Source organism: Phaseolus vulgaris, chromosome 2, assembly GCF_000499845.2.
Source record: "Phaseolus vulgaris cultivar G19833 chromosome 2, P. vulgaris v2.0, whole genome shotgun sequence".
Classification (NCBI taxonomy): domain Eukaryota; kingdom Viridiplantae; phylum Streptophyta; class Magnoliopsida; order Fabales; family Fabaceae; genus Phaseolus; species Phaseolus vulgaris.
In genome coordinates, this window is record NC_023758.2 from 14216763 (window position 1) to 14288851 (window position 72089).

At 32.7% G+C, this 72089-nt stretch overlaps 3 protein-coding genes across 3 annotated transcripts; 2 read left to right on the plus strand and 1 right to left on the minus strand.

Moving 5' to 3' along the window:
- Positions 1–14315: 14315 nt before the first annotated feature.
- Positions 14316–17034, plus strand: LOC137810769 (HVA22-like protein c). The gene is made up of 5 exons (XM_068612191.1): positions 14316–14515; positions 14641–14667; positions 14759–14881; positions 16369–16636; positions 16845–17034. Exons 1-5 carry the CDS (start codon positions 14454–14456, stop codon positions 16911–16913), a joined length of 549 nt encoding a protein of 182 aa, XP_068468292.1. The 5' UTR covers positions 14316–14453; the 3' UTR covers positions 16914–17034.
- Positions 17035–17942: 908 nt separating this feature from the next.
- On the minus strand, positions 17943–21073 carry LOC137810770 (protein GAMETE CELL DEFECTIVE 1, mitochondrial). The gene is made up of 3 exons (XM_068612192.1): positions 20407–21073; positions 18800–18986; positions 17943–18655 (listed from the first exon to the last, which is right to left on the minus strand). Exons 1-3 carry the CDS (start codon positions 20973–20975, stop codon positions 18449–18451), a joined length of 963 nt encoding a protein of 320 aa, XP_068468293.1. The 5' UTR covers positions 20976–21073; the 3' UTR covers positions 17943–18448.
- Positions 21074–22084: 1011 nt separating this feature from the next.
- Positions 22085–24817, plus strand: LOC137809067 (uncharacterized). Its single transcript, XM_068610209.1, has 6 exons — positions 22085–22219; positions 22306–22435; positions 22621–23485; positions 23556–24531; positions 24612–24687; positions 24804–24817. Exons 1-6 carry the CDS (start codon positions 22085–22087, stop codon positions 24815–24817), a joined length of 2196 nt encoding a protein of 731 aa, XP_068466310.1.
- Positions 24818–72089: the final 47272 nt, after the last annotated feature.

The following is a 72089-nucleotide window of genomic DNA, read 5'->3' on the forward strand; positions in this document are numbered from 1 at the left end:
AGGAAGTCAACTTCTTAGGGCATATAATATCAGCTCAGGGGATCTTAGTGGATCCAGCCAAGGTGGAGGCAGTGCTTCAGTGGGAACGCCCTAAGACAGTCACAGAGATAAGAAGTTTTGTGGGTCTAGCTGGCTACTATCGTAGGTTCATTGAAGATTTTTCCAGGATAGTAGTTCCTTTAACACAGTTAACTCGCAAAGATCAACTGCTTGCTTGGACTGACAGATGTGAACAGAGTTTCATAGAACTGAATAAAAGGTTAACTAGTGCTTCGGTGCTAGTGATTCCTAATACAAGAAAACCTTTTGAGGTTTATTCTGATGCTTCACATCAGGGATTGGGCAGTGTCTTGATGCAAGAAAAAAGAGTAGTTACATATGCTTCAAGGCAGCTCAAAGTTCATGAGAGAAACTATCCTACTCATGACTTAGAGTTAGCAGCTGTGGTGTTTGCTTTGAAGATTTGGAGGCTTAATTTGTATGGAGCTCAATTTCAGGTGTTCTGTGACCATAAAAGTCTAAAATATTTGTTTGACCAGAAAGAGTTGAATATGAGACAAAGAAGATGGATGGAGTTTCTGAAGGATTATGATTTCCAATTGATGTATCATTCAGCTAATGTAGTTGGAGATGCTTTGAGTAGAAAGTCAGTACATATGTTAGCCATGATGATTGAAGAGCAGAAGTTGATTAAGTAGTTCAGAGATCTAAATTTGGGAGTGAAATTGAATGTTAATAATATTAGTTGTAGTAAGTTAACTATAACTAATGATTTCATTGGAGTGATAAAGGAAAATCAGTTAGAAGAACCTAGTTTGAAGCGTACTGTGGAATTACTAGGTACAAATTAGGCTAAAGACTTTATGATGGGAGAAGATGAGATTTTTAGATTTAATGGAAAAATTTGCATACCTGCAAATGAAGAGCTGAAGAGAATGATCCTAGAAGAGGGTCATAAGAGTCATCTTAGTCTACATCCCGGTATGAATAAGATGTACTGAGATTTGAAGGAGTCCTTTTGGTGGTCAGGCATGAAGAAAGAAATAACTCAGTATGTTGTTGCATGCTTGACATGTCAGAAAGCAAAGGTAGAGCATCAAAGACCTGGTGGATTATTGTAGCAGTTGGATATTCCTGAGTGGAAATGGTATATCATTGTTATGGATTTTGTTACTCATTTACCTAGATCAGTAAGGGGTCATGATGTAGTTTGGGTAATAGTTTATTGACTGACAAAGAGTGTTCACTTTCTTCTAGTTAATTTGAGGATATCTATGGCCAAGTTGGCATATATGTACATAAGAGAAATTGTAAGATTGCATGGAGTTCCTTCCAGTATTGTTTCGGAGAGAGATCCCAGGTTTACTTCATGGTTTTGGCAGACTCTACAAGATTGTTTGGGAACTAGGTTGAGAATGAGCTCTGCATATCAACCTCAAATAGATAGGCAGTCTGAGAGAATGATCCAGTCCTTAGAAGATTTGTTGAGGACATGTATTTTGGATCATCTGGGAAGTTGGAATGAGATGTTGCCTCTAGTGGAGTTCACTTATAATAATAGTTATCATGCTAGTATTGGGATGGCACCATATGAAGCTCTTTATGGGAGGAAGTGCAGAACTTCTTTATGTTGGTATCAGGATGGTGAAACAGTTTTGGTTGGGCCAGAGTTAATTCAACAGAACACTGAGAAGGTGAAGTAGATACAAGACAGAATGAAAGCTTCTCAAAGTAGGAAGAAATCCTATGTAGGTAAGAGGAGAAAACCTTTGGAGTTTGCGTCTGGAGACCATGTGTTCATGAGAGTGACACCAACCAAGGGTGTAGGACGAGCTATCAGATCAAGGAAGTAATATCCTAAGTTTGTTGAACCATATCAGATCCTAAGGAAGATAGGTTCAGTGGCTTATGAGGGCTTATGAGACTGCTCTACCTCATCAGTTAGCAAATCTGCATAATATCTTTCATGTATCACAGCTAAGAAAGTATGTCCTAGACCCTAGTCACATGTTGGAGTGGATAATGTGCAAATCAAGGATAACTTGTCTTTTGAAGCAAAACCAATTAGGATTTAAGATCATTAGATTAAAAAGCTCAGAGGCAAGACCATCAATATGGTGAAGGTGGTGTGGGATGATAAATCTGGTGATTCAACTTGGGAATTAGAAGAAACCAATAGGGAAACCTATCCCTATCTCTTTTATGGTAAGTCAATTTTCGGGGATGAAAATTCTCTTGTTGGAGAGAATGTAAGGATCTAGAAAATTACCTTAGAGCATAAGTGATATATTTTAAATGACACCTGAATATTTTATTATTAAAATGAAAAGAACATATAAATAGAAAATTCAGTTATTCAGGTTTCATTTCAAAAGAACCACCATCTCTCTAGAAATTCCTTTTTTTCCTTTCCTCTCCCTTCTCTTTAAGATTATAACCTCCTCACTCATCAGTTTGACGATCAGAGTCAGCCATTAGACTCCTGGTAGCGAGATCTACAAGACTACCTTATCAGAATCTCTGATAGAGTAAGTTCAATTTGTACTCTTCTCTTTGAGTTAAATTTTGAACTTGTAGATCTATCTCGATCTAAGTTTACGCATGTGAACCTTTTTGCTTTAGGATTAGTCTTTGTTAGCTCAGAGACCTAGTGATATATTTAGATTTTTTATCTGGACTTTGTGGTACTGGTTAAGCTACTCTTAAAGCTTTTGGTAGGCTTGAGGCTCCTAGTGAGCATCTGCTCAAGTAAAGGTAAGGAAAGTAACACGACCCAAATCCGTAAGAAGATGACCATAGATGCCAACTTTGAAGGGTCATCTCAACAAGCCAAAGAAGATTCCATCAATAGGAAGAATAATCAAGGTGTTAGAATATATGGTCTTAAACGAGAGAGAGGGTGAATTGTTTAAGAGATGTTTTTGAAAACTTTTCAAATGTTTAACAAATTCTTTGTGTGAAACTAGAACATAAAATCAGGTTATCCAAGAATATAAGCACTAAATCAGCAAAGCAACAAAAAACAATCAGTTGTTTCTTTGAAACAATCGGTTGTTTATACCAGAAAAGCTTAAAACAAAATTTAAATGAGTTTAGGCTAAGAGAGAGATACACCAACAATTTATATTGGTTCACTCTTAAGCCAAGAGCTACATCCAGTCCCCAGAAAACTACTGCGTAATCCACTAAGTAATCAAACTAGATTACAAAACACAAACCACCAAAGTGACCTTGAACCCTTCAGGAAACACACTCCCTTTGGCAAAACACACACCAAGAGTATTGATCTTGACAACCTCAAGAGCACACAACACTCCTTGGCAATACAACACCAGAAATACAAAAGGTTGATAAGGGATTACACTTGTTTACAGAACAAACTGAAATCAATACAATTGCAATCCTATTCCACTCTCTTTGAAAACCCAAAGCTTGATGTGAATGTTCAAATCTTGAAATCAACTTTTTTACAACTGAAAAACTCAAATCTTTTTCTCTTGCATGTTTGAAAACATAAACAAACTATTAATATTTTCCAACTATTGGTCAAAGCAATTAATGAAGGAGCGTATTCAGTTGGAAATCATTTAAAGCACATTCAACAACCAAAATAGAATTTTGTTAGGATTTTCACAGAAACTATCGGTTGACACCACAAAACAACCGATTCTTTGGTTTGGCAGTTAAGTCAACCAAACTAAAACAGTTTTCAACCTTTTCAAAAAAACTCCTAAGAGTAAAATAACCGGTTGATTCGACAAAACAACAGGTTGTTTCTCACTTAGTTGGAAAAACACCTTATTTTCTAAAAGGTTTTAAATCACATCAGTTTTAGATTCAACAAATGAGTGGATCACATTCTATTCTACCCAGATCCCTCCCAAAACAAAGCAACAACACCAACCTTGCATCAAACACATTGGATTTGGATTCTTCAAAGCACTTGATCACTTTTGATCAACAATCTCCCCCTATTTGATGAAGACAAATCCCTGGTTGCTTGTGTTGATTTTGATTGAATCTGAAACTATACCTGCAAAACAAAAGTTATGCAATCCAGGGCATCTCTCATAGCAAGTTATGATCATACATCAACTAGTTTTCTGCATAAACACAAGAGCAAAAAAACCAACCAAAAAACAAAGCAAAAATAGCTTCATACAAACCAATAATGCAGCAAAAATTAAAAAACTGAATAAAAGCATAGTTATAGCAGTGTGTAAGACAACACAAACACTATATTCTCCCCCTATTTGTCTTTACAAAGAGATTAAACAGAATAGTTCAAAATAAAGCAATATAAAGATAGAAAGAACAACAAAGCCTTGATATCCAAGCTTAAAAATCGGTTGTTTCGAGAAATCAAACGGTTGTTTTTCTTCAGTCTTCCTTTCCATACTGCAGCTCGAAAATTTGATTCTGAACAACTTCAATTTGTTCATCAAGCGTTTGAAATCGTGTATCCATGCTTTGGAATCTATTATCAAAGTTTTGAAAGTTTGAAACACAAAGATCATGAAGATTCCTTTGATTTTCCGCAAAGTCATCTAGCCTAGTAGCTCTCAAAGGGAGACATTGAAGGAGTCTCATCTCCTTGATGTCCAACACTTGTCCCAGCACCAAAATCAGTAGCAGGTTGTTCTGTATCTGGAAAATCCATATCAGCACCTTCAGCATCTTCTTGATCTTCTTCACCATGTTCAGCATGAAGGCCACTTGAGGAACCACCTTGTCCACCATCCTTACTCACCCATTTTCCATTGATCTTGGTAAAACCCATCTTGCTTAGTGATCAATTGTTCACTTCAAATGTTGACTTCACCAACTCAAATGTTTCACCATCAAGATTCACTTCAAAATAATGTAAGAATTTATAAATCAAGATAGCATAATGGTAATGATAATCACTTAACCTCATAGACTTTTGCATATGCTCCTTGAGATATGTATCCAATTAATCTTAACTTTGTTCATTATGCAGTAGATGTAGACAAGATCTTCCTCAGTTAGTAGAGAATAGTTGGTTCTTGTTGGTGTTAGAATTCAAGTGACAAAGAGAGCCAACAACCTTTCATTTAATTTCAGCCCTCCAACCGAACAAGTTCTTACTTGAGCATGAGGTTCTTCAAACAACTTTTGTAATATTGAATCTTGTTGAAATTTTCCACCACATCAATGTTTCCTTTGTTGATTCTCAACCCAGCATACTTTAGACCAGCCACAGCAGCCCACACCTCATGAGTGATCTCCATATCCACACCCTTGACATGAGAAACAAGATTGTTACCTTCAAATTTCAAGTTGGTGTAGAAAACCCGAATGAGATCTGGATAGATGTTTCCTTTCATCTCCAAGAACCTTTTCAACAGTTGTTCTTTAAGAAGCCTCCTCACATCATCCAACTTTTGACTATTCAACCAGCCAAAAGAGACAACTTTTGGGTTGTTTATCACTTTTCTACTTGTTTCAAAGCGATATCTCTCAATCAATTCATTGTCTCCTGAAAACCAGCTCTCAAGACGTCCTCCTGATCTTACAACCCTGGTTTTAATCCTTTTTTATGTAGGAGGAGTGGCATCCATGAAAACAAAATGAGAAAAGGCACACACACAAAGGATAAAATGAGATGTAGCAAGAGATGGGCCAATGGGTTGTTTTTGTGAAGAAACAACTGCAAAGGGTTTTGTAGCAAAATAGAATCCCTCTTTGATCCTTTGGTTGAAGTGGGTTTCAGTCTTCAAGGAAGAAATCTGGTCCAACTTTTGCACAGAAAAACGTCAGCATAGAACAAAAAAACACATGGTCAGCACATGTGACTTTGACTAGACATAAAGGCACTTGAATTTCCAAGATATGGAATACATTCCTTTATGACAAGAAGTTACTTCCTTCAGAACCAAATCAGGCTTTCATGATTGCTTTATTGACTTGAAGACTCTTTAAGATTTAGATCTGCAAAAGATAGAATGCATAAAGAAATTAAATCCATTTATGCAGTGCTGTCAGAGAAGAAACAATCGTTTGTTTCGAAAAAAACAATCGGCTCTTTTTCTGCAGTAGCAACAGTGTTTGAATTTTAAGCAGAAACTGAGAAGAGTTTAAAACATATGCAATTTCTCTTATGTAGATGAGGAATTTAATATGAATTTATAATTGAAAAGCAGAGACAGGGAAGGTCTTATCCTTTGTTATGAGGTTCCTTCAATGAGTCATCATTTGTGATCAAGAATCCTTCTTTTGGCTTTCAAGACATCTTAGACTGATACATACCCTTAGTTCAGTTCCAGACACATTTATTTTCTTCCAAAGGCTTGATCAGATAACTCAAGACTTCGTGCTTCTCTTAGTATCCCTGCATCATAATGAATTCAAGCAACAAGATTTGGTCCCCTTACAAATGTGGGTCCTTTTAATTCATCTTTATCATTTGAAACCTTACAATCTTTGGGAATCCATTTCAAAATACCTTTAGGAACAGAATATTTCCTAATTTTACAGAATCTAACTGAGTGGCCTCTTTTCATGCAGTAAAAGCATGTAACAACCAGTTGTTTCGATCTTTCAATCGGTTGTGTTTCTGGCACTTTTGAAAAAGGCTTTGAAATCCCATTTTTCTTGTTTTGAGAATAAAACCCCAAAGCAGATTTTCCAAAAACACATTTTTGGGATGCCAAGACAGTTTCAAAATTGGATTTACCCTTTCAAAGTTTATCCACAGTTCTTACAAGATAGTGGATCTTACTCTCAAGAATTTTACAATTTTTACAAAACTTGGAGTCAGTCAAGTGATAAGAATTTTTGCAATGCATTTCAAGTTTTTCAAAATCAATTTTTGACTTTTTCAATTCTTCTTCAAGAGTTTTGACTCTGTTTTCAAGCCAGTTATTTAACCCTTTCAATCGGTTGTTTGAGAGAGTCAATCGGTTGTTTGAGAGAGTCAATCGGTTAGCTTCTTCATGTGTTTCTTTAAAAGCTTGAAGTAATTGGCTATAATTTTCAGCACTTAAGGAAGCACAAGAACTTACACTGCTTGAGCTGCTTGAATCATCATCTCCATCTGCCATTAAACATAGATTGGCTTTTTCATCTTCACTTAATGAGGAGCTTGATGAAGAGACTTCATTTTCATCCCAAGCAATATATGCTCTTTTTGATTTCCCTTTCTTTTCCTTATTGCTTGACTTCTTTTCCTTGCCTTCTTTATTTGGGAAATCAGCTTTTATATGCCCTTGTTCTCCACAACCAAAGCAAGTATAATTGTTAGAATTAAAATCACTAGTTTTCTTGTTTCCATACCTTTCTTTGTTGGATTCTTTATTGCGATTTCACTTCAAGAATTTGCTGAACTTTTTGGACAGCAAGCTAAGGTTTTCTTCCTCGCTTGAATCTTGCTTGTTCTTATGCTTGACAACTTTCAAGGCAATGTTCCTTACATGCTTGTCCTCACTTTCTTGAACATTGAGTCTATTCATCTCCAACTCATGTTCTCTAAGCTTTCCAAACAAGGAGGTTGTAGTCAAAGATGTCAAGTCCTTTGATTCAGAAATTGTCGTGACTTTAGGTTGCCAAGATCTATCAAGACACTTGAGAATCTTGATGTTTAGCTTCTCTTTGACAAAGTTTTTTCCAAGACTCATTAGAGGGTTGATGATGTGAGTGAATCTCTTTTGTACTTCAACAATTGATTCTCCCTTGAGCATTCTAAACATCTCATACTCTTGTATTAGAGTATGTTTCCTAGCTCTCTTCACATCATTTGTTCCTTCATGGGTGACTTCTAGAGTATCCCACATTTCCTTAGCAGATTCACATTGTGAGATCCTGAAAATTTCATCTGAATTCAAAGCAGATGTTATGATATTCTTGGCAATACAATCAAACTTGGCCTTTTTATTTTCAGCATCATTCCATTGGGACCAAGGTTTTTCAATAGAAGATCCATCCTTTTCAAATTTAAGAATAAAAGGGTCATTTTCAATTGCATCCCAAATTCCTTTATCAAAAGATTCAACAAAGATTTTCATTCTAACTTTCCAAAACTGATAATTCAAACCACAAAACAAAGGTGACCTGTTAATTGAGGCACCCTCCACAAAAGGTAGTTTTTCATCCATAGAAAAAAGATTTTATGATCAAACTTGAATATATTTCAAATATCAAGCTCTTGATGCCAATTGTTAGAATATATGGCCTTAAACGAGAAGGGGGGGGGGGGTGAATTGTTTAAGAGAGGTTTTTGAAAACTTTTTCAATGTTTAACAAATTCTTTGTGTGAATCCAGAACAAAAATCAGGTTATCCAAGAATATAAGCATTAAATCAACAAAGCAACAAAAAAACAATCGGTTGTTTCTTCGAAACAATCGGTTGTTTATACCAAAAAAGCTTAAATCAGAATTTAAATGGGTTTAGGGTAATAGAGAGATACACCAACAGTTTATACTAGTTCACTCTTAAGCCAAGAGCTACATCCAGTCCCCAGAAAACTACTGCGTAATCCACTAAGTAATCAAACCAGATTACAAAACACAAACCACCAAACCCTTCAAGAAACACACTCCCTTTGGCAAAACACACACCAAGAGTATTGATCTTGACCACCTCAAGAGCACACAACACTCCTTGACAACACAACACCAGAAATACAGAAGGTTGAGAAGGGATTACACTTGTTTACAGAACAAACTGAAATCAATACATTTGCAATCCTATTCCACTCTCTTTGAAAACCCAAAGCTTGATGTGAATGTTCAAATCTTGAAATCAACTTTTTCACAACTGAAAAACTCAAATCCGTTTCTCTTGCATGTTTGAAAACATAAACAAACTATTTATATTTTCCAAAGATTAGTCAAAGCAATTAATGAAGGAGCGTATTCAGTTGGAAATCATTTAAAGCACATTCAACAACCAAAACAGAATTCTGTTAGGATTTTCAAACAAATAATTTGTTGAAACCACGAAACAACCGATTGTTTGGTTTGACAGTTAATTCAACCAAACTAAAACAGTTTTCAACCTTTTCAAAAAAACTCCTAAGAGTAAAACAATCGGTTGATTCGACAAAACAACAAGTTGTTTTTCACTTAGTTGGAAAACCACTTTATTTTCTAAAAAGTTTTAAATAACATCAGTTTTAGATTCAACAAATGAGTGGATCACATTCTATTCTACCCAGATCCCTCTCAAAACACAGCTGCAACACCAGCCTTGCATCAAACACATTGGATTTGGATTCTTCAAAGCACTTGATCACTCTTGATCAACACAAGGACCAAAGCATTTGAAGTTCTTCCTATTAGTCTTCTTAAAATTGAGCCCCAAGCCAACCCATGATCTCATCATCCACCATGCTTCAGAGGATTACTAAGAGCAGGGCACAAGCATTAATAGATGAGCATCAATTGGTGTCTCTCTTTTGTAATTTCTTTAGAGTAGATTTAAATAGAACATAAAAGGGAGGTGTGGATAGGAGTTTAGGGCTTATGAGAAGAAGTAGCAAAGTCACACTTTCCATGTGAAGTCACACCTTCCATGTGACTTGTTTTTAGCGTCATTTTCAAATGGTTTGCATTATAAATTTTCCACCTTAAATCTGGCCTTCTAAAGCTATAAATAGAGGTGCTTGGCTCATGTAAAGATACATGGAAATTGAAGTAAAGTTACTATACTCAAATTGAGTGAGAATTAGTGAGACTTGTTTCTCCTAGCTTAGTCTTATCTTGTGAGTGTTTGGGAGCTCTCAAGTGGCGGCAACCTCACTTATCTTGGAGCCTATTCACCTTCCAAGTGGTGGCAACCTTACTTATCAAGCTCAAGTGGACATGGAGGCCAATCACCAAGATCAAGAAGAGGTAGAGGCTCAAATGGAGGACGCCCATGGAGGTCAAAGCCCTCCTCAAAGGCTTACAAGAAGCATGTTCAAAGCTTTAGGAGCTAGGGGACGTTTATTTACTCTTTTTGTAATTTCTTTGGTTGAAGGTGCTTAGAGGGAAACATTAGAAACCTCTATTGTTAAAGCATCTTTTAGTCTTTAGTTAGGAGTCTTAGGAGGGGGGGTGCGTTAGTAGATAGGTGTAGGAGTAAATAAGGAGGTGCCAAAGTGAGAGAAGAGGTCACACCTTCCTCATGCTTGGTTTAGGCGCCGGTTCTAGTAGCTTTTAGGAGGGAATTTTGAATTCTTTTAGTTTGATTTTCAGCACCTCTAGGCTATAAATATAGGTGCTTCCCTTGTACATTTCAGATTTGAATTTAGAGAAAAGAAACTATACTCAATTTTTGAGAGAGCATTGGAGAGCTTTGTGCCTTCTTCACTAGTCTTATCTTGATGGTTCCATGGTTACCTCAAGTGGCGGCTTGCACACTCATCTAGGAGTCTCCATCCTTCTAGTGGCGTGATCATCCAACCATACATCCATCTTCATGAGCTTTCTCCTCTCCTTCCTTCCTTCTCTTTCAATTGTTCATGTTTAGCTTGTTGTTCTTGAATTTCTGTTCGGCAGTTTTCAATTCTTAGTTGTTTTGGTTCGGTGCCTTTGTTTCCTTGCTATTCTTTGTTGTTCTTATTCATTTCCAGCCTTTATGTTCGGTTCATTTCAGTTTTTAGCTAATTCTATTCGGTGCATTTGCTTCTTCTTTCATTTTAATCGGTTCAATTTGACTATAATTGGAACTTCCATATGAGTTTGGATTTGGTGCTAGTTTTGGTGAGTTCTTGACTTAGAACATTGATCCAATTCTAAGAGAAAGTGCCTAACTATTGTCCAACTCAAGTTGATTCCTAAGAATGTCAAGAATCATTCTCTTCTTTGCTATTGGAATCACATCACTGTTCACCTTCCAAGTGGCGTGAACCTCTTCCCTAGCTTCAACCACATAAGTTTTCCTATCATTCATCTTCCAATTCCATTTCCATTCCATGTCAATTGAAAAATATGTCTTATGTTGTTGTTCTTGTTTTCTATTCGGTTCTTTCAATTTTAATCGGTGCAATGTGTTTGTTTCTTAATTTCTAATTGTCATTTATATTCACCTATACTTGTGTTTTTCCTTTGGTCTTTGGAAATGAACCTTCACATCTACTTAACACTCGTTAAGTTAATGTCCAGTGACGATTTTCCTTAGACTTCTCACCTTAATTGCTTAAGAATTACCGATCCTAATTCTAAAAAAGTGTTACCTAATGAATCAACCTAAAATCAACTCACATCAGGAAGCTAGTTTAAATTTTCAATAGAACCCTATGCTAAAAGATCTAAATATGGAGATGACATGGTCACCAGTTCAAAAAAATTGTTTGCGGGATTTTCTTGTTTTGAGTCGATTAGAAATTGATTTAAATTGAAATGGGTTTATAGAATTTCTTGTTTTAAGTTGATTAGAAATTGATTGAAATTGAAATGTGAAATGGTAGATATTGTACATGTTGAATGTAATTGAATGGTTTGTTGAATCAAGTTAAATGAAATGTTGGGTTAGAATGTGAACAGGTTTATGCAGAATTTTCTACATATCTCGTTCAGGCGTGATAATTCTCGCTCAAGCGAGAACAAAATGGAAAAAAATGGGGTGCTTCCAGCTTGATTCTTGCTCAAGCGAGAGAATTTTCACTTGAGCGAGAACCATTCTCGCTCAAGCTAGAATCTTTGTAAAAAAAAGTAAATTTTTTTTTAAAAAAAACTTAATTTTTTTTTATTTTTGCTTTTGAAAGCCTAATGTATTATTGTTTATTGTTTTTAAGTGAAAATTCTAAATCTTATTTAAAAATATAATTAAAGGAACTTAGTTCTGTATTTAAGTGAATTTTGATATATTTTTAGATTGTTTTGAAAAAGTCTAAAATATGATGTGATTGAATGGTACATGGATGTGTTACATGAGATATGGAATGGTGTGAAAGTGTGATCAAGACATAGTATTTTCAGGAAAGGAAATACCATATTGAGATTGTTATTAGGGTGTATTGGTATGTGAGTATCATGTGAATGAGACGATCATGACTCTACTGATATAATGGAATCACATAGATGAAGTTATTCAGTTGGTGAAAATCGAAGGAGGTCCATTTGGTTGAGTCTGATGTTTGAAAGAACTGATCAAAGCAGATAAAATGGATTTACCTTGTCATATGAGATTATGAGACATTGAGATGAGTATGCGCATGACTACGTGGATTTCACAACGAGTAGTATGACAGGTGCAGGTCTCTAGATGCTAATTTCAATACACGAGTCTTCCGAAAGTAGAGTCAAGTGTCTATGTGTTGTGAGTTAGTAGAAGTCTGATATGTGAAAGATGAATTATGAATTTTAATAGACACTTGATGATTTGAGAAATTGTATGAGACTTGAGGAAATATGTTCACTAAATTGAGATTGAAATTTTATAGAAATTTTTATATAACTAGCTTACCCTATTCTTTGTTTGTTTTTTGCTTTCTTTAATTTGTGATGATCGTGTAATTACACGGGAGCAGATGATGTTGTAGGTAATAAAGCTCATCAGTGAGCCATCGGAGGAGGAAATGCTTTTAATTTTGAGTGCTTTCTTTTGTTTTAAAGCTTTTGATGTATATATTAAAATCCCTATGAAAAAGGATATTTTTTTGAGATACAATTATGAGATTGTTGTATATATTCATATGTTAATGCTTGTTTCACTTTTATTTTATTATATATGGGTAAAAATTAGGAATGTTACATTTTGGTATCAGAGTAGTTCGAACCTTAGGAGACCTATGGGTTATGGGGTTGTTTGTGTGTGCTTTAATTGGTTTGTTAGTGAAACTACATAGTTTAAAATTCTAAAGATTTATCCTGCATTTTTCCTTTATATTTTATGGAATGACCCTTAGACCTCCTACCCCTCCTAATTCTTCTAAGATGAACCAGATTGCTAGGGCTATTGAGATGATGACAAATGCTATCCAACAACGGAATATGGCAATGACTCAGAATCACCAAACAACAATGCATCATTGAGAGAATGCTAGATCTGTTGCAGCAGCTTCCCATGTTAGTCGGTCACAGGAGCAGATGGAATTGACACAGTTCATGAGGCACAATCCACCCAAGTTCCAAATAATAGAGCTCAAGTGAACCATTAGAGGAGGAGATGCTTTTAATTTTGAGTGTTTTGTTTTGTTTTAAAGCTTTTGATGTATATATTAAAATCCCTATGAAAAGGGATATTTTTTTTAAAATATAATTATGAGATGATTGTATATATTCATAAGGAGATAGTGATTGTTTCACATTTATTTTATTATATATGAGAAAAAAATTAGGGATTTTACAAATTTTGTGTGGAAAATTGTTAAGATCATTTTCATATTAATTGAATTATATGTTTAACGGAATCGATTTCTTAAATATTAAATTATCATGTAAAATTAGTACTATTTCATAAAATTTATTTGTTTTAGAAGCATTATATTATCCAGATTACAAATCTCGTAATCCGATCTCTGTATTTGGGGCCGTAATTCGTAATTGGAGGGAATATTTTATTGAGAAGATAAAACAGAAAAAGGTGTATTATTTGAAATGCTACAAATATTTATTGAATTAATTAAATATAAAAGAGTGAGATCGATGGGTGACAGCTGGCAATGATAACCCTATCAGTATCACTGCGCAACAGTGTCCATGTAACGTACGGTCCACAAGAAATTGAAATAACACATTTAATATTTTCCCAAAATCTCTTTTTTGGACAAACTATATTTATATATTAATACAAAAAATGCAATAAAAAATGTAATGAAATAAAAACTTAACATATAAATATTCAAATTGGTCTCTCTGGCTAAATTTCACATGCAAATCAATTTTTTAGGATTCATAAATAAATTTTGTATCTGCATATTAAATATTAAATACTTAAAAAAAGGGGATAATTTTTTAAAATTATATAATATTTTTTAATCAACATATCAACCATATTCCTAACATTACATTGCTATGTGAGTAAAACAAAAACATTACATTGGTACAATAGATCTCCTCAATCTTTAAATAATCTTTTAGGTGTATTTTGTAGAAATGAAAAATCGGATGGGAGGGGAAGAGATTTTATTAAAAATCTAACGCTCTAGCAGAAATTAATCTTAAAACAATAAAAATAAATATATTGATGTATTTGTAATTTTTTTTGAGACTATGCCTATTTTTAAATTATTAAATAAGTTAATGTAATACATATTAAATGTCGATATAATATTTTCTAAACAGAAGTTACATGTTTTATCCATTCATAAAATATATGACAAAAAAATTATGAATAAAAAACAGAAACTTTTTGTCAAGGTTTTGTCAACAATACTTTCATTTTCTTTGTTACTTTCTAGTTTCCTGTGTCCCACTTTTGAAGCCTCTCTGTTTTCCCTTGTCTCTCTTTACTAACCCTCTTTCTGTGTTCCACTCCACACAAGGATCCATAACAACATTGCATCAAATGGGTACTTCTGGCGACAATTTTCTCCAAGTTCTCTTCAAGAACTTCGATGTTCTTGCTCTGTATGCTTCTTCTCTTAGCTTGAATGCCATTGTATGATGTAGATTCACATAAAAGTTTTAAACTTTTTGTGTATCTTACGTTGAATCATTTTGATCTGAGAGTTGTGTTTTTGCTTTTTGTTCAGGCCCTTGGTCACCCTGGTTTACCCTTTGTAAGTATGGCTTTTGTTTTTTGAATGTGACTTTTGGAAGAAAGTGTGTGAGGTTTTGGTTTGTGAGTGTATCTTTTGGTGTTTGTGGCAGATATGCTTCGATAAAGGCCATAGAGAGTAGGTCTAGTATTGATGATCAGCAATGGCTCACTTATTGGGTTCTCTATTCTTTGATCACTCTGTTTGAGCTCACATTTGCCAAAGTTCTTGAAGTGTAAGTTAATTACTGAATCTCAACACTTTTTGGATGCTATATGGTGGTGGTATCATATGGATATTGAAGTATGCAATTTGTTTGTGGTGCATTGTTTGAACCTTAATAAGGCTATGAAAGGGTAGGGTAAATTTAAGGGTGTGTTTGATTTTCTATCTTCTGTTTATAGTTTTCAAAATACAACTAAACATGATGTTCAAATAACTGGTGGAAGGTAAAAGAGTGGTGTTAAGCACAGAATAGAGTGTGAACTTGAAGGAGAGGTCTAACAATATGGAAAAATGTCTCTCATCAGTTCTTTCTTTCTCTTTTTTAACATGCTTGTTTAGGAAACAATTTTGGTATCTTCATAGAATTTAATGAAAAATATCATTGCTGAATAGTACAAAATTATTTTAAAACGAAATAATGAAAACAAATCGTGCACTTCAATTTTTATTTTGGATTCTGAAAATATAATGATTTTATTTATTTAAAGTTCAAATTTTAAGTAATAAATCATGAGTTGTGTGTTTCACAGGTCTTTTCAGATAGCTAACATATCTTATTTATAAGTAGTATGTTTTGTGAACATGTTCAGCTGACTAATTTATAATATTTTTTCAAATGATAACTAATATCAGAGTTTAGAACTTATTATAATTTTTATTTTTATTTTATCTTCAATATTTGATTGAAATTCATCACTATCTATCTGTTTTCAAATTAGATTATTTATTTTAGTTTTAATATTTATTTTCATACTCTTTTTTAATGAAATATTCTATCCTTGAAAAAGTAAAAAATAAAAATAAACTTATAAACTTAAAACTATAATAATCTAAATATATAATATAAAAATATGTACACATCTCCTTTTTATGTTATTTATATATATCTAACAATTTAACTTATTTTTCACTAACATCAATTAGTTAGTTTAACAAAAATTATCGATAATTATCTAACTTACAAACTATTTTTATCAAATTGGTCTACAAAAAATATAAACTTTATTTTGACTAATTTATGTCATTTATAATTTTCTTTCTCTTCAAATAATTTGTTGAATTTATTTTCAAGTTATTAAGGAAGGTAGAAAGTCTTTTAGTTAAAATATAACTCTCAAACATTAGAGTAAACTAAATTTTTGATGCAAGATTGCAAATAAAATTACAAGTGTGTAAACAAAATTACAAATGTTTTAGTAGTGCACACATGCATAAATTATTAATAACAACTCTATAATGTTTAGTTTGCCTCATTTAAATAATCAAACATAATCTTAAGTTTGAGTTTATTCATTAAGTACATGACCATGATTTAGTATTTACTTATTCAAGTTCAAGTAATTTAGCAATACCATTTAGACGTTTAGTTATCACTTTGGGGGAATTTTCATTTTCTAAAGGTTCTCATACAAGTTCTTTGCTTGGCAAGAAAAGTTTTAAGAAACTAAACTTCAGTACCAGTGTAACTTTCCAATGTAACTGTGTTCCTAATTTCAGGCTTGCCATTTGGCCTTATGCCAAGTTGATACTTAGTTGCTGGCTGGTTCTTCCACAGTTCAATGGGGCAGCACATGTTTATAGGCACTATGTTAGACCATTCTATATGAATCCACAAATGCCACAAATGCCAAAAATCCCAGGAGCTTCTCAAATGTGGTATGTTCCTCGAAAGAACATATTTAGTAAGCAGGATGATGTCCTTTCTGCTGCTGAGAGATACATGGAAGAGCATGGAACAGAAGCATTTGAAAGACTCATAACCAAGGTACACATTTTTCAAATTTTGTGGTGACCATTAGTTATGGAAAACAAGAATCTTATGGAAGATTTTAGATGTAAATTATAGTTACTTTTGTCAATTTCATTGAGCACCGAATTCATAGGAACTATCCCTATTTTAGTGCAATTTAAACATGGAAAGATAAGCAACTTTTTAATCATAAAAAACACTTATGGATTGTTGATATATGCAGGCTGACAGAGAAGGTAGAGCACGGAGGAATGGAAGTTATATGATCTTTGAGGATGATTATATATATTAATTAACTGTGTTAACCCTTAAACTCATCTGTAATATCACCATGGCAATACTTTAATAGTGATTTAAGTGTATGACTTATGAACTTAGTTAATTTAGATATATGACTAGTTAAGGTTGAGATATTTCGTCTAGTTAATTCAACTATAAAGACAAAAGGAGGAAAGATAAAAAAAATGGAGAATGAGATAAATAATTGTCGTGACCAAAGTCAGTTGTAATCACCAACTTCTAGCCAACGAAATTTGCAAAGTTTATTCCCACTTCAAGTATGTAGATATGAACACACTGACTTTGCTTTTCGCTGAGCTAAATTTGACAAGAAAAATGGCATATATTCAGAACTTATTCGTTGAAGACTAATAGAAATGCAGGACAACAGTTGTGCAATTCTCCCGTGCGTGAATACAAGGTTCTGATTTTCTTTCACACTAAATTAAAATAGAAAAGAACAATAAGTTACTAGGTGCTTCTAAATGTAAAATAGTATTAGAATTGTATCTCGATAGGTTGCATAGAATGTCACATTAAAGGTAAGTATAGTATGGATGTCCATGGTAAAAATCAACTTTTAATGAATAACTCAATATTTAAGGAAGTGCATTTGGAAAGAAAATGCATTATATGAAGTGTGGCGATATTGGAAGGTTGTACTTTCTCCATTTCTAATTATAAGATTTTGATGAGTCCCTTTTTATAAAATCATTTTATAGTTAAAGGATGCATAAAGTTTCTTTCCTTTAAACATCCTTATGCAATAAAGTAACTTGAAAGAGCTCATGATTTATCTTGCAACCTAAGTATACCGTGGGCATTTCTTTTGAGATTTGTCTGAATTTGAACAACTGAGTCAGATATATTACCACGATATTATCAGTTGAAATCAAACGGTCATTATGCTTAAAAATAGTCAAACGTCGTTCTCCATTAAATTATTATCTCAGTAAAATTTTAATTGAAATGTTATATGGCCTGCAATATTCTATACCTAAAAATTAAGTTTAGGTAACAGATATTGAAAAAACGTGACAAATAGCAGGCTAAATCTGTTTATTTTCATAAACATACAAGTAGAAGTAGGACGCCCACGTTAAGATATAAAACCAATAAAGCTGGTACTTTTACAAACCAACAACAGAGTGAGACAACTTATGCAAAACCGCAATAGGTTTGTTCTGAACCTCAACCAATCGAACAGGATTAATTGTTTATAATGCTTTGATAGAGGCACAGGGGGCATTAATTATTTACTAATTCTGCATTATCAATGAATATAATATAGACCATGTTTCTATTTTGATGCATCAACAATCCTGGATGCAACCTCTAGTGCTTTCTTCATGAGATTAGAGTAACATTTAACATGGCAAGAGAGAACACTCCTTTTGCTTTTAGGTCACATTCATCCTGGGTCATATCGTCACTTGCTTTTGCAATTCACCCAGGGTTTTGAACCTTAACCGAGATTGCATGCGAGCATCTTGTTGTCAATAAAGGCTAAGTAGCAGTAACTGTCCTTTATTCACCAACATGACCAAGCTACCTTCTCTGAAGGGGAAGATAAGTCTTGCCAACCGAATTTCTCTCCTCCTTGAAAGGTTGTGTAGAGGGATCAGATAGAGTTGGTACTCTCGAAACACTACCCTTTCCTCTCTTAGCATTTGGTCCCACCACCTCTATCATATATTTCCACCCATCAATTGGCCTCCTCCGGCTAAATATGTGAGTCTTGATAAAACTAGCAATCTGCATCCAAGTTTTATCAAGTTGTGAATGATAAAGAGCAAAACTAGGTATCTAACATTATACTCCAAGATTCCTAAAAACAATACCAATGCTTTGTATTAGGATTAGAAAATCAACATGGTAATCTATTGTTTTTATACACACCTGAAATTTACTATAGGCAATACGTCGTTCAAATTCCTGTAGAAGTATATCTTCTTCTCTCTGGGACATCTCCCATACATTTCCTTCTTGATTTTTTGATATCGTTTCCCATCCATCAGGCATATTTTTGAACTCAGCAGTTTGCACTTGTGCATTGTTGAGATCATTATTGCCAGGGTCAAAAATGCTGCAGTTGTTCGGGCATTTAAGTTCAAATGACACAAGTACATAAAACTAAAGATGAAAAAGCTATAACTTCGATGCTATGAGAACTCAATGTGCACAGAAACAAGAGACCAGAAAATGTATAGTGTACAAAAAACAGAATGGCCATACATCTACATTAATGAGCAAAACAAAGGAGTTAATAGATAGTCACCAGTTAATACCAAGTCATAGCCCTATCTGGGATCTACAAAGGAGAATTCTGAAGTGAAGAAAAAAATATTTGTATTCCCTTCCCCACAAATAAAACACAAGTACTTCTTCATAGAATGTCATTTGCTACTATTACTCAACGTCTCTTGAAAGCAATGCAATATTAATGGCATTTAAAAGAAACGGTACATATTATAGATGCAAAACCATTCCAGAATTTCCATCATAAAGCTTATGCTAAAAAGGGAGTATTAGGTACTTGAGTCATTGACATGGCATTTTAGATATTTCTATAACCAACTGGTCAAAAGTTCAATCCCCCTACCCCATTTCTTATAGATCGAGTTACAATAAAAGGAAAACTGACGGCGTCCATGCAATCACAATTCAAACACGACGAGCTCATTGAGCGTGCACACAGTATGAATATTCCTATTCCAACACGGTTTAAGCCATATTTAAAGGGACATTACTAGGATTCGAACACCCAGGACCACATAATTAAGAAACACAAACCACTACCACTTGAATATACATGCACACACTTCAGTGATTTTCAACAAATTTCAACCAACAATATAAATGTATTATTAGCAGTTCTTTAGACGTATAAAACTAAGAAAACTGTTAACAATACATCTTCCAACACACTACTATTAACCGAAGTTTTCTGCAATGCAAATCATGAAAATAATTAGGTTTCACTCTTTATTTAATGAGTTCCACACTAATGAATTTGAAGTTTTTAAAAAAGCCCAACAAGAGAGAATATGTCAGAGAATAGTATGTAGCTAGCACTCCTCATTAAACTAAATCTTGTATTCCCAAGCCTTAACCTTTAGCTCAAAATATTGGGAGAGATGGTGATTGGTCAATTATAACACAGTACACAATAATATAAACAAACAATACACATGAGTAATCCGGTTCTTAACACACCACACAACATGCTTCATTAGAAATTCCCAAGGTCAATAACTAGTTTACATAGAACACTCTACTCGGGAAAATCTGGTTTTAAATTATAAAAACAAAAGAGGTTTAGGGGTTTAGAAGTTAGTTTTAGGGTTTTAGATTATAAAAGATGGACTATAACCACAATGCTTAATGAGATTTCAGTATCAGGAACTTAAATCAACAACAAAACCACAAACTCAAATACCAATATAAAGCAGCATCTCAAGAATCATAATCCAATTTAAAAGTGAGTGAGAGAGAGAGAGGTATACTCGGAGCAACTATCAATCAATCTCTGGATGTCATCGCCAGCAGCAACGTCAGAATCCGCCAATTTTGCCTCCTCGAGCTTCTCAATCTCCTTCATCCACAATCCAGCGTGCATCCTCTGCTTCTTCAGTCGGTAATCCTTCTTCATATTCTCCACGCTGTAAAGCGCGCCGTTTTCTTCCCTCTTCTCCTTCTCCTTCTCCTTCGATCCTCTTCGCCGCTCGTTCCAATTCTCGTTCATCTCCGCCACGAATGCCTTCGTCTCCTCGTCGGCCTCGGCCACGGCGTCAGCCGCAGCAACGGGGGAGGAGGAGGAGGAGGGGAAGTTGACGTCGCTCTCCCACGGAGCTCGCGTCTTCGGCCTTAAGTCCTCCGGCAGCCACGCCGTTTCCCAAGCCTCGTTCCACTCGTCCTCGCCGCTCCGGGACTTGCGGCTCGACAACCAACGTCTCGTGACCAGAACCTCGCCGGAAGGATAGAATAGCGCATCGGCGGAAATAATGGATGGTAGAGCGTTGAATTGCTTTGCCGTTGAGATGGTCGTTGTTGTTATTCGTCGAAACGCTTGCATTATCGATTAACTGCTCAAGCACAAACAAACACTATGCTTACATCTCACATCTCAGTTTTCGCTCTGAGGAAAAAGAGAGGGTAGATTTTGGGCCATGGGCCTTGTTTTTAATTTCAACAAGGGCCATTAAATGGACCTGCAGCAGAACCCGGACAACCAGATTTTGATCTTTGCTACTCCCATTCCTATTTGGCAATTACTTCCTGCATCCGATCAATTGCTTCCTGCACCCAACAAAGTTTTTAAAATCCAACTATGTCCTTGTCTCTGGAAGCTATAAACGGGCCTACGGATGACAATATCTAGAACACATTGTTGTGGAGTGCTTCTTCCTGCACCTCCATCCCTTCTTCAGCCACCCCATATACTTTTAAAATTCCAAATTTGTCCTTCAGTAAAAAAAGATAAAAATAGAAAAATTGTTTTACTTTCTACTCATAGTGAAAACGAAGAACGAAGGTGTTTGGTCTTGGTGTTTAGTGCTTGGTGCTTGCCGGTGGTGATAGTGGTGCTTGTGGTGGTGCTTGTGGTGGTAACCGTGGAGGTGGTGCTGTTGCTATGGTGGGTGGTCTTCACTGCGCTCGTCCGTTCGTAGGTAAGTCTTCGTGCTTTAAACACATTTCTCCGGATTGGGTTAATCTGCTAGATCACCGGATTGTATAATCCGTGCAATGAATCCACCCCTATAATCCGGAATGTTTTTACAATCTGTAAGACAACATTAAATTGTTCCGGATTAGTTAAAGCTGGGGTAAACCGGATCCGGAACAAAGATATTCACTTTTTCGGATTGTGTAATCCGGTACATTAAAATGAACTATGGATTACGTAATCCGGAAGTCATTTTAGAACTTTAAATATGACTTACGGATTATGTAATCCAGAATGCAATTTGCTGTTTTAATTTGACTTATGGATTAAACAATCTGGAAGTCACTTTGAAGTTGTGAAATGCATTACGGATTATCTAATATGGAAGGTACTATTTTACTTATGGATTACACTATCCGGAAGGGTAATTGAATGTTGTTTTTATTTTGCATACTTGTTTGAATTTATGAAAATTAGAATAAAATAGAAATTTATGTTTTATGAATGAAGGTGTAAGTATGGACATGGAGGTTGGATTGATTACAAAAAGATCGGATGAAGTAGAAATGATATATATGGAAGAATTAATGAATTTTGTGCATCAACATGAATTAGTTGAAGAGGATTATGATGCTCATTTTACAACAGATGAGGTGAATACAATTTCATTCTATTTATGTTTATTGCTTTATAATTTGAAGAAGTGTTTTTGTAATATTGTTGGAATAACTTTGTGTAGGTTTTTCCTTCGCGAGAAGACTTACTTGAATGGGTCCGTAGGGTTGCTTATAGACTTGGTTTTGTTATTGTCATTATTAGGTCTGACATAGCAAATGGGAAGCAAGGGAGAAAAACATATGTCTTGTTAGGTTGTGAAAGGGGGGGGGGGGGGGTAGTTACAGAAAGTATAAGGATGGTTTGGAGGTTACTGTAACTGGTACTCGAAAATGTCAATGTCCCTTTAAATTGCGAGGTAAACCTATTGGAAAGGGTCAAGGTTGGGTACTTAAGGTAATATGTGGTACTCATAATCATGATTTGTATGATACATTAGTTGGTCATCCATATGCGGGCAAATTAAAAGCGAATATGCTTGTTGATATGACTAAAAGCATGGTTAAACCGAGTAGCATACTACGTACTTTGAAGGAGAATAATGAGGATAATATGACAACAATAAAGCAAGTATACAATGCAAGATACTCATACAAGAGATCAGTTAGAGGACCACAAACTGAATTACAACAATTAATGATGTTGTTAGACCGTGACAACTATCTTCACTGGAGTACGTGTCATGAGTCTTCCAATATTGTTAGTGATATTTTTTGGACTCGTCCTGATGCTGTGAAACTTTTGAATGCATTTAACATTGTATTCTTGATGGATACGACTTACAAAACAAACAAGTATCGATTGCCTTTGTTTGAGATTGTTGGTGTGACTTGTACAGGTTTGTCCATTTCTGCTGGTTTTGCATTCTTATCTAGCGAGAAGGAAAAGAACTTCATATGGGCACTACAAAAATTTAGAGGGTCACTTTTGACATCGCATGTGGGGCCTGAAGTCATTGTTTGTGATAGAGATCTTGCTTTGATGAATGCCATCAATATTGTGTTTCCTAAAGCAAGAAACCTTCTTTGTCGGTTTCATATCAATAAAAATGTTAAAGCAAAGTGTAAAATGTTGGTTGATTCTGTCGAGGCTTGGGAAGTTGTGATGGATTCATGGAGGACTATCATTGATTGTACAGATATTGCTCAATTTGATGAGTTTGATAAAAGTTTTGAAACTATTTGTTCACCGTGGCCATTACTTGTTGAATATGTGAAGAACACATGGATTATTCTGCACAAAGAAAAATTTGTAAAGTGTTGGACAGATTCATTAATGCATTTGGGAAATACAACATCAAACAGGTATATCAATGCCTTTACTTTGTTTAATTCATTATAACGTCTAATTGTTTTATGTTTTATACTTATACAGGGTTGAATCAGCTCATTGGTCTTTGAAACGAATATTACAAAATAGCATGGGAGACTTGTGCTCATGTTGGGATGCTATCAAGCATGTTATTATACTTCAACATAATGAAATCAAGGCATCCTTTGAAATGAGTCTACATGTGATAGGACACACATTCAATGTGCAGTTGTACAAGATATTGGTTGGCTTTGTATCTAAACATGCTTTGATTCTCATTGCTGAAGAGTTTGATCGGGTCAATGATGTGGGGTTTGATAGTGAATGTTGTGGATGTGTACTTAGACGGACTCACGGATTACCATGTGCTTGTCAATTAGCCAGATATGCTATGGGTGTCATTCCTCTTAGTGAAGTTCATGTTATGTGGACGAGACTAAGCTTTTCAGATTTATCTGAATGTGATTCATCATCTGAGTTGTCAATTCAACAAAAATGGGATGTCATTCTATCCCGGTTCAAACAGGTTGACATGTGTGGCAAAGTGACAATTAAAAACAAGTTGCGTGAAATTGCCTACCCAGACATGACAACATTATGTGCACCACTTAATGTAGTCAAGACAAAAGGATCCCAAAAGAGTCAAACAAACAAATTTCAGAGGTCTACAAAACGCATCCCTTCATATTTTGAGCATGTAGATCGCATCCATATTGTAAATGATAGCTCATCATCTTTGAAGACTCCTAAGGGAAAGGTTAAGGTGACAGCCAACACCAATGCAATTCCCATGCTTAATCAATTTCATCCAAAATGTCACCCTTATATTTTGGATGTAATAGATGTTAAAGCATATGGACATTGTGGGTTTCGTGCTATTGCCTCCTTGTTGGGGATGGGTGAAGAGTCATGGCCACTTATCAGAATGGATTTATTCAAAGAAATATCTCAGTGGCGTGAAGAATATGCAACATTATTAGGTGGTCATCAACGGGTAGAACATATCAAGAGATCCCTACTAGTGGATGAGTTGTCAGTGGTAAGTGTATATTCATAAGAGTCATGTGCATTAATTAATTGAACTTGTATGCTATCTAATTTCATTATTGTATTTTGCAGGCTAGTGTTGACAAATGGATGACAATACCGGATATGGGATACTTAATAGCAAGCAGATACAATATTATCTTAGTTTGTTTGTCTTTGAAACAAAATATTACTATTTTCCCATTACGTACTGCACCCCCTACCGATGTTGGTCTACACCGATTACTATGTATTGGTCATGTATATGATTCACACTTTGTGCAGGTAAAAATGGTTGATGATTGTCCCATACCTACCGCTGACATTTTATGGTGTACACATTGTTACCCAGAGGCAAGGTTATGGTTATCATATTATGTTGGTAGGATGCAATCTTTTACCCAATTAATTAGTATTAGTCCGACATATGTGAACCTTGGAGACGATTGATGTAGACATAATTTATAATGTGAGGTTCTTATTCATAATTTATTACTTAACTTTTGATTCATAATTTATTACTTCATTTCCGATTCATAATGAATTCGTGTTTATGTCAGATAAAAATAAAATAGCAAACACTACAACATAAATTAATTAAACCATATTGTACACATACAAAGTTATTATTATTACAATCATGTAATAAAACAAAATATCAACGACGTCCACGAACATTACGTGATCGTCTAGTGTACACCGCCCCGTCATCTGTCACGCTTCGGGCTAAATGCAGTGTTGCCCCTGTACTCTCATATGCGTCAGTGCCTTCAGTAACCTGACGACAATCTATCATGCGTTGGAGAATACTAACAATGCGCCTAAATATACCCTGCACCAACTTCAAAATAAATTAAACTTCTCAAATATATTGTTTAATCACATAACAATAAAAAAAAAACTTACCGAATGTGCACGCTCATCTTGAGACGAGAGACCTGCCTGCTCAGCATTTGGACTACGAAGGCGACGACGTGGTACAACACTGGGTATAAGAACTTCACCTATGGGAAGGTGGAAGGAGTTTGTCTCAGCATGCCACCTTTCAACAAAGGCTGAAATCAACCCCCTGTCCCCCACCTCATAGCTTATATTGCACAGACTAAATAATCCAGAATTTTGTATAAGAACTTCAATCTCAGCATGAGGCATCCCAAATTTACGTAATTTCCTACCGTGGGATACCAATTTAAGTTCTCCCCGATCCTAATACAAAATTTGTATATATTTAATATAATTAAATCAATTAAAACAATAATTAACAAAAACAATTTAATTGAAGGTTTTTTTGTTCTTACCTCACCATCCCAAAGCTTAACAGCAACATGGTCAGCAAAATTTACCAGCAAAGACATATCAGAAGGTCCTCCAGGAAACCCTTCTCCCTGGTCCATTTGCCTATCATCATGTAATTCTTGTTGATTGTCATTATCAATATTAACATCACCAATTCTTTCCTCCACAACACCTCGATTTCTTCTACGGACGGATGCCGTTGGTCTTGTTCGATCATGACCTTGAGATCCACCACCTCTTGTTTTAGCCATATCCGTCATAGGTGAACCATGACACATAATCTAAAAAAAAGTTTTTCAACTGGAAACAAAATAAACTAAACAAGATTGCATAAGTGAAACTCCAAAAAAAGTCATTACCGGATTAGCCTAAAATTAATACTACCGGATTATCTAATCCGAAACCAACAATTAAAAAACACATACCGGATTATCTAATCCGGAATCAACAATTAAAAAACACATACCGGATTATCTAATCCGGAACCAACAATTAAAAAATACATATCGGATTATATAACTAATTAATCACTATCGGATTATTTAATCCGAAAACCTATGTAATCCGGAACTATTCAAAAAGACTATCGGATTATTTAATCCGAAACCTATGTAATCCGGAACTATTCAAAAAAGACTACCGGATTTGGAACTATTGAAAAACACTACCGGATTATTGAATACGGAACCTAACTACACACTACCGAATTTTAGAGATCTCTGTGATGCAGAACAAAACAGTGCATGCTTTAAAACAATTCCTTTAAAAAAAATCCGGAACTAACCTTGGATGAAGAGGCTCAATGCTTGGAGTTACAATGAAAGTGAATGGTGACGAGGATGGAGCTGCTGGGCGAGAATGGAGGCTGCTGGGCGTTTGAAGAAAAAGAACGTGAATGGGAGGGGTGGGTGCCGCCGCACCCTTCTGCTGCTGCTGTGAAAGGAAGCAAAGAGATAGTAAAGTGGGTGGGTAAAATTAGGTTTAGTTTTACATTTTTAATATTATTTTACTGAGGGGCATAATAGTAAAATCACGTTTACTATGAGGGTGGCTGAAGAAGGGATGGAGGTGCAGGAAGAAGCACTCATTGTTGTGTTTATGGATGGAATTATCCAGAACCCATATTGGTGCTATGGATGGATTTATCCAGAACCCAATATTGGTGCCTATGGATAAAAAAATCCAGAATTCATAAAGTTACTTATGGATGAAAAAATCTAGAAGTCATTCACGTGTCTATGGATGGAAAAATCCGGAAGTCAAGTAGGTGCCTATGGATGACAATATCCAGAAGATATAAGTGTTTTTCGAAAGCCAATTATTATAGGACCACCCCGTCTTCTTCTCACCAATGCAGTTGGTCACACACAGTCCATATTAGAACTTCCTCCACCTCTAGCTCTCACCATCTTACTTTTCATAAAAATAACATTCAATCCAAAATTACAATGGAACATAGATAGTATAAAAGAACAAACCAAAAATAACATATTGCGAACTGCCCTAACTACTTAACACAAATACGAATATTAATATATGAATTAATTCACAAAACTTCCAGACGAAACCATCCGCAGAACAATAACAAATATCGGATAAAAATATCCGCTAGTCAAATATGACTTCCGAACAAAAATATCTAGAAGCCACAAACTATAATTCCACATAAATTTATCCAAAAGACACAAACTACAATTTCGAATAAAATTATCTGGAAGCCACTTTCCTTGTCTTCTCCGACGATGGTTCCTTCTTTGACGTTCGCTCTTGGGTTCCTCTCTGTTCAAGGGCTCCTTCAGAGGAAAAGTGTGAAGTCCTTGGGCGTAGCGGCTGCTGCTCTGTCTGCGAAATCGAACGGGATGAAGGTGGTTGATGATTGCGGGTTCACTACGAAAACGAAGAGGAAGACTTGGGTGCAGATCTCTCACTTCGGCTGCGGGTTGGGTGCATTGCATTGGATGCACATCTCTCACTTAACCTAATGTCAAATTCATTAAGGACAGTTTAGTCTTTTCCTATCTACAATCGGGTGCCAATTTGAAATGATCGGGTGCAAGAAGAATCAACCTTCCTATTTCTATTAAGCTCACCACAGCCTTTTCAAAAGAAAATGACAAAATTACTATTGATAGGAATCTGTTTTCATCGTGTTTCTGTAAACACTTATTTAAATTAGCACATACATCAAACACTGAGGCATCTAAATTGAAAACTACAGACAAAAAACATAATATAAATTTCAATGCAATTTTATAATACATATTATTAGTCATTCTTTTTACACAATATAATTTCCTCAAGTATCAAACACGATTCCTCTCTCCTGCAGAAATTACCTTTAGAAATCGAGATTGGATCAAGTTAGTTTAGTTATATTAATTATCATTTCTGTTAAAAACTATGCTTACATATTCATAATGTCAAAATTTAGTATCCATTTCAGCATTTCTTATGATAAAATTTCTACAGTCATTGTCGGATTAATTATTTGAATTTGTGTTTATGATGTAAATTGAAAACTTGTTCCTCCATACACAAGAAGTTCTTTATTTTTGTGCAACCTTATAAACATGAGTGACTAAAGATTCCTTATCATTTACAAATTCATGTTCATTTCAAAAGTGGATAAAAGTTTCTACAAAAATTGTAAATCATGTATAGTTTTTAAAAGGATAAAACATGATGTGGAAAATTCATACTAGTATTTATGAGCGTGGCAAAAAACACCAAACATCATTAATAGTTATTCCCATTTACTTAGTATATAAAATGTAAATTTGGTATTTTAATCACATACCATCATTATATTCCATGTTAAAATACACTTTTCTTACAATGATTCTTACCTATTTACTACAGTTAACCATGCAGGAAACAAGTTTAACATCAATGTCTTTTATGTCATTTAAGAAAATCATTATACTTGATCAAATTTAATTTAGTGTTTTAAGTAGATCAAATCTCGAACCACAACTAACATGAGATCATAAACTCGCATGTCCTTTCACCTCTTTTCTCACTTGTAGAGCTCAGTCATCCTTAACTTTAAACAACTTGAAATATGTGTCCTCAAATACATATACACTTATTTATATGTTATGTTCAATTTATCATCTCATTCCAAATTAATTCCACATTATAGTATAACAAATCAACAAAAGTGAACAAAATAAACTATATTCTTTTGAATAAAAAAGATGAGAGAAAACATCATTTTTTAACTTCTAGAAGAATGGTCACATTATTTTCTGTAATGTATAAAAGGATTAATTAACCTACAAGGAAGAGTAATATTATATATATATATATATATATATATATATATATATTTAATAAAAAACACTTAAAAAATAACAACTATTAAAACCATGATAGGAGAAGACGTAAATTTCTTTAAAATGTAAATTGTAACATCATAGTTTTCTTTAAGTATCTCTCTTTGTTTCTCACTTTCTCCCTTTTTTTAAAGATTTTGTCTTCATACTTTATCTACGTCAAAATCTGACTACATGCCACAGTAATTGAGAAATTATGGATCATTTTTATTCTATTAGAATTTTAAATCGAATAAGTTCATATTTAATCTAAAGATCCTTTATTCTTTGTCAATTGAGAAAAGTGATCATCTGTCAGTTGAGAAAAGTGATTTTCTCAACTTATTTTATTATATACTTAAATTTGTGATGTTTGCATAATTTACTTTAGGTCTCTATATTTTGGAGTGGTTCCCTTACTTGAGCTTGAACTTCCAATGGAATGAGAAATTTAAGGTAAGGGAAACTAACTTTAACTTTCAATAGTACCCCAAGCTAGAAAATCTGGATGTGGAGGGGGACGTGTCCCAAGTTTCAATTTTTCTTGCACAGGGATGTTATTTGATAAAATTATTTGATTACATGTTGTGTAAACATGTAGAAATATTATATTGTGATAGTTTGGTAATTAAGTGTTTTTTATGTTGTAGTAGATCAAGTAATGAGGAATGCATATTTTTTTTTTCCATAAAAGATGGATGAAGTTTTGAAAGATTATGATTATTTTAGCGGAGGTACTATCCTGGGAAAGGAAATGTTGTTGTAGATGCTTAAAATCACAAGGAGATATAGGTATCAACACTTAAGGCTAGATAAGTTTCAATAGTTTGAATTTGGAAGGTGTTGTACCTTCCTGTCACATTAGTTGTAATAAACTTGTTATGATTGATGAATTTCAAGAAAAATTAGTAAAGTAATTTGTGGACTTGAATTTGAAGAATATTCCAAATTTATTAAATAATGATAAAACTAAAGAGTTCTTTGTAGGAAGTGAATGAAATCCTAAGATTTATAAACAAAATATGTGCGTCAAAGAATGATAAACTGAAGCAGATGGGTTATCTAAGAGAGCCTAGTTTACATCTAAGTATGACCCATGGTGATGGATATCCAATAGGAGAGGATTTTATTAATGAAGGAAGAGGATTTTCACCTACACATTTGAAGTTCTTCCTTCTAGTCTTCTCACAAATTAAAAGAAGTCAAAGAGAAGATCAAGCCTAAAGATAAAGAAGTCTACAAACTCTCAAATAATAGGCTTCATTTTGAATATCTCTCTTTAAGTAGAAAATATATAGAATAGTCTTTAGGAAGGTGCTTAGAGGGAAACATAAGAAACCTCTTTTGTAAAAACATCCTTAGTTGTAGTTTAGAAATAGTAGAAGCTTAGGGGGGTGTGAACTTAGTAAGGGATGCTAGGGGGAGTGTAGATATGAGCTAGGAGGTGCCAAACTAGGAAGGAAAGTCACACTTCCTTCATGCACTAGTTGGCGCCGAAATTACATGTCATTTAGGGGGCACATTTGCATTTGATTAGCTTTGCATTTCAGCACCTTATAGGCTATAAATAAAGGTGCTTAGCTTGTACAAATGAGATTTGGAAATTGTAGTAAGAAAACTCTACTCAATTTGAGAGAGAAATTGGAAGAGCTTTGGTGCCTTCATCAAGTCTTATCTTGGGTGTCTATGGTGAACCTCAAGTGGCGGCAGCTCACTAATCTTGGAGTATCCACACTCTAAGTGGCGTGATCACTCACCTCTCCTTCCATCTCCATAAGTTTTCTATTCTCAAGCTTTGTTTCCTTTTCTTGTTCTTCATTTCAGCTTACTTGTTCTTCAAATTCTGTTAGGTCCTTTGGCTGCAGTTTAATTTCTGTTCGGTAGTTTCTGTTTTTGGCTGAATCCAATTGTTAAATTCTTCAATTCTTGTTGTTTGATTCTATTTGACAATACATGGACTTCCATGTGAGCTTTGGTTCGGTGCAAAGTTTCGGTGAGTTCTTGAATTAGAACATTGATCCAATTCTAATTAAAGTGCCAATTCATGACCAACTCAAGTTGTTCCTAAGAATGTCAAAGAATCATGTATTCTTGCTATTGCATTCACATCATGTGGTATCTAGAGTTTAGGTTTTGTGTTGCTTAATTTTTGAGTTGTGTTGCACTTTATTTTCAAGAGCTTTTTAATTCAAGTTGTTTACCATTCTATTTTAGGCTTTATTTTGAGTTTCCTTGCTGTTTTTTCTTTTGTTACACCAAGTGTTTGTGAAAAGGTTTATGACACTCATTATTCATATGAGTTTGGCTGCTTTTTGGAACGACATTCACCTTCCTTAAGCTGACCTTAAGCTTCCTTTTACTTGTTGTTATATCTTGTGATATGTCTTCTAATTTTGTAATCATGTCAAGTTTTGTCTTAGTCATGTTATTCCATAATTGTCATTACTTCTTGTAGTACTTTTATTGCTTTGATTGTTTCTTGCTTTGGTTTACTCTCTGTTTTTGAGTTTATTGCTTGATCCTTTGTGCATTTGCATTTTTAGATTTGAGTTCATGCTTGTATTTTCATTCTATACAAGTTCCTTTACACAATTTCCATTATGTCTTTGCTAGTTCATCATATTGTTTTTCATTCCTAAATAGGATACTCTGTTTTCTTACAAACGTGCTACTGTTTTCAATTTACTGCAATTAATTGGCTCACTGGAAATTTGTGAAAATTTGGATTTACGTTCTTCAAAGTGTTACAAAACCATAGCAAAAAGAATTACTCAAAAATTCCAAGTACACAAAAAATGATAAGTAAAATACGGAAAGTGTACAATTCTGCCGAAAAAAATACGGTAATCTGGCAGCGATTTTGAAAAATTTATTTCTCTCAATTGGCTTACCGTTTTTACCTCATTCCAGTGCCATTATTGAGTTGAGACATTGAAGTTTCTGTGGTTAATTTTTCACATTCCAGTTCGCTTTCAATCAGTACATTTAAATCTGTAAACATAGCACAGTTTGCATAAAAAAAAAAATATTTTCCAGTAGCTTGTTTTTTGTTTCTTAAATCTACTCTAGTACTTTTCTCTAGGACTCTTTTGGTGTGCCTTCTTTCTTCATTGAGTTCTTTATTTTCTTGCTTGTCTTTCATTCATTAATCTTTGATTGCAATTACCTTTCCTTGCTTATACCTTTGCTTGTTTGTCATTCTTTCTTCTTTGGTTTTGTGGTGAAGTACTTTCAAGATTTTGTGCTCTTGCTTTGGCATTTTTCACTTGAGGTTACTAAGGCCTTGAGATAAGCTTGATGCAGAGAGCATTCTTTCTTTGAGAGTGAATTTCAGTGACCACTTCACTGCGGTTTTGGTTCCAATTTCTTTTAGCTGACTGTGTTTCCTAACATTTGTTTGCTGTTTTGTGTTTGCTGTTTTCTTTGATAAAATGGCTCCATATTCTAGTGAGGAATCTTGCAAGCAGAATTCATCTTCTAAAGCTTCTCTTCGTGGTGAATTGCTGGAAGCTCAACACCATATTAGAAGATTGGAGGAAAGGTTGCAAAAACTGGACATGCAACAAGCTGGACCGTCTAATGCTCACAATGCAGTACACCGTTCACATAGACATTCATCTAGGGGTTCTTCCAATGCTTATGGCCGTGAAGATGGGCGAAGAAGAAGGGAGCCAACACACTCCTTTCATGGCTATGATCCTAGAGGAAGAGACCACCGTGACAATGGCTATTACCGAGAGGCTAAAGCTAGACTTCCTTTGGTCAAGCTTCCAAGCTTCAATGGAGATAGTGATCCTAACATCTATCTAGATTGGGAGGCCAAGTGTGAGCAGATTTTTGATCTACATGGGGTCCAAGATGAGCATAAGTATAAGTTAGCTACTTTAGAATTTTGTGATTATGCCATGCAATGGTGGCATGGACTTGTAAAGGACATTATGTTTCACAAGGGTCCTCCCGTGGACTCTTGGAACTCTCTTAAGTTTCAAATGCGCGCTAGATTTGTACCGCCCCACTTTAGGAAAGATCTCATGTTGAAACTCCAACGGTTTCAACAAGGCACGCTAAGTGTGGACGCTTATTATAAAGAATTAGAAACGCTTTTATGTTAGTTAGAAATACGTGAGGACGACGAAGCTTTGATTGCTAGGTTTGTTAGTGGGCTAAGAAAGGAAATCCAAGATATTGTGGAATTACAAGAGTATTCATCATTTGGGTCTTTAATTCATCTAGCAATGAAGGTGGAAGCCCAACTTGCTAAGAAAAACTCTTTTAAAAACTCTCCAAATGATGGTTACTACTCCAAATCTTGGACAAACAAAAAGTCTTTTTCAAAATTTCCTTCCCAAGATTCTTCTTTCCAACCCAAGGAATCTAAGCCATCTACTTTTAGGCCTAAATCCCCAACAAAAACGTCTAATAAAAAATGCTTTAAATGTTTAGGATATGATCACATAGCTGCAAATTGCCCTTCTAAACGAAATATGTATATGCATGATGACATTGTAGTTAGTGAGCATGATTCCGACTCACCTAGGCATTCTTCACCTTCTAAACCATTTAGTGAAAATGAGAGTGTAAGTCCTTGTGAAGGTGACTTGTTGATGATAAGGCGTATGTTGGGAACAATTCCAAAATCTTTGGACGATACTCAAAGAGAAAACATTTTTCATACTCGATGTCTTATCAACAACAAGTTATGTTCCTTGATTATTGATGGAGGAAGTTGCACTAACGTGGCTAGTACAAGAGTAGTGGAGAAGTTAGCCTTACCCACTATCTCTCATACCAAGCCTTATAAATTACAATGGTTAAGTACCGAAGGTGAAATAATGGTTAACAAACAAGTCCTCATTAACTTTACAATAGGAAAGTATAAGGATGAGGTTTTATGTGATGTTGTGCCCATGGAAGCAACTCATCTTCTTTTAGGAAGGCCTTGGCAATATGATAAACATGTTTTACATGATGGCCTATCCAATACTATGTCTTTTTCCTTCCAAGGGCGCAAGGTTGTCTTAAAACCTCTCTCTCCCAAAGAAGTTCATGAGGACCACATCAAAATGAAAACTAAAAGAGAAAATGAGAAAGAAAAAGAAGTAAGTACTTTACCGAGTCAAACCATTTTCTCCACTAAATCCATCATGTTGACTCGTGCTATGCCTCAAATGGATCCTCCAAGGTCTTATTCTTCTTTATCTTTTTCATTACCTAAGGTTCCTATTGCAACACCAAATTGGTTAAAACGTGTTAGGGATGATTTTTTACCTCCTAATGGGTTTCACCATTTAAGAGGTCTTTTTCCAACAGATATCATCATTCCCAAACACATTTTTCCAACTTGGTCAGTTTTTCAAACCTCCTTTTCTGCTATCCCACCATTTGCTAAAGCTAAGTCATGTTTATCTTTGTCTTCAACTTTTACTTGTACACATAAACTGACTTTGTTACGTGCAGGGTTTCAGAATTCGAGGTCGAATTCTCTCCAACTCGGGGAGTATGATGGATATCCAATAGGAGAGGATTTTATTAATGAAGGAAGAGGATTTTCACCTACACATTTGAAGTTCTTCCTTCTAGTCTTCTCACAAATTAAAAGAAGTCAAAGAGAAGATCAAGCCTAAAGATAAAGAAGTCTACAAACTCTCAAATAATAGGCTTCATTTTGAATATCTCTCTTTAAGTAGAAAATATATAGAATAGTCTTTAGGAAGGTGCTTAGAGGGAAACATAAGAAACCTCTTTTGTAAAAACATCCTTAGTTGTAGTTTAGAAATAGTAGAAGCTTAGGGGGGTGTGAACTTAGTAAGGGATGCTAGGGGGAGTGTAGATATGAGCTAGGAGGTGCCAAACTAGGAAGGAAAGTCACACTTCCTTCATGCACTAGTTGGCGCCGAAATTACATGTCATTTAGGGGGCACATTTGCATTTGATTAGCTTTGCATTTCAGCACCTTATAGGCTATAAATAAAGGTGCTTAGCTTGTACAAATGAGATTTGGAAATTGTAGTAAGAAAACTCTACTCAATTTGAGAGAGAAATTGGAAGAGCTTTGGTGCCTTCATCAAGTCTTATCTTGGGTGTCTATGGTGAACCTCAAGTGGCGGCAGCTCACTAATCTTGGAGTATCCACACTCTAAGTGGCGTGATCACTCACCTCTCCTTCCATCTCCATAAGTTTTCTATTCTCAAGCTTTGTTCCCTTTTCTTGTTCTTCATTTCAGCTTACTTGTTCTTCAAATTCTGTTAGGTCCTTTGGCTGCAGTTTAATTTCTGTTCGGTAGTTTCTGTTTTTGGCTGAATCCAATTGTTAAATTCTTCAATTCTTGTTGTTTGATTCTATTTGACAATACATGGACTTCCATGTGAGCTTTGGTTCGGTGCAAAGTTTCGGTGAGTTCTTGAATTAGAACATTGATCCAATTCTAATTAAAGTGCCAATTCATGACCAACTCAAGTTGTTCCTAAGAATGTCAAAGAATCATGTATTCTTGCTATTGCATTCACATCACATGGCTAGTAAGATTTCGAAAGGTTTTATTGGTGACATGGTATGAAGAAAGATATATTCAAGTTTGTAGTTGCTCGTTTATCTTATAAAAAATTAAAGGTTAATCAATCAATGACTTAGAGGTATGTTGACATAATAAGACATCCCTAGCACTACAAAAAAATCTATAATTACATACCAATTATTACATACGGATACATTACACACGGATATTTACATACGGATTCTAATCCGTATGTAAGATATTTAAAATTTAATTCAAAAACAAAAATTATTACATACGGATATAATCTATATGTAAAGTATTTAAAAATTTAATTAAAAAAAACTATTACATATGGATATAATCTGTATGTAATTTATTTCAAATTTAATTAAAAAATAATAAAAAGTGTTACACACGGATTATATCCGTATGTAATAATTTAATTAAAAAAATTGTTACATATGGATAAAATTCGTATGTAACTTATTTCAAAAATTTAATTAAAAAATAATTGAAAATATTAAATACAGATTATATCCATGTGTAATTTATTAAAAATTTAATTAAAAAAACTTAATCTAATATGTATATGTAACTTATTTAAAATTTAATTAAAAATATAACAAATAATAATATTAATAATATTAATAATAATAATAATAAGTATAATAAAAATCATAATATGACAAAAGAACTTGTCTGGTGTAGTGGTTAAAGCTTCTTTGGTCACCCCCCGTCTTACCTGCCATTAGGTAATCATTTACTCACGGGGCGTCCATACTCGAGTGGTCGTACTGACACCGAGTTAGGTCGACTTATTGAGTTTTAATTCAAGTAGATCAACAAAACTTTACCATCACATTGTTAAAAAAGAAAGCATTAAGCAAGAATATCTTAACTGAAATGAAACTTGAGGTTTGCTGCATTCCACGCTCGAGGAATGGCCTAAACTGGTCAGCCTTGGCTTCTTCGTTTTCTGATTGGAGGGCTCTCATGGTCTCCATGATTTGCTGCAAAGTGGGGTCCTCGCTCCCTTCAGATCCTAGTGGACCTTGCCCCGTGTTCCTCAATACGTCAGAAAACTCAAACACAATTGTGGATGGGATCAGGTTTTATCGAGCACCAGGTGGGCGCAAAATGTTCTTACCAGTTGACTTGCTCACCTGTTCACTCTCGTGACAATCTCTAGCTCCGTCTGTCTCTTCAGGAATCTGTTCTATCTCTTGTTGCTCTGGAACCTCGCTCCTTTGAAAAAGATGGGGCCCTACCTATTGATTGCACTCCGACGATCAAGTCAGTAAAGGGTTTGCTAAAAATCAAGAAGTGTTCATTTTCAGTGTCAGAAACAAAGTACCTTTACTTGGGGTCTCAAGCCCTTTTTATAACTATTCGTGTAACAACTTTCGTTCACGAGAATATAATCTCAACTGAAAGAAAACTGAAAATATTTAATCTTTTATCTCTAAGGAGAGCATAAAATAATAACAAAACAACCACCTGCCAGCAGGGCACCAACTTATGTGCCAACATCAAGGGAATATTTTGCCTACGTGGGCACCCTACTCATGGTGAAACGTTATCCTTTGTCATGCTTGCAACTTAACCACTTTGTGCCATAATGCACACGTACTTAAGTTAAAAGAAACATTTACTTGACCTAGGCACCAAATGTACAATAGTACCCCTAGGTTCAAAAATACCCTTAGGTTAAAAACACATTTTACTAATAACCTTATATTAGCATATGACAAAAATATTACTTTAATTATTCTTTAACAGGCTTACTAATATGACTGGGCCAAACTCACGACCCCCTTTATGGGCCCAAGAGCCGAGCTGACCACACCCGTGCAGCGAGCCCCAAGCACTGGACACTTTGTCCAGTACAGTGACCAAGTCACCTTCACATCCAGATCTTCTAGCTTATGGTACTATTGAAAAATAAAACTAGTTTTCCTTACCAAATTGGATGACTGAGTACTTACAAAAAGCTCAAACTCCTAAAAAACGTAAGGATAACCTAACATGTACCACAAAGTTCTTATCAATGATATGAACACATCACTATGATCCTAAACTAATAGAGACTAATCCTAGAACCACAAACACTACATGCAAAGCACATTTTCTTAATTAAATAGGGAAACTCAAAATTGTCTCAAAGAAAAAATGAGCATAATTGAACTTACTCATATAAAAAATTTGATCGTCTCTAATTGAGCATAATCGAGCAGTTTTACTTTAGTTAGTGCCAGAAGTTCAAAGATGGTCTCTTTGATGGTCAATCTAATAAAGAGTAGAAAAGAATATCTTAAAAGAAAGAAGAAGAGAAAATAAAAAGTCTTTTTAGAGAGATAATGCACTACAAGAAAAAGAGTTTTAATGGATGTTATTTAGTGGGGGTTAATATAACGTCAACAATGAATTTAATTAACAGAGGTTTTTTTAACTTTCGTTAAGTTCCAAAGGTTTATTCTAAAATCTCAGCAAAATAATGGACGTTTTTTTTTGCTTTTGTTAAGTTTCAAAAGTTTATTTTAATACCTCAGCAAAATAATAGAAGTTTTTTTTAACCTTGGCTAAGTTTCAAGTGTTTATTCTAAAATCTCAGCAAAATAACAAGATTCTTTTAACCTTCGTTAAGTTCCAAAAGTTTATTATAAAATATTAGCAAAAAACGGAGGTTTTTTAACCTTCGTTAAGTTCCAAAGATTTATTCTAAAACCTCAGCAAAATAATAAAGTTTTTTTTTTAACATTCGATAAGTTCCAAAGGTTTATTATAAAACTTTTGCAAAATAATGAAGTTTTTTTTTAACCTTCGTTAAGTTCCAAAGATTTATTCTAAAACCTTAAAAAATGATAGAATTTTTTTTAACCTTATTAAGTGTTCCAAAGGTTTATTATAAAACTTCAATAACATATTTTAATTTTTTTTTCAAATCTCAATAAATAAATTAAATTAAATTTGTTCATAAATAAATAATTATAAATATTATTTTAATATATTTGATAACTAAAGTTTTAAAAAAAATTAAAAGTATAAGTTTAGATATGTAAAACTTTTTTAAAATCACTAAAAGAAAATTTAATCTTTCAAAAAACTTCAACAATATACTCTAAATTTTTTATAAACCTTAATAAAAAAATAATTTTAATACTTTTTTATTATTTTTTCTCTCATATTTTGCTAATTTTTTTCTCTTTGTATTGATGTAAACTCATATCTCCTTTCCGTCTATCTCTTCCTCCAAACCGATGTTCTTGTGCCTCACCACCATATCATGGTATCATTTAAATAAATTATTGTTATCTTTCTGTTGTTAAGAAAGTAATGCATCCTCATCAATACTTCCTTATTAAATCATCCCCTTTAATTTTAAAATATAATTTATTAGAGAATTATATTTTAACATTCACCCAAAGAGAAATTACAACAATTAAAAAACTATTTCAATAATATAATAAAAAATACCACTATTTTAATAACATAATAATATATATTAATATTTGAAGTTAAAAAGTTAAAGAAATTTATTTAAAATATTAATATTTTAGTTTAATTTTTTTAATTTCCTGTAGTTTGTAGTTTGAATTTGAGTTATTAGTACTGTGATTCTGGTTCCTAGGATTGAAAGCATTCACTTAGATAAGAATAAGAATTAATTGATTTCACTGGAACTTCTATCATATATAAAATTTTGTCTATAATTATTATTGATTAGTCATATATTTTGTAGCAGTATCTTAAATGCATGTGTTCGGAAATGTTGGTATGCAATTTATTCTTATATCTCACTTTGAATTGGGAAATTGAAATTGACTGCTGAAATGGCTGTTTTCTAGTTGCTCTTTTGAGAATTGTTCTTGCTTGTGTTGAGAATTGACTGCTGAAATGGCTTGTGTTGATGCCACTGTTCTTTGATCGGATACGTTATATTGCTCAAGTAGGTTGTAATATGAAAAAAAGTAGTTTGAATTATTAAAACCTAAACATCATGAAGTTAGCTGATATAAGATTTAGGTTGGAAAAGAGGGCAAGAGGGGATGAAGAACAAAAGAGAGAGAGAGGATAGAGAGGCACGACACAAACCGAGAGATCAAAAATACTTTTATTATTATATCATTCCATTGGTTAAAATATACAACAATCATCTTCAAGAGGCATTTCACAAAGATATATTAATTTAAGATTCATTAGTTATATATGTATCATTTTTGTGTAGATTAGTATTGTATCTATCTATTTATTTTATTTATTAAAAATAATTACTTTATCATATATATGATATTTTTTTAAGATTTTCAAACCAATGATATTTTAGAAATTTTAAAATTCATTTAGGAAGGTTGTTAAACTTATAATATTTTATAGAGATTTTTAAAATCATAATATTTTACACAAACTCTAAAACATATCGTATTTTATTTAAATTTTGAAACTCATAACATTTTATATAAATTTTTGAAGGATTTTAAAACTCTCGTTAAATATTGAGTCTGAAAAAAATCCCAAAGAATTAATCGAAATTCACTCTGCAAATATTTTGATAGACGAGTTAATCGAAATTTTAACCTTTAATAATATAAAAATAAATTTTGATTATTTTTTTTTATTTTAAAATAAAATCCGAATAATATTTTCATTTATATAAAATTTTCACTTTAATTATTAAATATTTAAGTATTATTTTAATTATAATATTTTTTACTCTAAAAGTATTGTTTAGTCCTTATAGTAATTTTATAAATTTAAAATATATTTGTAAGTTAAAAACTTACAGGTAATATATTCTTATATTTAGAAATTTAAAAAAAAAGTAAAATTGTACAGAGAAGGAATCACGTTTTTATAAGTAATTTTCTACCGTTACTCTAAAATTAACTTTTGCACACGTTAATGCAACAACTTTACATCAAATAAAAGAAATGTTAATATAAGTTTTTTTAGGCTGTTAATATAAGTTAATATCTAAATAAATGATAGAGTAACTTTAACATATTGTATGGCAATTAATTATCTAATTTGATCAATCAATTAAATCGATTGATTTTATGAAACAAAATTGGTTATGTTAAAACAATAAGTAATTATATTTTATCCTGTAAGTTTATTTTTCATTATCAACATGACCCATATACATAGTAAAATTGTATATATTTTTGAAAATAGAATTAATCTTGAGAAAATATATTTGGAAAATGAAAAGTTTTAGGTGATTCATAATGTTGGTTATGTAAGTCATAGATAGAGAAAGGTAGATAAGTAGTTTAAGAGTTAGAATTAGATTATGAAGTGTATTATTCAAACAAAACCTTTGAAAGTTTGAATGAGGACGTGAAAGAGATGAAGAAGAAAAAGTAAAGAAAGAGGCATGCTTTGAAGTTGATGGAAGTTGCAATTCAAAGAAGAATGGGTGAGAAGGATTAATGAACAGAAGAAGTACATGACGGACACGACACGGGGCCTATTTTTGTCAAAGGTCGTGCTCACCATGTTTCTTCCATTTCATTTGTGTTTGTCCTCCATTTATGGAATTGCATTCAATTCAACATCTTTTTTAAATTATACATTTTTTTATTATTATAAGGTTTTTTCTTTTTATAAAATTCAGGAAATATAAGTGTTTTTTTTTTCATCAACAACAAAAACAATATATTAAATAAATAAAGCATTCCTAGATTCCCTAGAACCAAAAACTGAAGGAAGAAAACTATTGTATTTGAAGACTCAACGACACATACATCACCATGTAAACAAATGAGGCATGCAAAAGACAAAACTATAAGGTGTGGTGCGACCAGCAGCCCCTCCTTCAAAGAATCTAGCTTCTTTTCCAACATCCTTCCACGGCATGCCACTCAAAAGAGGCTTTCAACTAACTTCCACAGCATGCCAAATGTCTTATGTCTGCATATAATATTTATTTTGATATAGTTAGACTAAACTTGTAAATTTGAATAACTTATATATATATTTAAAAAATAACATATGTTGTAATAGATTAATTAGTTCAATTTTGGTAACTACCTTAATATTTCTCTAGACCCAAAAATTTATAAGTATAGTATTATTATTTAAAGAAAGTACTTATTCCATCTTATTTAATTACTTAAATAATTTTATGTTTTCACTAACTTGAATGGCGGATAATTTTTTGCAAGTGGATCACCCTTCGATCTTTATCAAACAAAGTTCAGTAACCCATCAACAAAGAAGCTAACTTGTCCAATAGCTCAGTCATCCACCTCGAATGATTCCAACTCATCTCCGATAAGAATATTTGGCATTCGTCATGGGACTCAAGGAAAACTATTCTCGTATCACAATGCTTATGATACTCACCGGAAGTCAAATTGTCAACATCGTCATATCGCAAGATGGATCCATCTTCTCTTGAAGCTTTAAAAGTCCATATTGATGTGAATGCAATAACAAGAATACATGATTCTTTGACATTCTTAGGAGCAACTTGAGTTGGTCATGAAATGGCACTTTACTTAGAATTGGATCAATGTTCTAATTCAAGAACTCACCAAGACTTTGCACCAAACCAAAGCTCATATGGAAGTCCATATATTGTCAAATGGAATCAAACAACAAGGAATGAAGAACAAGAATTGAAAGCTGAACAGAATTGAAATATTAAGCTACTGTACCAAACAAAAACTGAAAACAAAGCTGGAAAACACAAATTTAAACGGTGGAAATGAAAGGAAACACTAAGCAATAAGAAACTACCGAATGGAATTGAAAGGAATGGAAGAAAGAACACTTATGGAATGAAGCTTGCTGGATTTGAGACTTTGGAAATTCAGTCACGCCACTTGGAGCCTTGTTCCAAGATAAGTGCAAGGTTGTCGCCACTTGAAGCTCACCATTGGCACACAAGATAAGGCAAAGGAAAAAGAAGACAACAAGACTCACAATTTATCTCTAAATTTGAGTATAGTCTCTCTACTTCTAAATTCCAAATCTGATTTGTACAAGGGCAACACCTTTATTTATAGCCTATAAGGTGCTGAAATGCAAAGCCAAATGTGCCCCAAATGACACCCAAAGGCGCCAACTAGTGCATGAAGGAAGTGTGACTTTCCTTCCTAGTTTGGCACCTCCTAACTCCTATCTACACTCCCCCTAGCATCCCTTACTACTTACACATCTATTTATTACATCCGCACTCCTACTCTATAAAAGAAATAAGAAGAGCCATCTTTTGATACTCTTGTCCCAAAGCTCTTGCCATGCTCCTAGTGATTCGTTGGGCTGGGCCCCTTGTTGGGCTTGGGTCCCTTGTTGGGCTTGGGCTTCATGGGCTTGAGCATCCTCTACTTGGTTTCCATCACACATGGAGACTATCCTCTAGAGGCATGAAACTAGCTTCTAACATGTCATCGCTGGCATATAACATAAGTTTGACAAGGATATGGAACTTTTGAAAAATCACCGAGACGAGATGCAGGCCCAATAAGATTAAATGCTTGCACAAACACCAACCAGAACAAGCAAATTCGTGTGGAACGAGAAGTGTGAGAAGATGTTCCTTAATATCAAAATGAATATTTCCTCTTTACCTATTTTGGTAAGTCCACCACCACACTCTACACTCATACTATATTTAGCAGTGTCCCACTTGGCGCTGAAGTTGGTCTTAGTGTATAAAGATGGAAAAAAACATGATATTGTATATTTCACCATCTGTACTTATAATCGGCTGAAGAAAGATGCCAAGTACTTCAGAAACCAGAGCTTGCTAGTAGAATGACTGCATGTTCTGTAGAACTGTCCGAGTTTGGATTCAATTACGAAGGCAAAGGACTGATGAAAGGCTAATTCTTAGCTAACTTCCTTGTCAAGTTTTCACAGTTGGGAGAAAGGAATGAAAGGTGGACTATCACTGTTGATGGATCTTTCAACAAAAAAGGAAATGGAGTTGGTGTAATCCTTGAGGGTCTTGATGACATTACTCTCGAACAAGTAGTTTAGTTCAACTTCAAAAACATCCAACAATCAGGCCAAGTACGAAGCCTTAATTGTCGGACTACGACTTACAAGAGAATTAGGAGTGAAGCATCTCAAAGGTCAAAGTGATTCTCAGCTTGTAACAACGACAATGTACTATTTTCCTTAGCTCATATTTTATTCCTAAGGAGTTTTTTTCAGACAAGATTTTAGCGAGACACATTCTAGAATAAATTTTAAAAATCCAGTTTATAAGCTTGTATGAAAAAAGTTGATAATCAAATCAAACCAGTTCAATTAAGTTAAAAATGAACACAATTTGATGTTCGAATAAAAATAATTTGATAATCAGATCAAAGTAATTCAATTAAGTTAAGTTTGTAAATGAACACATTTTGTATGATCAGATCAAAGTAATCCGATAATTGAATCAAAGTAATTTGATTAAGTTAAGTTAAAAATGAACGCAATGGATCAAAGTAATTTGATAAGTTAAGTTTGAAAATTAACACAATTTGATGCTCGGATCAAAGTAATCTGATAATCGGATCAAAGTAATATGATTAAGTTAAGTTAAAAATAAACGCAATTTGTTGCTCATATCAAAGTAATTCGATTAAGTTATGTTCAAAAATGAATGTAATAGGATACTGATAAGTGTCAAATTTCAGTAATATTTCATAATAAAATATAGGGACTTATGAATATTAATTGATAAAATAAGTATAAAATAACCCCTAACTTATGAAATTATACATTTTTACATATTTTGTGATTTTAATTTAAATAAGAACAATTTATTCTCAAATTTTTGATAATTTCAGGATTCTAGGGAAGAATATAGATAAATGGGAAAAAAGAGAATATACAAAGATGCCCCAAACTCCCAAAAAGCCAAGACGCCACTAGTGGATCTCGCTCAAGCGAGCTCATTCTTGCTTGAGCGAGATTGCTCCAATAACATTGGGCCTTTTTATGTGAAACTCGCTCAAGCGAGCCCATTAGCAAATTAGGTTAAATAGGGGCCTTGAGGCACAACCCTAAACATCGGTGAATTAGTGATTGAGAGAAAAACACCATTGAGTGAATTGTAATCCAATTGGAAGAATAAAAGGTGTTAGAAAAGCCTAGAGCAGGTAGTCGTCAAGGAGAAACATTCTGAATCTTCTTTTCTTGCTCTCTCTACCTGTAACAATCATCATGCGTGGCTAATTCTACCCTTTGGGATTGAGAGTAATATGTTCAAAATCTTATGTATTGAGGTGATATCTAAACATAATATTTTGTTCTTGATTGATGTTTGGTATTATTATTTTGTTTGTAATGCTTTGTTTTCCATGATCTCGGAACTTAGATTTGACTAGAAAGTACTTCTAAGGTTCTAACCCAAACGATAATGCTTAACATATTTGAATGTTAGGAATAGATTTTAAATTTTAATTGCTATCAACGTCTAATCTTAATGATAAGTTGTTTTTATAAATATGCGAGGAATCGATATTTAGGAAGCATGTTAATAATTTTATATGCGAGGAATCGATATAAATGATTTTTATACGGACATCAATATCAATCAAAGGACACAATATTGTTGTGTTAATCAAAATACAAAAGAGTGAGAAATATGAACCCTAATCCCTAATTTTCCAATTGAAGCAACAAACTCTTTGACTTGTTTTCTTATTAATCATTGTCATCATAACAACTCTCAACAAACTTTTATTATTCTGTTTTATATTTAGTGAATCTTTTACGTGATTATTTAATTGTTCCTTGTGGATTTGATATCCGTCCTTATGGACAAATTATTACTTCTGATAAAGCGGTGTACTTGCCGTAAAAAATCATCAGATACTTGGATCAAAGTAATTCAATGAAGTTTAAAATGAACAAATCACATGCATTTGACAAAAATGGGGGTAGTTTAGGTGAAACATCAGCCGCCTAAATGATGTAATTATCATAAACTCATCATTAGATATAAATATCCCTCATTAATGGTTATAGGGATTCCAATCATTTCAAATAAGTTATAATTACTCTTTCATAATTACATTAAGCTTAGCTTCAAACTAAATGAAGGATCGTGAAGTCGTGAAAATATGACATTTTTTTAAGCTTGACCAAAATTATGACCAGAGCTAGTTCAAAATAAATTCATATCATCCCGTAAATTGGGCTTTTGAGTTTAAGGGTCTTGTGTACTACCTAGTACCGAAAAATATTGAGAATGTAATACCGACTTGAGACAGTTGCTCCAAACCACCTACAAATTTGAATAATTTGGCTTAAAAGTTGTTTTCTATTACAACAAACTAATTAACTCAATCTTTGGTAACTACCTTATTGGATATTTCTCTAAGCTCAAAAGACTATAATTCTCCAACACTCAATCTCATATAATTACTTAAATACTTCCATATCCCTAAGCTTTTACTAACTTGAACATCAGAGAATCTTCTATAGGTAGATCACCCCTTGATTTTCATCAAACAAAGTTCGACAACCCATCAATAGAGAAGCCAACTCGTTCAATAGCTCGGTCATCCACCTTGTAAGGTTCCAACTCATCTCTGATAAGAGCACATACAATTTCTGCCTTTCTATATATCAACATTTTTCCTTAGTGCCCTTACCCTATTATACTCTCTTATCTCCTTATTGTAGTCTGAACTTGATCCAGTTTCTTCTATCTCCTATGTATGTCATTATGCGAACTTGACTTAGGTTGTCCTTATTGTTGACCACCTACATAACCTGTTCTTGATATGGTAGTAGTGTAATTAGCTCCTCCATTCTAAGCACCTGCAATATTAAAATATGGCATACCGTCGTGCAACATTTTGTCAATGTGTTTCATCATATAAAAGAACAACTGCTAAGAGATCATACTCCTGTCAAGATAGGACCAACTTTACAACTATTCAATTCAATTTACCTCGTAGGGTCTTATTGTGTTTTTGCCATGAGTCTCCCTCTCTTAGTTTTCCAAGCATTACTTAGTAATATATTATAATAGGGATATTTGACAGTTTTCTCCATCCTTGCCATATAGATGCCATGTACTCATACTTCTTTATGTTTCTTTTCTACAAACCCCTTCACATTCCTCTCACTGTTTGAGAACCTAGAAATTCACGTTTTTATTTGAACTAAGACGAACACTTCATTTGCATCGGTTTCAAATTCCTAAAAAATATATTGTTTCTATGAGTCCATATATTCCGGTCACCCACACCATTCTTCATACATGATTTCTTATTCTACTTAGACCCATCAATTCAAAACCTAGAAAATGATAATTGACTATTTTGTGATGTACTGATAACACTCTTATCCACATATCACTCATTTTCCAGATTTTGTTTGCTATCTTACACATAAAAAATAAGTGGCTTATGGACTCTTCACATGTCTCACATAATACACACCTTCTACTTGTCATAAAATTCCTTTACTTGTTTTGTAGTACTCTCCATGCATAGAACATAGTTATTCAATTTGTTTTTCCAGAATTTCTCATACAAGACCTCATCCTCCCCTCTAAATTCAGAAATAATTTTATTATATGCGAACCTCTTCATGCACTCTAGTTTTTCCTCTCCTTTCCAAACCCATTCATCCTCCTTATCCCTTTGCATTCAACGCCCCTGAAGTTGTTGTTGAAAGTCTTCTAACATTGATTTCTTCCATTCAAACCAATTTCTTTTCCAAGTTATATTCCACTCCCACTTATTTTCATCTCATTCTCCAACCTCCTCTACTTTAACATCCTTTTTATTTGATTTAGAGTGTACTTACCAATTTCTTTTCCAAGTTATATTCCACTCCCACTTATTTTTCACGTCACTCTCCAGCCTCCTCTACTTTAACATCCTTTTGATTTGAATTAGAGTATACTTTAGGATATTTGTCCCTTAACAAAGCCTCCCCTGCTTTCCAAAACAAAATTCTGGTTCATCTTCCACTTTTTCATATGATGTTACCATCAAAGTGTAATTTACTTTAAAAACTATTATATAGAGTTTATTTGTAAATTTTACTTGAATTTTATTAAATAAAAGTTATAAAAGTTTGAACAAGATTTGATAAATTTTCAAAGGTTGAATCTTCTTGGAGACTCTCTCGGTCTCCTTTATCTTTCTATGCTTTAGTCTTATATAAGAAAAATGGTTTATTCTTGTAATCATAATGACTTGTGTACACATAATTGTGAGAAATGACATGGAGTGTTGTTTAAGGTGATTGGGAAATTCCGTGAACTTATAAATTAGATTGTGATAGGATGGGCAAGGATTCAACTTTATCTAATAACAATAGGAATATATTCAAATCGAAAACTTTTTTTTATTGAAATTATTGGTTTCGATTAGAGTAAAAATTATAAATCTTATTTATTTGGTTTGGATCTTAAATTTTGATCAAACCAATTAAAATTATAATTCACCAGTTTAAAAAAAACAAATTTCAAAAACTCAATCGACACCAAATTATTATTATTATTAACCAAATTTATGATATTTAAATAATGAAAAAAAAAATAGATAACCAAATTATTATTATTATTATTAAAAGCAATATATAGATGATATTAAAATTTAACTTAAATATACTTGGATGACATTATCATTGTTATTTTTTTATTGGATACTATAATCACAATCGCTATTATCATAACTATAATATATAATTTTTTTATATAAAACTTTCATCTTAGACATCACTATATAACTTGACATCTCAGGTAGGTTGACACATCAAGTAACAATAGTCGTCTACCATCACATGAAAAAAAGAAAGAAAATACAAAAAAATATAGGGGGACTAAACCAAAACTCATATGTTAACAAGAACGATACATAGGTAGAATATACCTATTCATAAAGAATTCTAAGAACATACTAGATGAAAGCTTATTATATCAATGAAATGATTCTTTATGAATAAATCCTAAATTAGCTAACATATCATCACACGCATTCTCTTCACGAAAAATATGAGTAACCCTAAACTTGATTTTCCCACGATAATTAAGATAAGTATTCCATTGATTACGAAGCAACCACGAAACATTAGTCTTAGCAGTAAACGCAGCACAAACCAAGGCAAAATCACATTAAAGCCATACATTAGTAAGCCCCATCTTTTGAGCTTCCTCCATAGCATGTATAACTCCATAAAACTCAGCTACCATAGCAGTCTGAACTTCAAGAAATGCAGAGAAAACACCAATAAACTCCCTCATACTCCCATGGAAAATACATCCACAAGTAGCAAGATCATGATATCCCCTAACAGCCCCATCAATGTTAATTTTAACCCAACATGTTGAAGGAAACTCCCATCTAATAGGAAGAGGACGAAGAACTTTACCAGTACAAGTATTAATACCAAAAAACTTAATCACATTGAAATTCAACATATCATTCTTCATTGAAGCTTTAGACGAATTTCCTCTAGACAAGTTAAATCTTTAATTACCAAAATAGCCCTAGAAACATCAATCTTAATCTGAAATCTAGTATAACTCCTCATACGCCATATCATCCAAATAGAAAAAGTTATTACATCAAGCTTAATCAATTTAACCAAAGGACTACCATCACTCTTAATAAAAGAAAGAAGATCATCCTTATTAGAGAAATGAGAAGTAAGAAAAATCTTTCGAACCCAACTCCAAATATGCAAAGCATTAGAACATTAAAAAAAAATGATGAATAGATACCTCGTACTTTTCACAAAGCGCACACATAGAACATATATGCAAACCTTTATTCTGAATATGATGATCTGTAGGGAGCCTCTCACGAAAAACTTTCCAGAGTACTAGAGTTTTGGAAGGCGGAATATATAAAGACAAAATGAATTTACCCCAACCATAGGGAACTCCTGGTTCCAAGAAAAAAAAATCCTATCCGATTTAAAAGTGAAACAACCAGACTCATCTAGAATCCACTTAGGAATATCTTGTTCCTCCCTAACCATGATATGATTAAAAAAAATGAGGCATCTGTTGTAAAGACAAGGGAATATTCCAATCACAACCAGTCCAAAACTGAGAGACTTTATCCAGAATGCTAGCACCATCAGATAACCCTACAATATTTGCTAAAGAAGTAGTAAAACATCATTTATCATTCCAGAAAATTAATAAAAGTACTTGTACCAACAATTCAAAAAGTATAATAGAATAAAACTGTTTAATTCCAGGCTAAAGAGATGAGGATCTATAAACCATTCTAAACTCATATTTTGATTTAAGAACCCTGACTTTCAGGAGAAAAGACCAAGGTTTGTTGCTATAAGCAAAGTTCCAAGCAAGCTTAGGAAGATACACATTATTTTCATGATGAAGGTTAATAATCTTCAAACCTCCATTCTCAAGAGGAAAAACAAATCGTAGCCCAATTAACGGTAGCTATGCCTTTTTCCAAAATATCATTAGTCTAAATAAAATTTTGACACTACTGCTTAACTTGCTTAAGAAGTGAAACATGCCATTTATACATATTAAAACTATAAATTAAAAATCCAGTAATCACCGTATTGACCAACTGAATCCGACCCATCATGCTAATAGATTTACCTTTCCAAGATGCTAGCTTCAATTTGACTTTATAAGCCAAAGGTTGAAGAAATCGACACTTTGGAGCACCAACAAAGATAGGCACTCCTAAATAACTTAAAGGCAAACAACCATGGCTACAAGAAAGAATACATTGAATTTTTGTGCCTCAAGCCCCCTATTTAACCTAATTTTATTGGACTTAAGTGGATTCTCACTCAAGAGAGAATGGGCTCGCTTGAGCGAGCAAAACATCGTCCAGCCCAACTTCATCGATGCTATCTCGCTCAAGTGAGACATAGCTTGCTTGAGCGAGCTTCTATGGTGGTGAGATGGCTCTTTTGCACATTTAGGCAACTTTGGTGAGTGTTGGTGTACTCCAACCTTCCCCTTTTAGCTTTGTATATTCTTCTTTTGCCCAGTTATCTCCATTCTTCCCTAGAATTATGAAATTAACACAAATTTGGGAATAAATCATTCTTATTTAAAAAAATATGTAAAAAGGTATAAATTCATAAATTATGGGCCATTTTATACTTATTTTAGCAATTAATACGCATAATTGCCTATATTTTAATATGAAATATTACTGAAATTTGGCAAAGGGTAGAATTAGACACACATGATGACTATTGCATACAGGGAGAGCATGAAAAGAAGATCCATGATGTTTCTCCTTGATGACTGCCCCCTCTAATGTTTCTCACACCTCTTATTCTTTGAATTGGGTTACAAGCCACTCAATGTTGTTTTCCTCTCAATCTTGCACACTGGGTTGTGCCTCAAGCCCCCTATTTAACCTAATTTGATTGGACTTAAGTGGATTCTCACTCAAGTGAGAATGGGCTCGCTTGAGCGAGCAAAATGTCGTCCAGCCCAACTTCACCAATGCTATCTCGCTCAAGTGAGACATAGCTCGCTTGAGCGAGCTTCTATGGTGGTGAGATGGCTCTTTTGAACATTTAGGCAACTTTGGTGAGTGTTTGTGTATTCCAACCTTCCCTTTTTAGCTTTGTATATTCTCCTTGTGCCCAGTTATCTTCATTCTTCCCTAGAATCCTGAAATTAACACAAATTTGGGAATAAATCGTTCTTATTTAAATTAAAATCACAAAATATGTAAAAAGGTATAAATTCATAAATTATGGGCTATTTTATACTTATTTTAGCAATTAATACGCACAATTGCCTATATTTTAATATGAAATATTACTAAAATGAACAACAGAATTTTAGTAAATGAATATATTTGAATTTAAATATCAAAACAGCTTAATTCACTAAACAACAGATCAAATTAGAAACTTATGATGCTTCCAAATTCAAATATAGAAAAATATATAAACTATCAACTTCGAGAACCAAATCAAAACAAATCAATGACAATTCATCAAGAAATTTCTTCTCATATGCTCACAGGTAAGTGTTTCTCTTTATTTTCATTGAATCATAACAAATCACAATTGCTTTTCATTTCATCTTCATATCGTAAACATATTAGAAACATGAATCTTGAGGTATTTTCTAGGGTTATAATGAGGTTGGGCTTCCAAAAAGTATTGGTTTTTCAAATAAAAAAATGCACATTTTAAAGAAGAAGAACATACATACAATCCAATTATAACACATATGTTATCTAATCACCATTTTCTTTTGACTTAACACTTTTTCTCATTTTCTTTTTTCACTTATTCATGATTTTCAACATGATTTTTCCTCTTTTTTTTTCTTTGAGAATTTCTTTTCTCTTCTTTTTTTCATAAATAGGAATAGAGTTTTCCTAATTTCAACTTTTTGAACTTTCACAATTAGAACCAACCATTTGTCTATGTATATTGAATCTACGTTCTCCTTCCTTAAACCTTCCAAATGGTAGGAAAATATATCATCAAAGGTTTATGGTGCAATAATAACAAAAATTCTTGGCTCAAAAGGGATAAAAAAAATGAATTCTAATAAGATAAAGGTTGGTTATTTGGCCCTGAGTTCCTAATTAACACAAATGCCTCAATCATCTTCATGCTCTTTTATGATATAACAAAAAAATAAAAATTAAGCAACCACAATTGTCAATTCATCAGCAAAACTCTCAAAATTGTTTAAGGTTCACACACTCACTTGGTTTAATTGGTCTCATTCCTTTTTGTTTTTTCATTCTCTGTTCTAATCAATCATCCTGGTAAATTTTCATGTATCACAATTTCAACTATATTTGAATAGGGATTCAATCATATTTTCTTTTCTAACCTGTGTCTAATTCATCTCACTATTTAATATTTAAACACAAAATCATTTTTTCACAATTCAAGTTATTTTTTATTTAAGAGAAATAAAACTAGAAAACCAATTAAATTAAAACTGAAAATTTATTCAAGAAAAATAATTCAAGACATAAAATAACCAAATAAGCAATAACAGACAATTATTCATGAATACCAATACAAAAACAAATAAAACAAACTAAGCAAATAAACAAAAATAAACAAATAAATAAAAAGTTTAAAAATACTAAAAATAAAATAATATTAGAAAGATAAAACCATATTTTTGCCCAATCTTCTCTTCCTAATAAGTCATCCAACTATGTGTTAAAGACTTCATCTACGGTCCTGCTTCATTCGCTAGATCTACTCCCCCTGAATAATAGAACTTGTCCCCAGGCTAAAATACATGAGTTGCAAACTGATTAAGAGGCATGTAAGGATTGGGTTGCCCTTTAAGGATTTTTTTTTCTCTTTTTTTGTCATCCAACTCGCATAGGCGAGAATCCCTGCAAGAAACCATGGTTTTTAAAAGGTAAAATCAACATAAAACTTAAATTTGTACTGGGTTGTCTTCCAGTCAGCGCTCGTTTAACGTCATCTAGCTTGACCCTTGTTTATCTCAAGGTGGACCACTATCTTTGGAACATGATGATGTATAACATCCCCAATTAAATTTAAGAGGTCCAATTGCTCTTTATTGTAGGGAAATGCTTCCTTTGGTGTATCTTTTTATAAACATTCCTTCCCTGCATTAAGATTTTTTAAATCATAAAACAAATTAAAAGTTATCTCATCATCTTGAGTTCTTACTTTAATCTTTCCCTTATCAACATCAATTATAATTCTATCAGTCTTCATGAAAGGTCTGCCAAGAATCAAGGGAACCTCCTTGTCTTCTTCTATGTCCATCACAACAAAATCCACAGGAAATGTGAATTTATCCGCCTTAACGAGAATATTTTCAATCACACAATATGGATACTTGGTTACTCTATCATCTAACTTTAAAGTCATCTTGGTGGGTTTAATCTCCAAATCACCTATTTTCTTCTGCATTGTCAAAGGAATTAAATTTATGTTTGCCCCCAAATCCAGTAAGGCATTGTATACAGATAAAACACTTATAGACACGGGAAGATTAAAACTTCCTGGGTCCTTGGATTTTTTTAGGCGATCCTTTTTTAATAATGATAATGTATCTATCCTCCATCTCTATATTTCTCTTTTCAATATAGCTCTTATTCTTTTTAAATCTCTCAATTGTTGATTTTTGCTTTAGATTTCCTGCAAAATAATTTTTAGGGAGCAAATTATCAAAAAATTCTTTCCTTCTCTTGTTTTACAAGAGCAATAGGATATGATAAATCTTTTTCAAAAGCACCCCTCTCCTTATTTTTAATTTTTTTCTTCCTCACTTTTATTCTTTTCTCTCTCTTTCTCGCCCCCCTAGTGTCATTTTTTTTCTTCTTTTTCAGCCACTACATTATTACCATCCCTTTCTTCTGCTAGTTTACCACTTTCATAAGAAACTTTACCTTTACTGTAATTCTCCCTTGGGTTGGTTTGGGCGTTGGCTAAAAGTTGGCGACTTTGTCTCTCTGCTAATTGTTTGACAATCTGTCCCATTTGAATTTCTCTATTTTTGATTACTGCCATATTATTCTCTTCACTGGCCATATTAGCTTTCATGAATTTCTCCAAGATATCTTCAAATTTGTTTATTCTTTCAGTGAATGAAGGATATAGGGGTTGTTGTTGTTGTTGGAAAGGACCTTGATTATTTGATGGACCATTATCTTGATTCCACCCAAAATTTTGATTCTGATTGTTTCTCCAACTTTGAGAATAATTATTGTTGTTGGAGAAACCACCTTACCTTCCTTGATTTCCCATGTAATTTACTTCTACTTTAGATGAATTATTTTAATAAGAACAATGATCATTGGGATGATCACCTCCACAAAAATCACACATGATTGGTTGACTCTGGCTATGAGATAATTGCACGGCTTGTAATTGTTGAGACAATTTAGCCATTTGTGCAGTTAATGTTTCAATCTGTTGTGTCAAAATTTTATTCTGAGCAAAGAGTGCTGTTGAAGTATTCAACTCTAACAACCCTTTCTTTTGAATACGTTGTCTATCATGTCGTACTGATGAGACTAAGGAAAGCGAGTTTCATCTCCAAGGCCCTGGTGGTAGCAGGTATTGCAATACTAGAAAAGTGCCTTGGCCCTTGGTGCATGGTATAATCTCCAAGTGTCCTACTAGTAGGTGGTGCTTTCTCTTCTGCCATGTTGCTTCCCTCCTGAAAAATATCAGTGGGAAAAGAGAAAATGGTTGAGGATTCTCTCTAGTGTCTCTTTGTCTCTCTTTTGTCTTTGTCTTACTCTTTCTTTTGGCTACCCTTTCAATCTCTACTTCAAATAATAATTGGTCTTTGAGAATTTGACCTCTCAATATCATATAAGACAACTAATTCAAGGGTTAGCATAAGGATTCACTAACAGTAACAAAATATTTTTATCTAAAATTTTAAAATAAACATAAAAATAAATTCGAATTAAATAAATTAAAAACAAATAAAATAAATAAATAAATTCAAAATAAATAGAAACAAATAAAAGAAAATAAATTCAAATTAAAGAATAAAACAATAAAAGCATATCTGCATATTAAAAGAAAAATAAAAACAAATCTGTAATAAAATAAAATAAACAATATAAAAGAATTCTGTAAATAAAGCAAAATAAAATAAAAACAGTAACAAATGTAAAAACAATAAAGAAATATAAAAAAAAATTAAGAATTAGTAACAAAAAAATAAAAACAATTACAATATTTACAATATTCAGGAATTTATACTAAAAAGTTAAACTGTTCCCCGCCAACAACGCCAAAAACTTTATGACTTTTTATGGAAGGTCTATCACGTTGTCATAAATAATAATGTGTCCCTAAGGACAAATATCAAACTCACAAGAAACAGTTGAATACTCAAGTAAAATATTCACTAAATATAAAACAAAAAATAATAAAAGTTTGTTGAGAATTGTTATGATGACAATGATTAATAAGAAAACTCGGTACATATTACTCTCAATCCCAAAGGGTAGAATTAGCCACACATGATGACTATTACACTTATGGAGAGCATGAAAAGAAGATCTAGGATGTTTCTCCTTGACGATAACCTCCTCTAATGTTTCTCACACGTCCTATTCTGCCAATTGGGTTACAACTCACACAATGGTGTTTTCCTCTCAATCTTGCTCACAAGGTTTGTGCCTCAAGCCCCCTATTTAACCTAACTTGGACTTAAGTGGATTCTCGCTCAAGTGAGAATGAGTTCGCTTGAGCGAGCAAAACGTAATCCAGCCCAACTTCACTGGTGTTATCTCGCTCAAGCGAGATATAGCTCGCTTGAGCGAGCTTCCCTGGCGGTGAGACGACTCTTCTGCATGTTTGGACAACTTTGGTGAGTGTTGGGGATACAAGTTGGTGTATTCCAACCTTCCCTTTTTAGCTTTGTATATTCTTCTTCTACCCAATTATCTCCATTCTTCCCTAGAATCTTGAAATTAACACAAATTTGGGAATAAATCATTATTATTTAAATTAAAATCACAAAATATGTAAAAAGATGTAAATTCGTAAATTAGGAGTTATTTTATACTTACTTTAGAGATTAATACACATAAGTTCCCATATTTTAATATGCAATATTATTGAAATTTGGCACTTATCAATAAAATTATTAAAATACAAATATTGAATATAAGGGTAAATTAGTAATATATCAAATAATCACTAATGTAAAACATATTTTCCATTTCATCATTTTTTTTACATTCTTCTCTCTCTAAGATTTGTGTCTAGCTTATCAGTATTTCATTCCTTAAAACATCATCTCTTTCAAAATCTGGTCACATTTCTTTCAAATCTGATCACATCTCATATTAGTTTGAGAAATAGGAATTATTTTTAATTGATTAGTTATTGAATAAGAGTAAGTTCCTCTTTGCTATGAAGATTCTTTATTTTCTTTATTTCATTTTGGATTGATCATCAATTTTAGTGAGATTAGTTGAAAAAAGTGATGATCTCCGTTTGGTTAAGCTTATACTGAATTTCTGTTATGTTTGGATACTTTCCTCTAGATCTCTAGATTTTGAGTGTTTCTTTTGCTAGAGTTGGAAGTTACTTTAGAATAAGGAATTACAATTAAGAGAAACTATTTATGTTTTTTATAACACCTTATGATAGTGACTTGGTCACAATATATTGATTTTTATTGATGAATTATGTTTTGTTTGAAAACAATTTGAATGTTTGAAATTGAATGAGAATGGTATTTGAGTTTTTGGTTGATATTGTTATACAATGCTTTTGAATTGGATACTCTTGTTTAGATATTGATATAATGTCTAGATTGTGCATGTTAAAGTATAAAGTTTCTTAAACTGAGTTTTGAATGTAGTTAAGATGAGTAAAGTTAGTTTTGTATAGTTTTCTATATATTAGGTATGATTTTATGTGAATGAAAATATATATTTAGTTTCAATTATCAATGTTGAACTGAAATGAGTAAAAGATGATATTTTAGCAAATTATGATTGCATTGATAATTTTGAATTTGTTTGAAAGTTGTATTTGTTAAACTGGTTTTAGGTAAAACTTTGGGAAACAAATTTGGTTATGCTACACAAAGTTGATTTTATGATATTTTTTCTTGAGAATTTTTTTTTGCTTAAGAGAAGGATATTTTGCTTAAGTAAAGATAAAGTTGAAATCCAACCTCTCCTTTTGGTCTTATTTTTCACTTAAACCAAAAATAAAGTTAGAACTCAACCCATGTTTTCGACTCTATTTTTGCTCAAATTAAGACATTTTCACTTAAGTTTATTTTTTTTTCCTTTTCCTTTTTGTCTCTTTAATAGATTGAATGTGAATTTTAAATATAAATGGAAATAGAACATTAATTTGTATATTGAATTACGTTGTATGAAAATGATTATTGAGAATGATAAAAAATGTATGAATTTAGGGTCACAAATCTAGGATGATATGTGAATCATTCTTTGAGTTGTGTATTAAGTAAATAAAATTATATTATAATAGATCCCCTTGATTCATTAATAGTTTAAGCACATAAACTAAGAGATCAGGTGATAAATAACTAAGGGGGAGTTCTTGCACCATGATGCATGTGTAGATGTATGAATTGAGTTGTAATGATCTTACTTTGATCCATTACTCTTAAGTTCACTTATTAATCTAAGTCTTGATTTGAATTAAATGGCAGTCTCTAATAGGATTTACTTAATATGAATATTCTGAAAAACGTTAGTTAATATTTTTTTTGTTGAATATTTTTTTATATATAGACCCATCTATGGTCTATAATAATTAATATGTTTGTATTGATTATTATGTATTGAATTGGTTTGTGAACTGCTAATTTCCTTTATATACATTTATGTTGTTTATAAATTTATTTTTAGTGATATGATATGATTGTATCGTATAAACGAGGATATGCAAGTATATGTTTTGGAGTCATATCTACCTATACCTGGAAGAGACTAAGGAATAATCTAAGTTATCTTTTTGAAAAACATGAATATGTGTACATATATTTTGTTAAGTTTAATTTTGTTTTGGAATAGTAAATATTTTGTACGAGCCTTCTGCTAGACTACATTTCATTATCTCTTTCAAAATTTTCCTTACAAATCATCGTAAATTATAAAAAATTACTTAAACCAAATATACATAATCTTCACAAATCAATTTCCACAAATCTCCTCGAATTAAATCACTCACCCCAAACAAAACAAAATATTTTTCTTTTCTTATATTCACAATTCTTTTTTCTTGGTTGAAGGAGTGGTTTGGGGAGGATTGATTTGAAGTGATTTAGAAAAAAATAAAATAAAAAGTGAGGTGGTTTAGTTTAATGGAATTAAAGTGAGTTTTAGCATAAGATTTATTGATATACTATTTGTTGTATAATATCAAAATTTTCTTTAGGTGAATTTTTTAAAATAAATTTTTTAGTAAAAAATAATTAGTTGAGCAAAGGAAAACAAAATCATTTCTTAGAAATATTAATTATTTAAAATTTTATTTATTAATTGTTAATAATAATTATAAAAATAAAGAAAAGTCAAATAAATAGAACTACCTTTTTAAAAATCAAATATTAGATATAAGGGTAAATTAATAATTTACAAAACAATCTCCACAAATCTCATCTATCACTTTATTCTCTTTTTCAATTCCCTACAAATCACTTTAATCAAATACACAGAGTCCTCACAAATAATCTCAAATCAATCTCTACAAATAATTCATGGAATGTCCTTCACATTCTCTATAAGAACCTCCATAGATAGAGTGGATCTGGTTATAGATAGAGTGGATCGAGTTATAAGACTTACCGTATATAAGAAAAGAAAAAAAAATGAAGAAAAAAATGAGAAAGGAAAAGTATATTGATTAATTATTAAAAAATAATAAAAAAATTATAATTTAAAGTTTTAGAGAAATTATATTAAGATAATTCTATGTTAACTTATAAGTAAACTAATTTTTGCCATGTCATCAGTGGACTTGGATTTGATTCCCAATGCAGTAGAATAAATTATATGTGAACTAATTTTAATTTACGAATTTTTAAATATTTTTACACAAATTTTTATGAAATGTTTTGTTTAAGCAGATTTGTAATACTCTTAAGAAGATCAGAAGATATATTCAAGAAAATAAAAAATGTAAAAATTATTGATAAAAAAGTAAGGTGAATTTAAAAAATATATTTTATCCCTTAAATAAAACATGGAAATAAAGCAAACATTTTTTTTAAGTGAAAGTATATATATTTAAATACATGAAAAGAATAAAATGTTAAGGGGGAAATAAATAAGAAACACAAAATACATTTAAGTATAAATGTAAGAAATATCAATAAATTTAACTATTTATTTACTTTATTTGAGTTAAAATAATATTTTCTTATATAAAAATTGTATATTATTATTATTACCCCTATCTGTTTATTTATATTATTTCATTAAAATAATATAATTTCAATAAAATATATAATTTTATTTGAATAGTTTAAAAAAATATATGTAATATTTATTTACAAATAAAGAAGTTATATAATTATGTTTGTAATAAAGATATTGTGTAGTTATGTATTTTATTATTAAAAAATAAAATTATGATAAGAAATAATTATAAAAATAAATATATGTATATAATAGTGTAGATTATGATGAGAGTATAATAATTTTATGAATTTAAAGCTTTTGATATTGGAAGAATGAATATTATTTATTAAGTTATAAGCACATGCATGTGGGAGTTGAGAGCATTGATCATTGCATAAACATGGCAGACAAAGCCAAGGCAAAGCCTGGTCGCCAGGTCAATGTCACTGTCACGTGTCACCTCATTTTGCGGATCCAAACTTTTTTTACTTTCTTCTCTCCTAGCATCAAATCTTTTCTAGACAATATTTATTTAGGTCAAATTATTTATAAAAAGGATTTATATGAAATTACTTATTTTACAATTATACAATATACATGTTAAAATGTTATATATTATTAAAATTAAATATTACTTAGCAATAATTTGATTATATTTTTAATGACAAAAATGGATGAAATATTAATGGAGTGGGTGCTGTTTTAATATTTTTATTTGCACCTTTTTGTTTTTATTTTATTTGCTCTAAAGTGGTTCTTGGTAATATTTTTTCAGCATATCCTGAATTAAATAAACTCAATTCACTAAATATTACATAAATTGCTAATAAACAACTAAATTAACGTATCGATATTATATTTATTTTTATTTATTAAAAAATATCTGTAACATTTCTAGTAACTTGTTGAAAAATGAGTTCTCAAATGGGTTTGGGATTAAAAAGAAATATTGGAATTGTTTTTCTGTCTCCTTGGTTGGTCGAACAGTTTGATTCCATTATGATGCAAGATCATAAGCAAGATCATAAGAGTTTTACCATATAAATTATCAAGATTCAATTTATGTAAGTCATCATAAAGAGTATATGATTCAATCAAATAAGTATGCTTATACAAAACTGAAACAACCATTTCCAAAATTAAAAAAAGTATCCATCAACATCAAGTTTAGACAAAGAAACTAAATTTCTAGAGATAATAGGTACATAAAAGGTATCCATCAAGTCTAAATGAAATCCAGTGTCAAGGATTAAATAATAAGTCCCGACAACTTCCACGGGAAACTTCATTGTATTCCCCATAAAGATAAACTTTTCATTTAGTTTTATGGTTCAGGTTAAAAGGAATCCCTACATCATATTAGAAACATGAGTTGTGCATCTAGAATCAATCCACCAAGAATTATGTGGAACTTCAGTTAAGTTTGTTTCAAAACATACATAATAAGCATTATGCTTTCATTTCTTTTCGAACCAAGCCTTACGTTTCAGACAATCCTTTTGGAAATTTCCAAATTTCCACATAAATGACATTTGTCATTTTTCTTCTGGAGTTTACTAGAGGACTCGTTTATCTTTAATGGTCCTTTAGCCTTTCCATGTTTCTTGTAAACTTTCTTTCCTACTCTCTGATTGTTCACATAATTAACAAAGTGGTTTCCTTGATTCTTAAGTCTGGTTTCTTCCTTAACTAACATACTATGCAATTCATGCATATTCCCTTTGTCTTTCATGGTTTTATAGTTCATTTAGAAAATATCATACTCAGACAATAATGAGTTCAAGATGAACTGCACAAAAAAAAAATTTATCCACTGTCATTCCAAGTGACCTAAGTCTTGCTGCAATATTTGTCATTTCAATGACATGTTCATTTATAGTACGAGAACTATCAAATTTCAGGGTAGTTACGGTACTCATTAATGTCCTGGCAAGAGACTTATCAATATTTTGGGAGCATTCTTCCACAAATTTCATAAATTATTTTGCATTATCAGTTTTGGGAAGAACAAACTTAATATTACTTGCTATCCTCATTAACATAAACATCACGCTAAATGTGTTGACCTTTTCCAAGCCCTATAATGAGCTTTCTCTTTAATGTTGCTAGCGTCAATAATAACATGTTTCCAATAAGGAGAATTCAATCCATTAAAGACGAGAACAAACTTACTATACGAATGTAAAGACACAGGATCAAATACTTCAATTAACACATGTTTAACATTAATACTTTGAGTCATAAACTAAACATACAATACCGATTCAAATAACAAACAAACATTCTATGCATACTAATGCTCTCCTTTGGATGATACATTAATACAAAAATCATAATGATGCTACTAATATTAACATTATTTGGCAAGACATGCATTAACTAGAAACACTTCTTATCTTTGGATATACAAATAAAACTAATAACACATACTCACTACCAACAATCATATCTATTAATTATAAGGACAACTAATCAACCTTTGGGTGATCCACAAATGCCTTATAATAATGAATTTCAATTTACTCATAAATAAATTATTTAGCATCCATTCTATAGGTAATTGAAATAAAATTCACCAGTAATTTGAAATTAAATAAAACATAAAGATTTGATCACTTTTGTGATTAACAAATCTATCATACAAAAAATTCCAGAAATAATATTATTAATTGAAATCAAATTCACTAGTAATTTGGAATAAAATAAAACATAAAGATTTGATCACTTTGGGGATTACAAATCTATCATAGAAATAATTCCATAAACAATATCATTCATAAAAAAATATATGCAAATATATATTTATGTCCTTACTTTTTATTCATCATAATCTTTTCATCTTGCATTTAAAATAAAACAAAAATTTATAATGTATGATGTGGTAGAAGACTTTAGATTTTTTATTATTTTAATTTGAAATCAATTCATAATGCAACAGGAATGAAGAGATAAATTAAACCATCAAATGATATTATTTTCTTTACAATATTCATATTTTTAAAATTAGGATTCATAAAATTGGGAAAAACATCATTAATGGAGAATCATACATATGAGCAACCACGGCTCTGATACCACATGTAAAATCAAAAGCGTACAGTAATATCCAATAATGCATATCATCATAAGGATCTTACAAACTATGATTCTCACATTCCATACATTCATTATAATAGAGATAGACACTATGCGAGCAGTTTCTTTAATCGCCTTTTCTCAATCTATCTCTTGGTAATTTTGTTCTTATCACACCCTTTATTGATGACCAACCGTGAGATAACCATCCTTGTAGAGACAAAACCCTATTTCTATTATTTCCCAATCTCCATCAAATTAGCTTTTTTTAAGTAATAATATATATATATATATATATAACTTCTCACATTAAACAATAAACCTTTTATTTTATTAAATCATATTCAAGACCAAAGCCCAATATCTATTTGATATAAGTCACATTATAAAATTAATTTACATAATTTCTAACGGGCTCCACTACCACACACTCACTAGTAAACCTCAAATGGTGTTTTGTAACTCACTCATACAATAATTACCATTGGGTTCTGTAAGAGGTATTTTAAAAATCAAGTAAAATAATACACATACTTCAACCTTATTATTGCCACAATTTATAGTGCACCTCGTTGTAGGAATGAGACACAACATTTATTCAAATCAGTTGGTGTCCTTTAGTCTACAACAACTTTTTACCCATAGAACTTCATTGCATGAGATCATCATTCATGTGGATATTATTGTAACTAATTGATAGGCTTTAGTTTCACCCCCCTTGACGAATCAAGTACTTGTTGACGCGTCAACCCTTTGGTAAACAAATGTGCAATGTTTCTTTCTAAGAGAAATAATACCATGAGTAATCAAGTTTCTAATATATTTGTGTCTCACTCTCATATGCTTCTTTTCATTAAAATGTTTGCTAGAAACTTTAGATATAACAACTTAACTATCACAATGCATTCAAATAAAAATTATGTTTATTTAAAAATGGTAAATCATATAGAAATTTTTAAGAAAATTTTCCTCAAGAGTTATCTAAAGCAATAATCTTTGCTTCCATTATAGATTGTAACATCCCCATTTTTTCATATTTGATAATATATTGAGCATGCAATATCTAATTAACATATAAACATATACTACTATCTCATATTGTATATATCTCTCATTTTAGGGTTTTTAATATATACATAAGACTTTAAAAACAAAACATCCAAAATAAAAGCATCTCATCCTCTGGCTACTCATTGAGTAACTCTATTATCTGCAACCTCATCTGCTCCCGTGTAAATACACGATCATCACAGATAAAGAAAACAAAACACAACAAATAATAGGTTAAATAAAAAAATCTATATAATTTCAATTTCAATTTAATGAACATAATTCATCAAGTTTCAAACAAATTTTCAAACCATCAAGTGTCTATCATAAATAATTATTCACATTTCTCATGTCAAATTTCTACTGACCAACATACTCAGACACTTGATCTACTTCCGGAAGACTCATGCATTGACTTAGACACAGAGATTTGCACCTGTCATACTATCTCACTGTGAAATCCACACAACTATGCGCATAAATAAACTCAATATCATTTCTCCTAGTATAACAAGGTTAACTCATAACAAGTCAAGTTATTTATCTTTCAAACAACTTACTCATTCATATGAACCTCCTTTGGCTCTCACCACCTGAATAAATTTATCTATATGATTCCATTATCTCAAGAGAGTCAAGATATCTCCTTCTAGACGAATCCCTAGTAAAGGCACATCCTAAACAATCTTAACATAGTATTTTATTTCCTAAAAATACTATGTCTTGATAAAAATTCATATTCCACATCCCACAATATCCAAAATCACACAATTAAATCATTTCAAAGCTTAGAATTTCATTTAACTCATAATTTTATAAAACTACACATTACATTGACAGTTCTTGCTCAGAATTATTCAAGCACTCTCATCGAGTCATTGAACTATTATGTCAATATATATATATATATATATATATATATATATATATATATTCTACAACATCTACCTTATCTAAAATTCCACATTTCAATCGACTAAAAAACAAGAAATCCTGCAAGAAAATTTGAGATTGGTGACCACGTCACCCCCACATCAAGATCTTCTGGCATAGGGTTCTATTGGAAATTTAAAACTAGCTTCACATACATGAACTTCAACAGATGCTCACTAGGAGCTTCAAATCTACCAAAAGCTTAAAGATAGCTTAACCTGCACCACAAAGTCCTGATAAAAAATCTAACTATATTACTAGGACCTGAGCTAATAGAGATAAACCCTGAAGCTAAAAGAGTCGCTTTCAAATCCTAGACAGAGACAAACTTAACAAGTTCAAAATTTGACTCAAAGAGAAGACCAAAAATGAATTTACTCTATCATAGATTCTGATTGGGCAGTCTTGGAGTATTCATTGCAAGGAGTCTAATGGTGGACTCTGATTGTCAAATTGATGAGCGAGGAGGTCATAATCTTAGAGAGAAAGAAGAGGAAATGAAAAAGGAAACTTCTAGAGAGATGGTGGTTCTTTTAAAATGAAATTTGAATAACTAAATTTTCTGTTTAATGCTCTTTTTATTTTAATAATAAAATATTCAGGTGTCATTTAAAATATATCACTTATAATCTAAGATTATTTTTTAGATCCTTACATAGATCGTGAAATAATAGTTTGTGTAACATATTTCACCTCCACCAAAAGTAAACACAACCTAAAGTAAACACATAACCATTAGTAGATAACCATTAGTAGATTTTGTTTCATCATAATTAGAAATCCAATTTACATCACTATATTCTTCAATAACAACATATTAATGTGTATAATGAATGCCATAATTAATTATTCATTTCAAGTATTTAAACACTCTTCAAGTATTTAGTCCAATGAAAATGATCAAGATTATGTGTGTGTATTTTCCTAATCTACCAACTACATATGTAATATAAAGTCTAGATAAATTTTTCAAATGTACTAAGGAAACAATAACTTAATATTTAGTAACTTAATATTTATAAGAAGAAATACCTTCACCTAGATAAATTTGTCAAATGTAAGAAACAATAATTTGAGATTATTTATGAGAAGAAATACCATCACCTAAAATTTTCTTTAATTTAATATATCATAAGGTGTTAAAACTGGTTTCACATCAAAACAATTGAATTTATTCAAAAAAAAAATCTACATATGAGATTGAGTTAAAATATTGTCACCATCCTTCTTTATAATATTAATGTTAGAATATATGGCCTTAAACGAGAGGGGGTGAATTGTTTAAGAAGGATTTTTTTTAAAATTTTAAGCTTAGAATGGAAATACTTCAGAAGAACCTTGATTGAGAATTCAGTTTTTCCAAAACAAACAGGAAAAAGCACAAAGCTGGAAAAACAATCGGTTGTTTTAACGAAACAATCGGTTGTTTATACCAGTTCCAAAATATCAAACTGAATTAAAGAGATAAGGATAGAGAAATTGTACACAGTTGTTTATACTAGTTCACTCCAATCCAGAGCTACATCCAGTCTTCTCAGAAACTCTGAGGAAATCCACTAAGCAATCACCACTTGATCACTTACACCACAACCAAGAGAATGACCTTGAACACCTCAAGAAACACACACTCCTTGGTCAACACTAAGATTGCTGATCTTGAACACCTCAAGAACACACAGGCAATCTCAGCAACACACACAAACGAATTGTTCAACAGTTTACAAAGATTATACTTGTTACAGATGGAAATCTGAAATCAATACAAGTAGAATCCCTATTCAGCACCTTGATCAATCTCTCAACTCTTTAGCAATCTCAGAATACTTTGAAAAACTCTTCTTATGAAAACTTTGTTTCAAGATTCTTAATATATCAAAACTGTTTTTCAGAATATATCTAAGAATATAGTTTGTTATCAAATCTTAACAAACTCTTAATTGCATTTAAAATAGATTGGTCAAAGCATTTCATGACTGGAGCGTATTCAGTTAAAGCATTTAAAGCTCAGTCAAAGAAAACAGTTTTTCTATTATGGTTTTAAAACAAACAATTGATTGTTTCATCGAATCAATCGGTTGTTTTGTTACTTAACAAAATACACCATTCAAAAACAGTTTTCAAACTTTCTCAAAACACATAAGTGTAAACAATCAGTTGTTTCGACAAAACAATCGGTTGTTTCAACTTAGTTTGAAAATCATTTTGCTTTGTTAAAATTGAGATGCTAATTGCTTTGAGATTTAATCTAAGTGTTGATTACAACATTGAACTACCCCAGAACAAGGCTGAAACCAGCACAACAGCATCAAGCAAAGCAGAGGCTTCATCATCCTTCAAAGGATTTGGATTCTTCAAAACATTGAACACCACATGGTTCAACAATCTCCCCCTATTTGATGAAGACAAATCCCTGATGCTTGTGTTGTACTGATTAAATCTGAAGCAGTTCCTGTAGAGAAAGCATTCATACTATCCAAAGCTTCTTACAGCAGCAAGTTGGATTTCACTCATTAAGCATAATAAACAATCGGTTGTTTACACGAAACAATCGGTTGTTTCTATCAGCAGCAGCAGAAAGCAATTTTAAATTCAGAGATTTAAACATTTTATGCATATAAGACATAAATATACAAGAACCAATAATTCTCCCCTATTTGTCTTCACAAATAGACTTTAACATGTATTAAAAACATATTTAAGAGAGATTATTAAGATAAAGAATACCTAACTCGTTTCTTAAGAAGAAAAACCTCTCTTTTGGCAAAGACTTTGTGAAGATGTCAGCTAGCTGCAGTTTGGTCTCCACAAACTTCACTTCACAGTTCCCATTTTGCACATGATCTCTGATGAAATGATGTCTTATTTCAATATGTTTGGTCCTTGAGTGCTGAATTTGATTTTTGGTAAGATTGATTGCACTTGTGTTATCACACATCAAGGGAACTTTGCTGATTTGTAAACCAAAATCTGCAAGTTGTTGCTTGAGCCATAGGATCTGTGCACAGCAGCTACCTGCAGCTATATATTTTGCCTCAGCAGTAGAAAGAGCAACACATGCTTGCTTCTTGCTATGCCATGAGATTAGGCTTGAGCCAAGAAGGTGACAAGTGCCACTTGTGCTTTTTCTATCTAGCTTGCAACCTGCAAAATCAGAATCTGAATAGCCAATTAAATGTATTGGAGAGTGAGAAGGATACCATAGTCCTACAGAAGATGTTCCTTTGAGATATTTCAGAATCCTTTTTGCAGCTTTGAAGTGTGACTCCTTAGGATTTGCTTAATATCTTGCACATAGACACACCGCAAACATGATGTCCGGTCTACTTGTTGTGAGATAAAGCAATGATCCAATCAAACCTCTATATTTTGTTTGATCTATACTCTTTCCAGCAGCATCTGCATCCATATAGCAGCTTGATGGCATTGGAGTGCTTGCCTCTTTGCAATTCTCCATGTCAAACTTTTTGAGAATTTCCTTGCAATACTTTGATTGACTTAGGAAGATCCCATCCTTTGTTTGTTTAACCTGCAATCCAAGAAAGAAAGATAGTTCTCCCATCATAGACATTTCAAACTCACCTTTCATTGCAGCCACAAATTCTTCACACAATCTATCTTGTGTAGCACCAAAAATGATGTCATCAACATAGATTTGCACAAGAATAATTTATGCATTAGACTTCTTGATGAAGAGAGTCTTGTCTACCATTCCTCTTTCATAACCATGAGATAGCAGAAAGTTGCTAAGCCTCTCATACCACTGCCTTGGAGCTTGTTTCAGACCATACAAAGCTTTCTTCAACTTGAAGACATGATTAGGAAACTTGTGATCTTCAAAACCCGGTGGTTGATCTACATAGACTTCCTCACTGATGTAGCCATTCAAGAAGGCGCTCTTTACATCCATTTGGAAGAGTTTGAAGCCACTCATACAAGCAAAAGCCAGCAGCAGCCTCACAGCCTCCAATCTAGCCACAGGAGCAAAGGTTTCACCATAGTCTATGCCCTCTTCTTGATTGTAGCCTTTGGCAACTAGCCTTGCTTTGTTTCTAGTGATCAATCCATCCTCATCTAGCTTGTTCCTGAAAACCCATTTTGAACCAATAACATTCATTTCATTAGTTTTAGGGACAAGAAACCATACCTCATTTCTTTCAAATTGGTTTAGCTCTTCATGCATAGCCTCAACCCATTTCTCATCCTTGAGAGCTTCTTCAATTGACTTTGGTTCAATTTGAGAAACAAAAGTTGTGTGCTTGCAGAAGTTTGAGATGGAGCTACGTGTGGAGACACCTTCCTTTATCTGCCCTATGATGTTATCCACTGATAGATCTATAGGAATCCTCCACTCTTTGGGCAGCTCACTCTGTTGCAGAATTTCAATCGGTTGTTTCTGCGAATCAACCGGTTGTTTTTCTGCACTGATATCTAGCTTCTCTAAATTGATGCTCTGTTCATCTTCCTCAGCACTGATCTTTGGGTTCTCACTGATTCTGCGATCTACCTCATCAAAGACTACATGTACTGATTCTTCTACAGTCATCAATCTTTTGTTGTAGACTCTATATGCATGGCTTGTGAGAGAATAACCAATGAAAATGCCAAGGTCAGCCTTTTCATCAAACTTTCCCAAGCTTTCCTTTCCATTGTTGAGAACAAAACAGCTACAACCAAAAACTTTAAGGTGACTGATGTTAGGCTTCCTTCCATTGAACAGCTCATATAGGGTTTTCTTCAAGATGGGCCTTATAAGCACCCTATTCATCACATAGCAAGAGATGCTCACTGCATTTGCCCAAAAATACTTAGGAAGTGATGATTCACCAAGAGATATGTTCTTCCTCTCTACAACTCCATTCTGCTGTGGTGTTCTTGGAGCAGAGAAATTGTGTAGGATTCCTAACTTCTCACAGAACTTTGCAAACTTCTCATTTTGGAATTCTCCTCCATGGTCACTTCTTATGGAGTCAATGTTGTTGTTCTTTGTGTTTTGAAGCCTTCTTGCTAGCTTTTTGAATGCAGCAAAGGCATCACTTTTTGATTCCAAGAACAAAGTCCAAGTGTACCTAGAGAAATCATCAACAATAACAAGAGCATAATAATTTCCACCAAGACTCATAGTTCTAGAGGGTCCAAAGAGATCCATGTGAAGGAGTTCAAGAGGTCTCAATGAAGAGACAAGATTTTTGGTTTTAAAAGAACTCTTCACTTGTTTCCCCTTTTGGCAAGCTTCACAAATGTGATCCCTCTCAAACTTGAGTTTTGGCAGCCCAATCACAAGATCTTTTGATATTAGCTTGTTCAAATGATTCATGTGAATATGAGCAATTCTTCTATGCCAAAGCCAAGATTCATCTTACTTGGATAGAAGACATCCAATTGAACATGGTGTAGAGATATCTAGAAGATACACATTATTAACTCTCTTACCTACCAACATTACCTCTTTGGTGTTGGGTAGACAGATTTCACATGTGTTTGTCTTGAACATTACTTGATATCCCTTGTCACATAGTTGGCTAATACTCAGAAGATTGTGCTTTAGGCCTTCAACAAAGTGCACATCATGAATCACCAAGATGCCTTCATCTCCTATGGATCCTCTTCCAAGTATTCTTCCTTTGTTGTTGTCTCCATAGGTGACATAACCCTCTTGCTTGAAGGATATTCTCAGGAACTTTGATTTGTCCCCTGTCATATGCTTGGAGCATCCACTGTCCAAGTACCAAAGATGTTTTCTTTCCTCCAAGATGTCCTACAAAAACATTATCAAGTACATAGGTTTGATCCCCTTATGAATGTGGGTCCTTTTGGTTTATGATCATCAATACAAGCTTTATTTTTCTTGGGAATCCACTTCATAAGCCCTTTAGGAACAACATGTTTTCTGATTTTACAGAAACGCACAGAATGACCTCTTTTCATGCAATAGAAGCATGTAACAATCGGTTGTTTCGATGGTCCAATCGATTGTTTTTCTGGCATTTTCAAAAATGATTTTGAAAATCTATCTTGCTTGTTTTGTGGATTAAAACCCAATCCAGATTTTCCAAAAACACAATTTTGAGATGCTAACACACTCTCAAAGTTAGAATGGCCTTTAGAAAGCTTATCCACTATTTTAACAAGATAGTTGACCTTCTTTTCAAGATTTTCGCAATTTTCACAAATTAGAGTATCACACTTGCAAGAGGAGTTTTTGTAAATAATTTCCAAATTTTCAAAATCCATTTTTGAGTTTTCTAAATCCTCTTCCAGTGCCTTTACTCTGTTTTCAAGCCAGCTATTTTTTTCTTTCAACCGATTGTTCAAGAGAGCCAATCGATTGGCTTCTTCATGAGTTTCTTGAAAGGCTTGAAGCAATTGACCATAATTTTCAGAGTTTGAAGAGTTTGATGAACTTACACTACATGAGTCATCTTCCCTTCTGGCCATTAAGCAAAGATTGAGACTTTTCTTGTTTTGCCTTTTCTTTCTTCTTGCTTGACTCTTTGTCATTGCTTCCTTTGGTTCATGAGCAGCTTTGAGTGTCTCCCACATTTCCTTAGCAGTTTTGCACTTTGATATTCTGAAAAATTCATTAGTTTCTAGTGTAGAAGCTATAATAATTTGGGCAGACTTATCAAGCTGAGCCATCTTACATTCATCATCTGTCCATTTGGACAAAGGCTTTGTAAAGAAAGCATTTTCCTTTTTGAACTTTGGAATGTAAGGACCATTCTCAATTGAGTCCCAAATTCTTTGATCAATAGATTCAATAAAAATTTTCATTCTTGCTTCCCAAAACTTGTAATTCAATCCACAGAATAAAGGTGGTTTGTAGATTGAGGCACCCTCCTCAAAAGATAGTTTTCCAGCCATAGAAAAAAGATTTTTGGATCAACTTGAATAACTTTCAAGAACCAAGCTCTTGATGCCAATTGTTAGAATATATGGCCTTAAACGAGAGGGGGGTGAATTGTTTAAGAAGGATTTTTTAAAACTTTTTGCTGTTTGTTTTGGAAAAACTGAATTCTCAATCAAGGTTCTTCTGAAGTATTTCCATTCTAAGCTTAAAAGTTTTAAAAAATCCTTTTTAAACAATTCACCCCCCTCTCGTTTAAGGTCATATATTCTAACAATTAATACCAAAGTAACATCTATATGACCAAAAGTCCTTCATGTCAAAATTACTGAACAATAGATGTTTCTCACATTTTTATAGGTTTCTACTAAATATTAGTATGTCATCTATGTATGATAATAAAATAACATAATCACCATTATCATATTTTCATATACACATTTAATATAGAAACCATATGAATGAATAACTTTCAAACTTTTAATGTCATTGTTTTGTGTTGGCTTTAAACCATATAAAGACTTAACAAGTTTACATATTCTATTTTCTTTTCCTGACTCTCTAAAGCTATTAGGTGATTCATATATATTTCTTCTTCTAAGTCACCTTTAAAAAAAGTGATTTTAACATCCTTTGATGAATTTTTAAATTTAAAAAATACAAGCAAGAACAATCAAACTCTAATGGTAGTAACTTTTGAAATAGGTTAATATGTATCAAAGAAGTCTACAACTTCTATTTGTTGGCAACCAATAACGACAACTTTTGCCCCC

Excerpts from the sequence above, each read along its gene's own strand:
- LOC137810769 (XM_068612191.1), top strand. The coding sequence starts at position 14,454 with ATGGGTACTTCTGGCGACAATTTTCTCCAAGTTCTCTTCAAGAACTTC. Across the intron at positions 14,516-14,640 it reads AACTTCGATGTTCTTGCTCT|GCCCTTGGTCACCCTGGTTT; the intron begins GTATGCTTCTTC and ends CTTTTTGTTCAG. Across the intron at positions 14,882-16,368 it reads TTTGCCAAAGTTCTTGAAGT|GCTTGCCATTTGGCCTTATG; the intron begins GTAAGTTAATTA and ends TCCTAATTTCAG.
- LOC137810770 (XM_068612192.1), bottom strand. The coding sequence starts at position 20,975 with ATGCAAGCGTTTCGACGAATAACAACAACGACCATCTCAACGGCAAAG. Across the intron at positions 18,987-20,406 it reads TTGATTGATAGTTGCTCCGA|CATTTTTGACCCTGGCAATA; the intron begins GTATACCTCTCT and ends GAACAACTGCAG. Across the intron at positions 18,656-18,799 it reads TTGCCTATAGTAAATTTCAG|ATTGCTAGTTTTATCAAGAC; the intron begins GTGTGTATAAAA and ends ACTTGGATGCAG.
- LOC137809067 (XM_068610209.1), top strand. The coding sequence starts at position 22,085 with ATGGACATGGAGGTTGGATTGATTACAAAAAGATCGGATGAAGTAGAA. Across the intron at positions 22,436-22,620 it reads AAAAACATATGTCTTGTTAG|TTGGTCATCCATATGCGGGC; the intron begins GTTGTGAAAGGG and ends ATGATACATTAG. Across the intron at positions 23,486-23,555 it reads GGAAATACAACATCAAACAG|GGTTGAATCAGCTCATTGGT; the intron begins GTATATCAATGC and ends ATACTTATACAG.